Source organism: Seriola lalandi, unplaced genomic scaffold, assembly GCF_002814215.2.
Source record: "Seriola lalandi dorsalis isolate HSWRI2012SDOR001 ecotype SW California unplaced genomic scaffold, Sedor1 jcf7180002054855, whole genome shotgun sequence".
NCBI lineage: Eukaryota > Metazoa > Chordata > Actinopteri > Carangiformes > Carangidae > Seriola > Seriola lalandi.
In genome coordinates, this window is record NW_019525408.1 from 278624 (window position 1) to 350712 (window position 72089).

General features: G+C 39.1%; 4 protein-coding genes across 6 annotated transcripts; 3 read left to right on the top strand and 1 right to left on the bottom strand.

Moving 5' to 3' along the window:
* The first annotated feature begins 9235 nt into the window (after positions 1–9235).
* Positions 9236–46192, top strand: LOC111670478 (adenylate cyclase type 1-like). The gene is given in 21 exon segments (XM_023427200.2): positions 9236–10183; positions 13548–13697; positions 14122–14240; positions 22482–22593; positions 32814–32941; positions 33913–34071; positions 34777–34918; positions 36204–36359; positions 39458–39655; positions 39782–39879; positions 40029–40113; positions 40732–40821; positions 40999–41261; positions 42161–42287; positions 42745–42906; positions 43008–43154; positions 43240–43338; positions 43451–43565; positions 43667–43791; positions 44070–44415; positions 44418–46192. Coding segments are annotated over 21 exon segments (3489 nt in total). The 5' UTR covers positions 9236–9574; the 3' UTR covers positions 44477–46192.
* A 1548-nt stretch (positions 46193–47740) lies between these two features.
* On the top strand, positions 47741–50132 carry LOC111670480 (uncharacterized). Of its 2 annotated transcripts, XM_023427204.1 has the most exons (5): positions 47741–47824; positions 47965–48342; positions 48427–48522; positions 48637–48754; positions 50067–50132. In XM_023427204.1, the coding sequence occupies exons 1-4, from the start codon at positions 47756–47758 to the stop codon at positions 48730–48732; spliced, it is 639 nt and encodes a 212-aa protein (XP_023282972.1). In that variant the 5' UTR covers positions 47741–47755; the 3' UTR covers positions 48733–48754; positions 50067–50132. The 2 variants fall into 2 exon arrangements, with proteins under 2 accessions (XP_023282972.1, XP_087035695.1); XM_087179569.1 differs by having other exon boundaries at positions 47822–48342.
* A 900-nt stretch (positions 50133–51032) lies between these two features.
* Positions 51033–53274, top strand: LOC111670479 (insulin-like growth factor-binding protein 1). Its single transcript, XM_023427202.2, has 4 exons — positions 51033–51467; positions 51618–51760; positions 51925–52053; positions 52173–53274. The coding sequence occupies exons 1-4, from the start codon at positions 51125–51127 to the stop codon at positions 52296–52298; spliced, it is 741 nt and encodes a 246-aa protein (XP_023282970.1). The 5' UTR covers positions 51033–51124; the 3' UTR covers positions 52299–53274.
* LOC111670503 (insulin-like growth factor-binding protein 3) lies at positions 53130–58971 on the bottom strand. Of its 2 annotated transcripts, none has more exons than XM_023427237.2 (4): positions 58025–58971; positions 57131–57378; positions 56203–56322; positions 53130–54404 (listed from the first exon to the last, which is right to left on the bottom strand). In XM_023427237.2, exons 1-4 carry the CDS (start codon positions 58413–58415, stop codon positions 54279–54281), a joined length of 885 nt encoding a protein of 294 aa, XP_023283005.1. In that variant the 5' UTR covers positions 58416–58971; the 3' UTR covers positions 53130–54278. The 2 variants fall into 2 exon arrangements, with proteins under 2 accessions (XP_023283005.1, XP_023283004.1); XM_023427236.2 differs by having other exon boundaries at positions 57131–57381; positions 58025–58959.
* Positions 58972–72089: the final 13118 nt, after the last annotated feature.

The following is a 72089-nucleotide window of genomic DNA, read 5'->3' on the forward strand; positions in this document are numbered from 1 at the left end:
TGTCCTCCATAAAGTATGTCCACCTGTTAATGTATATCATCATCATCATTGCAATGATTAGATTTTCTCATTTCCTCCTCTATTACCGCTGCTTCTCCTCAAGAAGAGGTAAAGCCAAGTCCCATTTGTCATCAGGAGAAAAAGTACATGGAGAGGCACTTAAGAGAAATCTCAGGCATTTGATACAGTCATTTCTGGAGCTGATGTGAACAAGGCTGCCAACTTTGCTCCTGCAGCTCATTCATGAATGTAGTGGGGAGGGATGAAACAGTGACAGTAGAAAGGTCCTTGTCTGACCCAAAAGCCTATGGGTTAATAGAGTCATCATCATTGGTGGCAGCTCTACAAATATCCCTCTGTCTCTTTGAATGAGGAGGTAGATTGACCAGGAGATGGCGTTTGTGTGTGAGTGTGTAGGCATATATTGGTTTTAATGCGAATGTCTGTGTGTGGGAGATTGTCTCTGTCTCTGGGAGTTATTTTGTTTGAGTCTCTGTGTTTGGAAAAATCAGAGTGGTATTTGATGGCCAGCTGGATAAGTGTCCATTTGTGTGAGTGTGTGTACATGTACTTGAACCAGGGGGAAGAATGTGTCTCAGCGTGTGTGTGTGTGTGTATGTGTGTTTGTGCTATATATCTACTGGTGTAATTTTTCTTTCTGTATGCAGACTGGCAGAAGTGTCAGGCCAAACCAGGTCAGGCTGGGTGAGGAGCCGTGAACATTACACAGATACAGTTAACCAGAGCTTGTCAATGTCCATTTGGCATGGCATGCCTCATTCTGTAAGTTCAGTATCTGTATTTTTTTTTTTAAACTGAGCTTTTTTTTAAATATTGTGTATCTCCTATTTGAAAAGGTGTCACAATAATAACTAGAGCAAGTCTAAAAGAAATAGCTAGTTTTAAGGTGTAGATAACACATTGCATCTGAAGCTAAGGGGGCTGAATGCATTGCTGCTAGATAATGAGAAGATGCCTGTTCTAGATTAGATTAGATTTTGATTAGATTATTAGATTCAACTTTGTTGTCACTGCACAAAGTATTGAGATAACGATCTAAGCAGAAGGGCAAACTAGGGTTATAGTCAAATCGTATATTATACTTTTTTTCATTTGTAAAGTCAGCGAGGATACTGTTTCCAGGCCATTAAGAAGTCCAGGGTTAGTACGATACATAAAAAAAAGAATGAAAGGGCATGGTGAAGAATTACCAGACTGTTTCAGTTCTTGCAGTGTTATCAAACATTTCAGAAAGAGTTGCACATGACCAGTGTGGTGCTTATACAAGGAAACAATATTCTTTAAGAACCGACCTAAGAACCACAGAAAAGCTCTTGTTGACCCGACTGACCAGGTTATGAACAACAGACTTTAAAAAGCTTTTTGATACAGTAAACCATTCAGTTTTATGGAACAAACATACAGTTTTTACATGTGGTGTTCCACAGGGATCAAGCTTAGGACCTTTTACTCTTCCTATATATATGAATAATTTGAATTACATTGTTTATTTGTGAACTTTTTCTGTTGGCTGTTGATTTGGCTTTGTAGGTGAGCTCAATATACGTCTTTGAAACGCAGTCAAGACATGCTGAAAATTAGTACATGGCTGGTGAACGATAAACTTTCAATCTTTTTTATTTTCCTTGCATTTATAAACTTGTGTAAAACCAGATTACATCCACAATCGAGTCACAACTAGTGACCACTTAGGTGGTTTACATGATCAAAATTTATGGTTAAAAAATGTCCAGAAGTCTAATGCCAGTCTAAAGGTTTGAAAATGCGTCTTCATGTGAGTTACAAGAATGTGTTGTGTAAGACTTGACTGTGCTGTGCATGTTGTTTCTTTTACCATAATCTGTCTAAGCAACAACAGACCTGTTTACGGACTGCACAAATTAAGTAGGTTATATTTTTGAGAACAGCAGAGGTAATACTAGGCATAGGCTTATGAAGAGGGTATTTTCTATTTATAGCAATGTTCACACACTGGAGTGGGGACCAGGGCTTGTGTCACATGCATGCAAGCACATACACACACTGACATACACACTGACACACACACAAACAAACAGTCAGTGCTACCAACACATACTAATCTCCTCATGGTCTCCTCCTTACCTTTCCCTGAACTCTGTGTGTTTAACAGACTTGTCTGTTGTAATAAAGGTTTACAGTTCATCCCTCATTTGCCATGAGAACCACAACTAATTTAGGAAGACCCACCACCTGTCCCCACCCTACATTATATTCTTTGTTCCTTTACTTTTGGTCTTCTGTGTGATGTAAGCTTGATATTCCCACAATGACATGAACAATAAACAAGATGTGAGGAAAAGTCAGTTTCATACATCGACTAAGGTGTCTTTCCCTGACCTACAGCACATCCCTGGATTATGCTGATGCTTGTGCTTCCAGGTAGCTGATTGCAAGGGAGTTGTTGTTTGAGGAAGGCTGAGATAGGGGCTCAGGTGCAAGCTAATCTGCTCTAACCCTGCACTAATTAGGATCAAGGCTAGTGGCCACTTTCTTGTGGTTATTGATCACCGGCCCCGCCTCTCCCAGAGAAGTATTTGACTCCTATAAGAACAGCAGCACAGTGTACACATAAGGGGAAGCTCTCCCCTCCCTGCCTGGTGAATCTTGTTTGTGTCTTTGAAATTCAGAATCCAGTTCCTTTTCAACATCAGGCCTTTGTGTTGTTAGGTCTCATCCGTTAGGCCTCTAGTCAGCCTGCTCTGTTTTTTCCTCTTTCCTACGTCAGTACTCTTTAACTGAATTCATCTGACCCACTCAATATTCATTGTCTAGGGTGTCTGTTGACCAGAATCACAGGCATTTCCATCTGCCTCTTTCCCTCACTATCACTTTCTCTTTTTCTCGTTTCACTTCACTTCAACTTAAAATCAACTAGTCAGGTTGCTATTAGTTTCCCAAGAGAATAAGAGGCCCTTTTGTGTTTTTTGGATAGGCTATATATTTTTTCAAACACTAATTTTTCTGCTGTTAAAAGGATATATGTGAATTACAGCTGAGTTTGTTGAGTCAAACATTAAAAAAGGGTGGCCTCCAAAACTCATTTAAGGGGCAGATTTGCAGACCAGTCCAGCAATGGTAGAGAATAAAACCAACAAAACTCACTGGCACATAATTGGTCCTGCATTCACTAATTCTTTTGGACACTTGGGGGCAGCACAACCAGTGCACCCAACATTGACAGTACCTTATAAAGGTGACATGGCTAACATGTTAGTAAAAAGCTGCCCATGTAAGCAGACAAGGATCAATATTAGCATTCATTTGGAGTCGTGTTTCTTGCCACTTGATGAATATAAGTCTAATATCCACTTTCCCTCTTCATCTGTTTTTGTCTCCACTACATACTGATGGAAATACTTGGCTTTTTAACTGCTACATGCTCCACTTTGTTCAACAGTTAGTTGCTAGCTAAGTCAATTTACTGTTTTATGAGAGGCATTCAGTGGGTTTAACAGAGTTTTCTCAGTTGCCTGTTGAAGCTGGACAGGATACTGGTGAGAGAGGTGAGAATTAACCAAGCCAATCAAACAAAGCTGAGCAGAAAACGAGACAATGTACTGAAAGATGCTAAAGAGTTTAGGGGAACAGTGATAATTCTCTGTGGACTGCCCTTACACAGTCATTTGATTCATTGTTAACATAAAAATGTTGATTAGAACAAGAGAAATTCTAGTTTCATATAACCTGTGTCATAATTTTGCATTCCTTTTGGTAATATCAACATTGCTCTAACCAAATTAGTTGCTGAGATCTAGGAATATGCCAACATAGATATAAAGTCAGGAGCACAGGCAGCTTTTGGTGCGTAAAGGAATACGTTCTGCTGAACTTGCAACACTTCTTCTATGGTAAGTAAACAGCTGTTAATGCTAATGTTGGCTATGTAGCTATTGCAAAAAAACAATAAATAGCTCCTTTAAAGTGATGCTAAAAATGTTCCAAGATATCAGCAATTACTGTGGTGCAAATATAAGGCCCACACTGTTATAAATTAAGTTTAAATCTTAATTTGATTGAAGTTATTACTTTTCTTTCCATCACAGCCAGGTTGAAAGTTCTAGTAGAGCTGTTCTCAGTGCCTATGTAGACATTGTTTTACATTATCACATCTGTAAGTGAACAGGTAGTTTTTTTTGAAAGACCTCTCTCTGTGTCTCTCTCCCTCCCCCTCCCTCTCTGTTTGTCTGTCTCTCTCTGCTGCCTCATGTGCTGCACAGTGAACACTTCAAGCACTCAAATTCACTGGGGCACGTGATACTTTGGAAGACAGCCATTGTGGGAGGGGACAAGGCACATGTACCGGAAGCAAACACACACACATAAACACATATGCAAACAGATACACACTCACACATTGGCTCTCCCAGATTACTTGAACTACCAGAAGCTTTAAGAGGATTTCACTATGGGAGGGTGCTGCACTTGAATCTCAGGCACCTGATGGCTATTGATCCATCCTAAGCTTGCACAGAGATACACATGCGAAACAGACACAGTTGTTACTTTTTGTCATTACAAACAAGCTTCTGACCTATCTTCTTCATTTTTCAGTGTTGCAGGAGCAGCTGGAGGTTCCACTCTGCAGTAGTCTGCTCCTTTGGATTCAGGGCTACAGTACAACACGTAAAAATAGCATAGCCCCAATCTGTCTGAGTGACGGGAGCGAGTTGTTTGGACAGGAAGCATCCAAACGGTAATCCACACCTGTCACTTTCTTTATACAATCCCCTTTTCCATCATAGGACACAATTGCAATAAATGTGTCCATAAACGGTGTAGTCTAGCTCTTGGGGTTTATTAGCAATGCTGATGTGAGCGGAAGATTAGAAGGGGAGTGTTGTCTGTAATGGAGGCAATGCTGAACAAGTCCCTCAGATAATGTAGGTTGATAAGCAAAAGGTTGCAATCAGCAAGCTGTCATGAGAGAAAGCAGGATAATATCATGTATACTGTTTAGGGAAAGGAAGATACTGATCAGGTTTACATTTGATGGTAACACATTACGTGTTCTTTTGAAAAATCCTTACCTAGAAATGTAGGTTTGATTTACATTTCCTTCTCAGTAAAGATGTTCAAATAGGTAATTTTACTCTATGTCAGTAACCCTATCAAGATATAACAAAATATTTACCAAGGAAAAGAGAAGAAGCCCCATAATGCGATTTATTTGTTAAACCACATTTTTGCACATTCTCAACCCTCATAATTTCTTAGTTTTCATAAATATTAATGATTCTTAAACATTAGTGATTCAAGACAAATTTTTAAAATGCCACTATCGTATGTTATTATTGACACTGTTGTTATAATAGATGCCTTCGACAGAGGACGCTAAAAGCAGCAATAACTGGCTGACAACATTGTATCCCATCAACTTTCTACCTGAGATTGCATCTGACAAACAATCTATGTCTTTCAAACTACTTGACAAACAGCTGAACTGTGCTAGACCAAGATTTTGCTTTGCAAAGTTTTTAGAACACAGTCAAAGCCTGTTCAATGACCTTGTCGTCATTGAAGTGACAAGTGCATCAACAGATGAATTACATTTGAATCATGGATTCATAGCCTCTACATTTATCTGTTGTGACTGCACAGTAGATGTGTTTTGGAGAGGGGGCCAATCATTCTCTGTGCTGAATGAAGGATAAGCTTGTGGATTTTTTCCCCCCCGAGTCCAGTTTTGATTTGGTAATTATGTGTGTATTATGTTTTCAGCCCTGACAAATGGAGTTCTGTAGGTTCCTGCTCAAGGCTGGATTTGGACTCATTTCTTTTAAGTTTATGTGAGAAATAGCTGACTTGTGGCGATATTTGATTTACGTTTTCTATTCTACTTCATAAGTAAAGGAAAAGAAATAGATTTATCACCATGTTATGAAAGTAATATAACAAAATATCATGCATATAAAGCTCATGCTCTCAAAGAGTTTTGTAGCTGGAATATTTTCTTTATCCCTCCCAGATGTAGCATGTTTCTCTGAGGAAAGCAGGAGCAGCGCACCTAACTGACAATCATGAGAAAGGGTGCGTTTTGTTTTTTTTTTCTTAGCACATTTTAATTAAGGCTGACATTAGCTAATTCAAAACATGCATTGCTAGTCTCTCTCGGGTCTCTCTTGGCTCTTTCATTTGCTGGTGTTGAGCCAATGTGTCTGTGATTATAAGACCAGCCATGCTTTAACCACATCTGGACACTGGTGGGACTTCCCTGCTTCTGGGCTATCATTACAGATGATCACTTGATGACAGCGAATCTAAAGCACTACTTAGCAGCTCTGAACATTCTTTATTTTTTTTAAAATTTGCTCTGCTTTTTTTTCATTCATCTGCTTTTTATCCTCTTGTCCCCCTTTCCTGGACCAAACCAATGGTGTGTGAGCCATCTGTTTCCAGATTCAGAAATATCCTGCTGGTTGCAGAATTAAAGCCTGTGGAAATCTTTTTGAAGCATTTTTTTGAGAGGGAAGCAGTGACATTTCTCACTGCTCTCTTTACAAGAGAAGGCAAATGTGAGACATGGACCAAAGGCTCTCTATGAAACAAATTTGGTTTCTAAGATCCCCTATATGCTATAGATGATCTTTTAGGAAGATGCTATACAACTGACATGTGGTGGAGAAGATTTTAATTGCTCCGGAGAGCTCAGGCTTTTTAGTCATCAAGCTGTTATTCAAATAACAGTTTTGCAATGTAAATATGTCAGGAACATAATCAGCTGTTTTACATCATTTCAGATCCTCAGCTGTTTCATGTCTTTCCATCTGAGACTTTTTTTTTTTTTTTTTTTTTTTTTTTTTTTACATGAAGAAATATCAAGAGACAGAAATAGAAAGACAGAGACAGAGGAAGTGAAGATGATTTTTAGTAGAGAGGCATGCAGCAGGAAGCAGGCTGCTGTCTCCTTGTCCAATGCCCTTGGAGTGCAGCTTTGTGGTGTGAACTCCCATAAGACCTCTCTTTGTTCTCAGAAGATGAGGGCTGGCAGAGTGTGACCATGCACTTACACCTGAAGCCATCAAAAGCAGAGGGAATAACACTTTTACGCCATACGATGCCTCTGCTCTTATCCCCCAGTGTTCGTGGCCACAAACAGGCCAAGAGGTCCTGGGGGAAATACTATGCACCTTCACACACATGCAAAGAAACCAACTGTCAGTCAACAGCAGCCCCAAATAAATAAATAAAAAGTACAAATCTGCATGTGCAGATACATAAATGGCAATTTGAATGTCAGATTTTCATCTTGTTTGACTGCATAGTTTGACATTTACATCAAAGGAATGTGAGATGTCTTCTACAACTGAAAATCCCAGCGCTCATTATCGAGATTAATTTAGGAGCTGTTACACAAGGAATATTGAAAAATTGATTAAGGCGATGACAGGAAATCAATGCCAGATTAATTACACTCTGGGCTACAAATGACAACACTGTTTTGTTACAGTGGCATATCACCTCCGTGAGAGCCTTGCTACAGTATTTCTGTCACTGACAGGCAAACTACAATAACACATCAGCATTTGTGTGTCAGCTAATAAAGTCTGTGAAAAGTAACAGGAGTAAAAACCTTGTAGATAAGATAGAATATCAGCCTAAAAGCAACGTGTCCTATATCCTGTGTCCCACATCTTTCTCTCAGAGGAGCAGGGGTAGATAACACAGAGGAGTGAGAGTGTCAGGTGGACGAGAGGGAAAGGTAGGGGCCACTGTTGTGGACACGTCCGCAGCAACAGAGCTGTGGGTGTGTGACAGCAAGCATTTTGCAATTATCAATTAATAAATAATTTTTTCTATTAAACCCCCCACCAGTACAAAAATGCTTTTTATTATTTTTTACTTGAGTTGGATGTCCAAGCATCACTGAAGAATAAAAGGATTTTTAAGGTAGTAGCCTATAACTTAATATGTGACACATATTATTATTCAAAGCATTTTTTATTTATCTTAAAAGAAGTCCGGAAGGGATGCCTATTTGTTTGGTCTATAAAATGTCAGAAAATACTCAGAAATGCTAGTCACAATTGCCCAAAGTCCAAGAGGACATCTTAAAAATGTTTTTTTTTTATTTTTTATTTCTATCCAAAACTCAAAGGGATCCTGTTTAAATTAATGTAAAACAGAGACAAGCAGCAAGCCCTCACATTTTAGAATTCAGAGAATAGTTTGGCTTAATCATTGATAGAAATTGTTATTAGATTGTCAATTGATTAATCAATTAAGGTCTAATACAGCAATAGCTATTTGCACTTATTTTTTGCCATAAAAACATTTGCTTTGATGCTTCTCTCTGGCCAGGCTGGTCTTTCATAAAGCACTGCTTCTTTTTCTTTTTGTCTCAGAATTTGGTAAGCTGCCAAATACTTTACTTCTCCATTTGCGTTTTCACTACACTCCATCCTTTCCCCTCTCTCTTTGTTTACCTGTCACACTGTAGCTGTAGATCAGTGAATACTAACAGCTGAGAGCGAGAGAGGGAGAGGGAGCCAGGGAGGAGAACAGGAGGCATGCGAGTGTCCTAGTAGCATGGTGGAGTGCTGGACTTTGGCATGGGCCATCCATCTGTCACTTTCTTACACTCCTCCCTGGTACTGACGGGTCATGGCAATGGCAGCCTGTGACGGATGACTAATCTTCCCCTGGTAATGAATGAGACACCACCCCCTGAATGCCAAGAGGGTGCTGATGGTGAGGGTGGCTGCCTCATTGGCAATACAGAAATCATTATGATGAATGGTATGTAAGCATGTTATCCCATGTCTGTGCCAGCCTGCCAAATGGGCTACAGTACCTGCCAGCTTAGGAGAATCTCTAGTGAGAATCTCATGAATCGTGGTCTGAAAACATTGATACAGAACATCTATTAATTCTGCCTCCTTTCCTCTCATCATCTGTGTTTAATGCATGTGTATGAGTGTAGGAGTCAGGAAAGGGAAGAGCATAAATTAACCAGTAAATGTAAAAAAAATTAGATTGCACAGAGTGTAATGATGGAAACAGGGCATGTGTAGGTGGGAAAGAAAAGAGGACATTGCTATTATGGATGATGCATGCACTGTCCTGTTAGATGGGAGAGGGACGCTCTGCAGCCGCACCAGTCAAATCGTCTTGACTGTGTTGAGTAGCTGAGACCTGTCTTATCTTCACCTCATAATGCGCAGGCGTGATCCTATCTGAGCCCAGCAAAAAGCTGTTACCATCTGAACTAGACGTCGTGTGCGCGGCTCTTCATGTGGCGCTCCAGCCGATGCTTAAAAAATTGTATTTTTGATATATTTGTCTTACAGATCGCGTGCAAAGACAGCCCGGACATGAATGTTTCTTTGGAAGCTGATCTCACCGAACAACACAATCCAACCTGTGGATAGTGAGGAGCGCGTCTGTGGCCACCGGCCAGTCTCCGCTATCTGGGACGCTCTGCCTCCAGCCCGCTGTGCGCGTCTTTTTTTTCTCCCCACCGTTGGCTCCGGTCTGTGTCGGCGGGGGGATCCGGTGTTCCGTTTGACCTAAGCTGTGAGCAGGTATTCAGTTTATGAATGGCACTGGCATGGAGGAAATACCGTTTCAGAAAGTCAAAACCAGGCGGAAGAGAAGTCACTGCCCACCGGGCGTCCCTTTGACCACCATCGTGTGTGAGGACGAGTTCGACTGCAAGGAGCTCGAGTCCCTCTTCCAGAACTACAACCTGAAGCTGGAGCAGACGTCCACCCTCAAAGCCCTGGCCGTGCTCATCTTCATGTCCTCGACACTGGCCGTGGTGGAGTTGCTGTCCGGCCCCAGCCTCACCATCTCCAAGGGGTCCCATCCGGTCCACTGTGTCATCTTCGTCTCCCTGTTCATCGTAACTAATGTCAAGTACCTGCAAGTGACTCAGCTCCAACAGATTGTCAACCTGACGCTGCTCTTCGGCTTCACTTTCTCTTTCCTCTGCTGTCCCTTCTCCCTGGGCGCGATGGGGATGGAGCCGCCGACGTCCCCGGAGCAAGGCATGTGGCAGCTCATCCTGGTCACCTTCGTCGCCTACGCGCTCCTACCTGTGCGGACACTCTTGGCTGTTGTGTTTGGAATAATGGTCTCCATCTCGCATTTGATTGTGACTGCCACTTCAGTCACAGTGAAAACACAGAAACTGTGGAGATCGGTAAGTATATGCTACACACTATGATCACGGTGCCTTTAGTGTATCTATACTTCCCCTATTACTAGGCCTATAATCATCACCATAATACAACATCATCTACATCCAAATACACATCCAGCATAGTATAATATAACATGACATAGGCCCATGCAGTGAAACACACTATTTAGACTCCAGTTCAGCACCAAGGACAGCTCCCTGTGGTTAGACTTGATAGGATTTGCTCAGGCTTGGATCAAATTTGACAAAAGTGTAATTCTGCCACGACCTGTTTTGGTTGCAAAAAAAAAAAAGAAAAAAAGCTAGTTCATGTCAACTCAGCCATAAAGCACAATTTTAGATGTAGATGCTTGGTCCTAACTTGTGGTGGACAAACACAAAGTGAGACTGTGTGAATCTCTGCTTGAATACATATAAAGGTATCACCTGGAAGTGATTTTACATAGCTTATTGACAGTGTTTGTAAATTAGTACTAGATAGCTGTGATGATACATACCTGTAGGGCCAGAAAAAAGAAAACAAAGAAAGAAAGAGGGGGGAAAAAATGAATGTGCATAGCATTGTGTCTGCCCATGACTGTTTCCCTGGGGATATGATTCAGCCCTAAAGGAGCAGGCTGGGAATGAAGAACCAGAGTGACATCCTGCTAGCACCAGAAGTAGGGCAAATCGGAAGGACACATACACACACACACACACACACACCACACTTTCACCACACTATATGCTTCAGTTGTGAAAAAGAGGGCAAAGTCATGCATGTCATTTGAGAGCTGAAATGAAAATTGGTACACCTCTCCCTGCACATTTATATCTTTGTACCTTTTTCTGTCACAATGAATACACACACATAACACACACCCGTGCACGCTCACATTTCTGACTGTCATCAGGTGTGAGGCAAGAAGATATGTCACATCAGTCAAACCCTCCAGGGGTGATGGAACCTTTCTGCCTCCATGCAACATGTGACATGAAGATTGTGCATTTCTTGGGAAAAGGAAATTGAGATTTGATCAGTTCATCACGCCCTTGGATGATGACAGCTTATTTGCCGAGGAGATTGTTTTCCCTGTACGTAGGCTATGAGATACCTGCGTAGCCATGTGAAGGACAGTGTTAGCTGTACTACCAGAGATAGCTAATCCATTAAGCTTAGAGATGAGCTGCGTGGCATGACCCTGCGCAACCCAGGCTCGCACCAACCACCCACCTAGGTCCCAGGCACTCAGCCTACAGTACTGTCTGCTTTCATGGCTCAGTCTCTCTGAAATATCTTATTACTGAAGCGAATATGGAATATAACTTCAAAAATAGGTTATTACTAGTTCCCTATACAGCTGTGAGTCTTGTTGTCGTGTTCTGTAATAGCTGAACATGTTTTAAATGTTGTCTGCCAAGAATATAGACTCATTGGCATTAGTTGACAACCTTGCATGTCCATAAAGCTTGAACACCGAACACATTTTGCATTAGCACATTTACACCATTTAAATCCAATAATTGTAACGGAAACAAAGTAATCAATCTCAGGGAGCATGTCTTCCATTAACATCAAATGCAACAGTGATGACATGCATATTAAAAGAAAGCCCTGTATTTTCAAGTGTGTATGGCAATACGACGTTACAGGTATACAATGACACCTTGAAAAGTCAAGGCTATAATTTCCTCACTATGTAAAACTATGGGTGAGATACCTGCCAGAGAGAGTACAGTGCAATAAGGTCAGTAAGCTGGCAAGGCAAATTGAGGTTATCACCGCCGATAAGCAGAGGAGTGAGTGTCGTACACCACTTAACTCCGATGTCTACATGTACTCACTGGAGGCTACAAAGTAACTTGAGCGTCATTTGAACATGTTGATGCTTGCCAGCGCTTCTGCCAAGCACAAAGACTGACTACTGCTGCTGCCAAGACCAGTCTTTTCGAGGCAATCTATTATTCATTGGACTGGAAAACATGCCAGTGTGTGGTGTTGGATGTGTGTTAAGTTGAAAAAATAGTGTGTATATGATATGACATTTATGATGCAACATAAATGCCCTGAATGGACCGGATATTCCTTAAAGGTAAAGGATAATGTAATTTGTTATAGCTTTTCCTGAGGTCAAATCCACTGTAGAAAACACTAATGATGAATGGCCTAAGATATGAAGAGAATGAATTCCTTTATTTTTATGAATATATAATTATTGCCAGGGGTGACAGCTTGCTTGTGTGCGTGCTAGAGGTGAATATAGGACCTTGTTTGGTTTGTGTACAAAGTCATAGCCAGCCAACCTCGGTCATGTAGGAAAAAAAAAAAAGCTCTCTTTTCTTTGTGTCCTGCACAAGGTTGAAGCAGTCATGCTGCTGTGCATCTGATGTGACGGATGAACCAGAGCACGGATTCTCAAAAGTTTTAATGTCACAGACGCCCAAAATAGAGAAATATTATGCCCTGCCACCCTCTCACCCACCTCTCATATGTGGGGACGTTTGTTGGGCTTGACTTAGTTTCTATACATGTTCATGCATGTGGGAATCAAAGTGGTGTAAAGAAAAAATCTGTGATCAGAATAGTTATATATAGTCACTTCTAATGGGATTGTTATATATATGTATATACATAATTATATTTATAATGTGATAGTTTATAGTGAATTTATTTCGGTCAGCTCAATACTGAAAATCTAAGGTGCTTTCAAGCAGGTTTCAAGCAATTGTATGCAGCAGCTAACCACCCAGATACAGAACAGGCACACACACAATAGATAGGAAAAGACAGAGGGAACTCAAACGCAATTTATGACAAAACAAAAAATAATCTAAGACCGTACACAAAAACACATGAAATTTGTAATAAATACATTAATAAGTAAATATAAATATGAAAAAAAAACTATCTAAAAGATATACAAGGTACCGTGGCTGTAAAAAAAAAAAGCATAAAATCGTAAAATATGAGGAATTGAGAGGACAGATTTAATTCTACACTTAAACCTCTTTAGGGCCCATTCAATGTTCCTAAGGACCTTATATTTGAGACGCACTTTCACGTCGCAAATGTACATGCCTATGTGTATATACAGTACACATAAGAATGCATCGTGCACTAATACACAAAGACAAACATACAAATGTAGAATAACGAGCAAATGACATATCATGATTTGATTATGAAATTAATATGAAAATACAAATTCACTTTGTTCTCATAATTTTTAAGCACATAGAAACAGTAAAAACCAAACACAAGCTGGTAAACAGTCAGTACATTCACAGCAACTCTTAATTATTTCCTTATAGGCTACTGCATGTGTTTTTATCAACTCTACTGAAGAATTTAAACAACGTATCATGTTTTTTTTTCTGTTTGCAGTTGGTTGCCAACACAGTGCTGTTCACCAGTGTCAACCTGTCAGGGCTGTTTGTGCGCATCCTGACAGAACGAGCCCAGAGGAAGGCCTTCCTGCAGGCTCGCAACTGCATTGAAGAGAGACTCCGCATGGAGGATGAGAACGAGAAGCAGGTACAGGCACCCGTACACTGCTGAAACTATGGGTAAAATTAGATGTGTGTCTATGTCTTTTTTTTTATTCTTATTCCCCACTCTCTCTCTCTCTCTCTCTCTCTCTCTCTCTCTCTCTCTCTCTCTCTCTCTCTCTCTCTCTCTCTCTCCCTCTCGTGCTGAGAGTCATTTTGACACATTATTCATTTCTGTTATATTTCATACCTTTTTGTCTGGCACATTTCTTATCGCTACTAACACTTCGTCCTATGATAACTTTGCTGTGTTTGATTGTATAAATGTATATTTGAACTTATTTTATTTTTCTCTTTTTCTCCCTCTCTATCTCTTTACCACACACCTATGTACACACACACACACACACACACACACACACACACACACACACACACACACACACACACACACACACACACACACTCAGGAGCGCCTGCTAATGAGTCTGTTGCCCAGGAACGTAGCTATGGAGATGAAAGAGGATTTCCTGAAGCCCCCAGAAAGGATCTTTCACAAAATCTACATCCAGCGCCATGACAATGTCAGGTAGGATCCTCACATCAACCCACCACAGCTGTGAATCAGTCACAGTGATATTTAAAGTCCTCTTAGCTGTGAATTGAATTAACTAATTCTACTTTTAACAGTAGCATTTGGAGATACTCCATTCTCCTCATGGGATAATTTCCATCCGAAATAGTGGAATAAATGCTGTCTCAGTGAATTACAGCGCGTGCTATAAAAGAGCTGAATAACTTGACCAAACATGTCCTTTGGAAAGAGCACTGAAGGCTACACAATCTAGTGTGATCTGACCCAACAGCATCCTGAAACATTAACACAGCTCCAGGCTGCAAAAGCTGAAATATTTAATTCTTCACACTGAATATCAAGGGTTAGCCCCTGACTCACTTGTTTATTATCAGTTCAGATAACACTGAAATCATGACATAGATATATATGTATATAAAATACATTTTGGAGCAATGATAGAGTAGTGCTACATGAGATACAAGGAAATAATTCAACATCTACTGATATCAAGGTCATAATCTGATCATAGTTGTGTTGTGCTAAGGCTTATATGCCAGCGGCCAACTCCTGGGCCGTCACACTGCAGCAGCCCCCAGGAGCAACAAGGTTTTTGGAGTTAGGGTTCCTTCTAGGGAGGATGCAATGTTAAGTGAGAAGGAGATTCCTCTGGCACTTTTGTTGTGTCCTGCCTGGTTGTCAAGCTCCCAAGTGTTTGGGAGCAATGTGCTCTTCTTTTAAGTCATTACTTTTTGCTACAGATTAATGGCTGTTGAACCCCATGTTCACTGCAATAGGCGACAAATGGTTCCTCATTAATTGGCATGTGACCTATTTAACAATAGGCATTGTGTAACAAATGTCATTTCTGTACATATATTGAATTTCCAAAAAATGAAGTATATGTACATATAAAATAAAAACATAGATGTAAAAACTTGTATATAAAACCTATTAGAAATTGAAACTGTATGTCTAGCCTACACGTATCTTTATGTTTATGTATGTGGCTTATATTATATACATACAGTATGTTACATTGATATATATGCATCCCAAAGCCTGTCAATATATGTTGATATTAGCCTATATACAGTAGGGTCCAAAATTCTGAGACCACTTTGTCAGAATGGGAAGATAGACATGTTAAAAATTAATGAGAAATGAATAAGAAAACATATATAAGCATATAGAATTTTTATATGAATGTTGTTTTAAATACATTTACATATGTGAATTAAAATATATATTGTTAGTATATGTGCTTGCTACATGTTATATAATAAAAAATCATCATATATAAGTATATAAGTATTCAGAACCTTTAGCTAAGAAAAGTAGAAGTACCACAAAATAAAAGTGATGGTTATTGGTACTAGTTACAACTAACCTACTAATGCAAGTTAAAGTCCAGCATCCAAAATGTTATAAAGAACAATATTACCAGCAAAATGTGTCAAAAGTAAAATAATATGATATATATAGATAATGTGACTGATGCATTTACATTTAAGCCACATTTTAATGTCAAAGGCCAGTCAAAAGGGAGCTAATTTTCACTACTTAATATTCTACTGAGTAGTTTAACCCAACAGATTCTGTAGGTAACTACAGCTGTCACTTAAATATTGTAGTGGAGTAAAAAGTACCTGCCTCTAAAGTGAAGTGAAATGGAAGTATGAAGTTGCATCAAATGGAAATACTCCAGTTATGTACATATACCTCCGATTTTTGCTCAAGCACAGTGCTTGGTTACAATCCACCAGTGCAAATTTGTATCTTGCTCCTGCACCTCTTTCCCTCCTGACTCCTGCAGGCGTAGTTAGCTGTGATTGACCATTTAACCCGTTGTCAGAAAAATGTAAACAGTAGGTTTGAAGACACCGACGTTCACTGTGCCATTCTCTGCAGTCTCTAAAGTCAGATTGCTTTAGTTCCTCTTCTCATCACACCTTGTTGGTCTGTGTCTCTTGCTGTATTGTTAAAGCCCCGTCATCATGTTCCAACATTTCCGTGTTCCCTTTTCTTATCTTCTCCTCTTCCTCCTTCCCTCTGTGTTCTCAGAGCAGCAGGGAGGCTTGAGCAGGAGAGTTTGCTTAGCCCCAGGATTAAGTTGCTACAGGGGATTAAATGCAATGGAGACTAAATTCTGGTTGCATAACGCTGTGTGTGTGTGTGTGTGTGTGTGTGTGTGTGTGTGTGTGTGTGTGTGTGTGTGTGTGTGTGTGTGTGCTTGCGGTGGTCAAATATGGACACATCTCAGTGGAGCTCTGCTGATTGCTTTTCTGCCTTGAACTCCTTCAGATAGCGCCACCCTTTGAGCGTGATCTAGACTGGATGCAGGCGTGATTTATGTGATTTGGGTGGACTGTAATTAGAAAGTAAACAGTGTGCAGCACAATTTACTCAGAGTTTTCTCCATTATGTTCTGAGACTGTGGGCAGTGTTTGATCTGATTAAAATCCAACCTGGGGGGATATTGTAGTAATCAGTCACTAAAAAAGGAATACGACTCCAAAAGTATCAAACCTAAAGCCACATACTGACGTAAACTTTCATTGATTAGGAGTTGAAGTAAGGTAACCGATATGATAATGATGATTCTTGAGCTGGAAACAGCAGTGATTTCTGTAAGGAAAGAACATTTTTAAAGCACCAGTAATTAAATATTTTCTTAATTTATCACGTCACCTATAATAGATTGCATTATTATTATTTAAATGATGAATAATGTGAAAACAGTGATGAATTATGAGCATGCACTGTTTAATATCACATTTGCTCTTTTAATTAAACAGCTTTCATATTTATCATCATTTATGGTTTAGGGCTCTCTTGAATGCAACATGCATTTTCGCTACTCTTTGTGTTTTTTTCAATTCTCAAGCATTTCCATCATGTTTATATCATTTAATTCCACCCCCTCCACCCCACCCCACACACACGCACAGTACAGTAAACATACACAAAATACTAGTTAAAGACAAATTCCCGTCAGTAAAGGCGCCTTACTGAGGAGATGTAAAAATAAAAATCTAAATTTCATAGATGACCTACTTGGGTCACTGACAGGAGGTCTCGTAATGTTTGCAGATGCTCATTCACTCCGAAGAAATTACAGTTCATCCCTCAAAAATACGTTGTAAGCACCTTTGGCTCTCTTCTGTGTTGCCCCCTTTGTTTGCCCCGACATCAGCACATCCACTGCCCACATACTGTCGCTCCAGTGGGGCCCATCCAAAGTTAACCCTTGAGTTGCCATGTGGCTTGTGTCTTCCGCTATGTGATTACATTTAAATCACATCTGCCAAAATAGCTGCAGAGTAAGGCCTTCCACAGAGGGAAACAGGAGATTAGCATAACTGGGGAGGGGGGTAACTTTCCTCGAATATATATGTGCCACTGGAGACGAAAAGATGGATGAGCATGTGAGAGGAGGTTGAATCAGACGATATGAGATATTAGCCAAGTTACCACAGGAATAATCATGTTTGTATTAACGTGGCTTACTCATGTGAACTGTAGCGCTTTTGTCTGCTGTAGATGATGAGTTGCGTGAGTCAGAGGCTTGAGTTGGGGATGAGCTTTCTGACCTGGAGCAGTGAGTATAGTACAGTAGGTGTGGTGGAGGAAAATGCTGAGTCTAGAGTAACTTATAGCCGCTGCCAAGAGTGCTGCATCGCTTTGTTTTGAAGATTTTGCCGGAGGACATTCAAAATCAGATACAGAAGTTCCCCCGATGAAATCCACAGTCTGCAACCTCTGTGCTTTTCAGTCGTCCAACTCATAAAAGCGCGAGTGGCTTTGAGGTTTGAGTTCACTCAATGAAAACTATTTTTAACACAGCTGCAAATTCCGTGTCAAATATCTACCTACACAAGTAGGTACAGCAACCTACCTACACAAAGTCCACTAGTTTACTTAAAGTGTTTGTGACTATAAATGCAGCTTAACACTTCAGATTTATATGTATGAATTTAAATCATGTTATGCAAGTAATGCTGTGCAGTTAAAAGTAAGCCCCAGATTTCAGTGATCTATGAACTGCATGTTCAGCACACACCCGACACTCATATTTATATTTGTCTTCATGATGTAGTTTGCCTGTCCTAGCACTCGTGGATACGGTTACTAATTACTGAATGAGCTTGTGTGTTCTCCTTTTGAATGCACATCCCTGGATTTATGTACCTCTGTGACATACTGAGCGGAACAAGTTGCATGTTGGTAAGGTAATTAATCATAAGCATTATTTATGAGCTGAATATACAGTTGCTAACAGGAACACTTGTGGCTTATTTTGAATTTGCCTTTGGACCTATATTACATGCTGATCTGTCACCACTAACGTGGTGCAGTGTTTACAGAGTGTGCCACCATAAATACATAACAATATAGATTCCTGTGTCTTTGTAAAGCTTGGACTGAGGTATCTTGTTCACGTTTTTCTATGGAGGACACTGATTTAAATAAGTCTTCCACATACTGCATCTTCAGTGGTGCATTAGAAAGCTGACCCGGGCTTTGTATGGAACACACACCACATGCCCTGTGGTGTGCATGTGGTTGAAATGAAGTAAACAAAGCCAAAAATAGCCGAGTTCCGTAAAAGATCACATGAGGTCATGAGATATTTGGCACCATGCACTCAGTGGGATGCTCCGCAGCACAAACATGGCAGGTTAATGCTTCATGCACAGGGACATGTAAAGTAGTAGCAAGAAAAATCTTTTTTCGTTTTTTTTCAGGAAATTTTCTGCCTTAATCCTCCTACAAAAACACAACCAAACCTTGCCTTTTTGAGGGATGTGGATATGAAAGTATTGTAGAATGTGGAGTTAAACAACTAGAAGGTCACTCAGAGAGCACAAACATCTGCCAAGGCCAATGTCAAACAAGATGCACCCGACTTCAGAGAAAAGAAATTCAAATTCATAAAATAATATCCACATCTGCCCCAAAATGTATGCCCCACCCCCCCCTCCACCACATTTGGTGCAAATCAGTTCAGTACTTTTTGCATAATCCTGCTGATAAACAAATGGACACGAGTGAAAACATAACCTCCTTGGCAGAGGTAAAAAAATATCTTGCAAAAGAGCACTTGAATTAAAAGCATGCAGTCATCATGAGAATGTAGAAATGCCACAGTCTGCTGCTTCCACACACATAACATGAATCAAACATGAACTGAGACACACAGTATGTCACTTTGCAGGAGTCTGTTAGCAGCCATAGTAGGGATTGTTCTAAAAAGTGTGTAGAAGGCTAAACTATCACACCAGAGAGAGACACAATATAAAGTAACTCTACTACTCCAGGCAGACGTTGTAGTCGTTCAAAACCAGGCATCTGAAAGAATCAGCCGAGCCCTTTTATAGCGATATTTGGGGTCTCTGTTGACTCTTTACATTTTAATTCCTCACAGTTAGACATATTAGCCTTAACCTGTCTTTTAGCAAGACGACGTATTTTACTCTCATGGAAATCTCCTAAGGCTCCATCTATTTCTCTGTTGCTTATGGATGTCATGTATTTTCTTAAAATAGAACAGATAATGTTCTCTGTGAAAGGCACCTCAGCAGAATTCTTTCATAAATGGAACTCTTTCAAAAAATACTTCAGCTCCCTGACTGGGGGTCTCACCGCCGCTACCGCCACCCTACACTCCCGACCCAACCCGATTTCTTTCACTTATTCCATATTTATTTATTTTTTCTTAGGCTCTTTATATAATTTTCCTGTTGTATTTTCTATATAATTGGTATATTTATTTATACATTATAATTTATTATTATTTATTAGTATATTATTATTTGTGTTATTTTCTATACAGAGATTGTGTTTGTGTATGCTTGACCTCAAGGCCTTCTTTGAGGGCCTGGGGGATGTTCCTGCTAAAAAAAAAAAAAAAAAAAAAAAAAGTCAGAATCTGATAATCTGCATTGTTAGTCGTAAGGAAAATTAGTCCGCTATGGATAATAGCCACCTGTCTATATAAAGATACGAGTCAATGAGTGATCAGCTTCAAATCTAACAACATGATTTCATAGCGTAGCTTGCAGCCTTCCTCTCTTCACTCAGCTGCTCTGCTCTGTTAAGTATGACATTTGTATTCGCAATAAAGAAAACTGGTTTCTTGTGAGAAGCTGAATGAATTAAAGACTGGGATTCTGACAAAAATAAAAGTAGTGGTAGTTCAAATCAGTGGGACAGTGATGTGATGATTCATTTTACATTTCAGTCCAGTTTAGGTTTGATGAAAGGTGGTTAATTCAAAACAATTTACAAGAAAAAACAGAAACTGTTTCGAGTCCAGAGCAAGTCATGAAACTGAATTTGTTTTGTAAGTTTGAGGGATAAATAACTGGGCATGTGTTGTGTAGGCTGATCAGTCAAAATCAATTGGTTGTTTATCCAGCTCTTTGCTCTATTGTTGGGTAATTCACTGCACAAATGAAAGATTCTTCAAATGTATCCATGCTGTGATTACGTGTTTAATTTTTGCCCACGGATCTGAAATATATTATTGCATCAAGTGCAGCCTTTTTCAGAGTTTTAGCGAATTCAACTTTAAGTGTTTACACTAACACAGTATTTAACGTTCCAAATATTTGTCACCCACAGATGGTTGCCAATTAAAACATTCACACAATTTGAATCCATCGCCGCTCATTACGGTGACATCTGTGAGACAACAAAATGACATTTAGCAGCTCCCCCTTAGAGATCCAGCACTCTGTCACATTGTGAAAACTCCAGCCCACATGAAGACGGCAGTCTGCCGTCAGTGCGAGAGCCGCAGACATTCAAGTTGTTCAGGACAGTCAGAGTTTGATGAGTAATCCCCTTCACACCCTCTGTTGGCACACAGCACTCAGGGCAAATCCTTCACAGGAAAAGTTGCTGTTCTGCTCTGATGCAGATTGATAATGAGTCGGTCTCCCAGGGGAACGAGGACCATATTAAGAATTTTCAACACCAGTAACCTTTCCTCCCGGGGTGCATTGTCAAGCTATAATGAAACATGATGAGTAAGCACAAATCACATGCTTCAGGTATATAAAAAGTGGAAATAATGTTTGCCAACTCTTTAATGCAAAGATTGAAGTTGAGCCAATGTTTGAGATGTTCACACTCTTTGTGTAAAATGAAACGACAGCTGCGCAGAATTTTACATTTTTGTGGACATATTTGTGGAAACAGTGTCTCGGAGTCAGACCTCTGGGGCAATGGTGAACTGACATTTGAAGGCCAGCGTTGAAATTTCTGTGTTGTACTAGCGACTGGAGCGCGCCATATCCCTGCAGTCTACGAATGTTGATACGAGACAGTGTTTCCCCATTTTAAATTTTTTGATTAAAGACATCTGACGCCTTGTGCTGTTTTTGTTAGTGTTAGCTGTCTCTCTTTCATGGTTTATTTCATGGTCCTGTGGTAGCGGCGGCCAATAATAATAAGACTGCGAAAACTACAGCTATGGGTAACGGGTAGTCCTGTAACCTCACTTCTCCATATGTTACACTCTCATTCATCCTCAAACTCACAGCAGGTTAACTGCCCGTGTCGCTGCTGGAACAGATACCAAATTACAATCTGTCAGGACCAAAGATTCTAGGTAGAAAAATGAATAAAAGTTCAATTTCTTCTTCTTGCTAATTCAAATTTTGAACGCATGAGTGAAAATGTCAAAACAAACAGCAATGATACAAACGTTGAATTACTTATAAGTTCAACTTTAATACCTCAAGCACTACCAGTCGTATAGGGCATACCAACTTTCTGGAGGGAATACAAGTTCACTTGGAGATAGTGACAGCAGCTTGATGGTTGCATTATATCCTAGAATGGCTCTTCTCCAGCTCCCTAACAGGACATGTCTCCACCTTGATCCCCGTGAGAATGCTCTGTGCTTCTATTTTGAGTCGCTCTGCTTGACTGTGCTGCCAGTCAGTTAGAGAATGGAACAGACTCTCTCTCTCTCTCTCTCTCTCTTTCTCTCTCTCTGTTTTATTTTTTTTTTTTTCCTGCTGCAGGTCATTAATTTGAATGTTTGATTAGTTCGCCGCAAACACATTATCCAACGAGAATGTATGAATTGACTTTGGCTCGGTGCTTCCTAAATACCATTTTAAACAAATTCCTGAAAGCTAATATGATCAGGCACCCAATAATCTTGTTTCGTTGATACAGTATAACATGCTGCTATAAATAACCTGCATTGACTCAATGGCGTCTTTTCTCTCTCTGTTACAGCATCCTGTTTGCAGATATAGTTGGTTTCACCAGCCTGGCCTCCCAGTGTACAGCCCAGGAGCTGGTTAAACTACTAAATGAGCTTTTTGGAAAGTTTGATGAGCTTGCCACGGTGAGTCTGCTTCCCTTTCTTGAACAAATATCCCTCAATTACAGTCATTGTTGGCATAAAAAGCTGCTCATTTTCCCTGTGTGTACACAAACCTTGACACCGCAAGGCTGTGTGTGTGTGTGTGTGTGTGTGTGTGTGTGTGTGTGTGTGTGTGTGTGTGTGTGTGTGTGTGTGTCCTGCTTTGGCCACAGGCTGCTGGCACATGCCACTGTTGTACCAGCTTAGCATGATGTCACAGTGAATACTGGAAGCCCATATGATGCTTAATATGATTATCCGCCGCTTCATTTGAGGAAGAGTTGACAGACCTTTTTAATCTAGGCCAGATTTACCCAGGGCTAAACCTCGCCACCACTCTGGTTGTGTGAATGAACTGAATGAAAGCGACCACTGAGTTGCACTCGTCCCAATCACACTTGGTTGGCATGTGGAAAAGATTTCAGCTTCCCCATCTGTCAATATTTCACTCTTTCTTGATTTTCCATGCCGGAAATCCACTCAACTTTTGCTGCGAGTTTGACCGCTGCAGTTAAACTAGTCGCTTTGAAATATGACGTTGTCAGTACTGGTGTTACAAAAAATCTTCTTCAGGAGCTTTTACTATAAGTCTTATGGATCAGAATAAACACAATGTTTACAAAAAAAAAAAAAGTATTCTTCCTTCTCCTGTGGTGTGAGTTTGGCTGACGCATGCAGTATATTTGTTTGGTGAGAAGGTCCTGAGCCCCCGCAGATCACCCTGCCACAGCCTTATCTACATGTAATCTGGCCTCTATTACTTACACTAGGCACATGCCCTTGTCAAATCCATTAATCCATAGGATTACAACTAACCCTTTTTTGCTTTCATAGAAGGTTTTACTTGGCTGTGTTAAGAGCTTCTATTTTTAACTTGTTTGTTTACACTGCACAAAATTAGAACTGGCTAAAAAAGAGAGTGCTTCTCATTTGACTTGTTATTGTCAAATAATCGTCATTGCCTTTCCAATTAAAGGTGGATCAGTTGCTTTACCTGGCTGTTGCAGTTTAGTATGTCAGCCACAGTCCGTCTTTATCTTATGGAAAGTTGCATTTTACGATGATTCCATGCCTTACAATACACACACACACACACACACACACACACACACACACACACACACACACACACACACACACACACACTCACTCACTTATAAGTCAAGTCATTGCAACAAGTCAATGCACTTTAATTCAAGGTTTTTTCCCTTTAATTTCAAAGTTGCTTTATTTAATTTAGCTTTGGATGATACAGTTTCACTTTCATCTCCCAAAGTCGTTTGGCTAGAAGAGACTCTGTCTTGAGCTACGTCAATTTTCTTGCTGTTGTGATTTGAGCTGTCTCATTCTTTGAGTTACAACTGAATAGATTGGTCTGATCTCCGCTTTGCTGCTGGCTGGGAGCCTCATATTACACTGAAAGGCTGTCCCCAGCCATGAAACTTGTCATCAAATGTTCTAGCCTTGCCCTGACCCAAAGCCCCACTCATTCTGATCCACTTTGGCAGGAAGTGGCAGTGCCAGTGACTCATAGTTGTGGTCACTGTGGGCACGCAGACTCTTCTCGTTCCATCCGAGGAGCGGGCGATGCCACATGGCCACTGGTTATCATCTCATAATACCATTCCAGCACCATCCCCACACCACCTGTCCACTCTTTGGACTTGTCAAGCTGCATGGGAAGTGGGCCAGGAACGCAGTGTTCTCCTAAAGTGCTGCTGATGTAGTAGACCAAGTTTCCTCTCCTCTCCTCTCCTCTCCTCTCCTCTCATATCTCCTCTCCTATCTCCTCTCCTCTCCTCTCCTCTCCTCCTCCTTTTATCCTCAAGTAGCTAACAGAGTCACACCAGTTTCTGAATTTCATACATAATCACCAAATGTAATCTTAGACAGTCACTGATGTTTTTGTGTTTGAGCATTTACAAACAGTGGGCCACTGTTCAACCTGATATCCATATCAGTCATCTTTAATGGTCACAAAGGAATGTGGTATTTCTGTCCACACATCCTGTGTCAGAGACAAGTGCTAATGAGAATTTCAAATTAATGTTAACTATTACAAATTTATATATATATATAGAACTTTTGTCATCATCTATGTGTTAGCACCCAAGTGACATTTATGTGGAGGTGTGTTTTTGGCCCACTGTGGAATGTAAGCTCCTAGCGCTGGTTTGGTCTCCACCAAGCAAAGCTTTTTTTCTTTTTTTTATGCCTACAAGATGAAAGCTCTGAGGCTGATATAAAACACAAAATTTGTGGGCTATAGAACCAAAAGCAAACCAAAACAATGAGCTAAAACACTTCTCTGTGGGTTCTTCTTCACGTGGGGTCCTGGGGTACAGTGTCAGGGATGTTCCCTGATCAACCCAAGAATTTGCCAATTTCCTACTGGCTGCCATTGTCGCAAATATCAATATGGAGGCAGCAGTGGCGCTGGCAGGACTATATTTCATAGTACGCACAAGAACCGCCTGTCTGCTACATTTAGGCTTCCCACACACGCACATATGTCTACTCATCAAACGGGCGAGCTATCGGGATGGAGAGAGACAGAGAGAGAGAGAGAGAGATGTTGATTTGTGTTTTTTTTAGCACCTAAAATACGCCTAACCCTAACTCTGATTAGCTTACCACATGCATTTCAAAGACCATGCTCCACATCTGCAGTGTCAACACTGGGCATCAAAGCACCAAACTCTTCCTTTATCTCCCGCTCTCCTCTTGAATCTAGACTCATGAGTGGATGCTGCCAAGAAATAAGACAGGATCTCCTGTTGCCACCATATTATTTTCAAGATGTTAAAAACAAACAAACAATTAAAATCATTTAAAAAAAATGTACGCACAGTGCTAACAGAATTACGGCTGCTGGCGCCACTGGGAGGCGGTGGAAAGGAGAACTTCTGAACTGTTTCATTGTATCTAGCTGTTGGTTTCAGGCAGCTACTCAGTGGATGGCAGCGGCAAATTTACATTAGAAATCACAGAAAACAGTAGTCTTGTCTTCTGTGGACTGTGGAGTATTAAGCTGGGAGGGGGGTAGCTTGGAAATTGAAGTTTACAGGAAACCCACTCACGCTGATCAGTATTTGCTGTTTGATCCCCACCACCCACAAGAACACAAACTGGGAGTAATTATAACTTTTCGCCATCGGGCTGAGAATCTGCCGACCACCGCTGAGACTGAGGACAAGGGCCGCAAACATTTCAGGAAAGCTTGGAAACCTTATCGCAACCCGAGCTTGGTCTCAGCTGAAACACTGAAAATATAACACTGGGCTGACATACAGAGCAGGCTCAGTGGTTATTCTATTCATGGCTGAAGTGACCGAGTTTTTTTGAGGGAAAGCAATAGAGGAGGGAGATGCATTTTAAAGAGGATGATAACCAGAATGTAAACTGACACACCAACTGGCCCCCTCACTCTGTAAACACTTCCTCTCCCTGGCTGAGTTTCCAACAGTCTGTCCGCATCCGGAAACAACAGATCCTGTTATGAGAGGGTCTCTGATGGTTGTTGTGATGCTATATAACATTAATAGCTCTGGACTGGATGTACTTTAGTGTGTGTATGCATGTATGTATGCGCGCGCGCATGTGTGTGAGTGTGTGTCATTGCTGTTTCCATGGCAGAGATTCACAAAGCTTTTCATTCTTGTCTCTCTCTTCTCTCCTCTCGCAACACCTCCCTGCATCACAGCTTTCAGACTCCTCCGCTCCTTGTCTCTCAGCTTTTTGATTGACATGCAGCAGCCTACTTCCCTCAACTGTGTCTTTTATGCCCCGTGGTTCTCTGCACTCTCTTCCTCTCTCATGTTTCCATTTTTAGGATGGCTCAATGATGTATCTATCTACTGTCTCTGACTTCCTTGACAAGTCAGAGTTTCCTTTTCATTCACTCATATATGACTGCGAGAGCACAACCTGCAGCGCATGTGCAGCGCATGAATGCACGCTGAAGTTTTGATAATTCATTGCCATATTTATCCTTGAGTCATTTTTCCACTATTTTTTAAGAGAATAACAGTTCACCCAAGGAGCATTATCTGACATTCAATTGTCAGAATTATTATTTTATTATACTGTAAGCACGCCGTTAATTGCCAGTATATGAACTTGGGGACCATTCCGGATGATAAAATAACTTTTTTTAAAGTTTTTTTTTTTGGCATTCTTGCCTTTATTTGGATATTGAAGTTAGAGACAGACAGGAAAGTCAACAAGAGAGAGAGGGCATGACATGAAGCAAAGGGCCACGAGTTGGATTCAAACCCATGGCCACTGCGGTTGGGACTAAGCCCATGTGGTGCGCGCTCTACCAGGTGAGCCACCGAGGCGCCCCGATAAAATAACGGCTGAGCCAACACCAACTTCAAAACCAGAAGGGCTAATAGCAGACTGTTCTTGAGAAAGTTGAGGAGTTTCAGTGTTGACAGATCACTCTTGAAGTTTTGTACAGTCAAGTTTAACTTCTGCAATGACTTTCTGTTGGTTCATTAACCTCAGCATGACGAAACAAAAAATCAAAAGGATCATTGGCACTAACTTGAATGATCTTGGCCCTGTTTATCAAGTAAGAGCCACTCGGAGGGCAAAGGTCATTTTGGCAGACCCTCATCATCCATGCAGAGTTTTGACTCCTGTCATCAGGGAGGAGATATACTTTCCATAAGAGGATCAAATCAAATAGATATTTGAGGTCATTTGTCCCATTAGCTGTTAAGGTTTTAAACAAGATGTATTTACATCCAGCTACTGCATTTTGTATCGATTTATGTCTCTATTTATTGTATTATTTCATTTTATGATGTGTATTGATTGTGTTTACTGCTGTAGCAAACCAAATTGCCCCTCGAGGACAATGAGCACTTTCTAATCTAATCTAAGTGGAAGAACTAACAAATCAAATACTCATCTAGTCATAACCTGAGATGCAATTTTTTTTAGATGTCTGTTTGTTGAGGAAACTAGTTCTTTCAAAGGTTCCCAAAACAGTACAACTACAAACATTTATGTTCCCAAGGAAAGTGGAAAAAAAAGAAGTTAACTTTGAAAAACCTGTTCAAGCGGCCTTATAGATCATTTGTACATCTGCGGGTTTACATAATACAAAATCTTATGCCAAGAAAAACAGAGCACAAAAGTAGTACCACTGGTTAAGATGCTAGCAACAAAAACTATATTATTTTTAGACTAAGCGAAAAGACTGTTCAGTGCCCACACTGTGACAGCTGCCTGCCAGAAACTAAAGTCTGGATTTAAGCACAACTCAAATAACCCTGTTTGGGTTTGTCTCATGAACAGGTGCAGGGATCACTGTCAAGTCCTTCAGCTTCCCTCAGATTGCCTGTGTGCTAAAACTGTGGACTGGAGCAAAGCCCAAAGCAAACAACCCAGCTTGAAAAAAATCTAAATTAAAACAAAACAAACAAAACAAAAAACCCCCCAAAAAAAACCATGGTGATAGTTGCTATTGCAGTGAACATACCGTAAAGTAATGTGTCCTTCCACAATCCTGGGGGTCTTACATGGAGTTAAGATATCTAATAGATATAATAAGATATCCTGACTGGATGCTACCCTTCCCATAATGCATCTCTAGCATCTTTTGTTAGACCCTGTCTGTACTGGTAAGAGAACTGGTCTTTTAAACTACACAACCCCAGTTCATAACGTTTGCCTTTTCTGTTTATAGTCTCCAAGCACACACCAATAATTTAGAGAGGGGGGGGGGGGGGGGGGGGGTGTCTCCAATACAGTTCATAAGAATTTGCTCAGTTAGATACTGATTTAATGGAAAGGCTGCATCTATGCGTCTACATTTATTTACAGTGCTCAGAGGAAGGTGTTTATTAATATTATGACAGTGAGCCTCACAAATTCAGAACTTATTCTTTCACTTCATTGTGTTACATTGTCATATCTACTGTATCACAATCACTCACTACTAATTATGTTAGAAGACAGAGAAAAAGACAGTGGGTGTGTGTTTGCGCTATTTCTCACACCCATATACTGCAGGCTACTTGTGTGTCCAAAAGTGTGTTAAAAGCTGCCCAAATTTATTTCACTTTTTTTTTTTTTTTACACCATTTCCTGTTCCGATCAAATGTTCAGAAACCAGTTGCATCCATGAAAATAAAACATGCCACTGAGCATTTGTTATTTGTCATAGCTGTTAAATATATCTACATTAATAGATTTACTTCACAGATTTCCAACACCCGCTCACTCCTGCCCACCAGGTTGAGGTGGGTGGAGGAAGTGTTGATATGTTATTAATTTGTTGCTGCACATAAATGATTGTACATTAATTCAATAAGAGAGTTGCTGACAAAAAGGGAAATGCCTAGTCACCGCGTGCTCGCTTACATGCAGGCAGAGAGAGGAAGAAGTCAGTGCAGAGGAGGGGGGTGTTGAGGGAACTATTGTGGCACTCTTAAAGATTTTGCCCAACAGAGGTCCATTGCAATGAATCACTGTCTGCCTACATTGATGAAATGTTGACGTGAAATCCTTCAACAGGCCAAGGCAGATTGGAAAAATGTTAGTTTTTGTCGAATATATGTAATAGCCTGATACAAAATGCATAAAACAGTGTTTAATTAGAATTAAGAAAAAGTCATTCTCAGCTGCTGCTCTACAGTTTTCAAGCCGACAGAGCGCAGGTTCAGAGACAGACAGTGGCAAACACACATTCTGTCTTTTGTCCTTTCAGCTTCCCAAAGTTACAGGAGTGGGGGCCCTAATCTTTAGCCCCATCAATAATGTGTACACAGCGCTGATCTTTGTCTGTGCATCAAACACTGCTGCTCTCTCCTTTGGAGACTTGTAGGAAATTAACTGCTACACTCAGCTGGCTCATTTTTTCCTTCATAATCATTTACCAAATGTTCCCCCTTCCCTGTATTTGTCTCTGTCTCGCCCTTTTTGTCTTCCTCTGTTTGTCTGTGTGCACTCAAGTGTCTGCTAATTTGCATCCCTGCGAGCATATGCAGCACATTACTGTATGTAAGGTGCCTGGTAATACAACTACAGCACACTTTGGATGGTTCTGCTCTCAATATATACACACACACACACACACACACACACACACACACACATATATATATATATATATATATGGTGATCTCACTGAATACATGACATAAATTATCCAAAACAATGCTCTTCATTTCTGATGGAAATTGAAATAGGTCTGCTTCATAGTCCCTAACAGACAGTACCCATCTTTTCTGACCACCCAGATTGCCCACAATGCATCAGTCACATGACAGTGGTAATCCTGCTTGGGTCTGAATCAGCTCCTAAGCCCTCGCAGTGCAGATTAGCACAGGAAAAGTACAGAGTAGGAGACTCTGTAAGTACCAGGGCTTTCCCTGCTTCCTGTAGCTTCAGCCAATGTTGGTAGCACCATCTGTTACTGCGCCACTATGACCCGAGTTACCACAAAGAGACCTTTATGTTACAATAAAGAAAAGTTTTTTATTATCAAGTGAAAATGACACTTGTAGAGGACAGCAGTTAAGTGTCATCACAAAGAATTTAAATAGCTGCTGCATAAGTGAATATATTCAGATCCAGCTCACCTGATACCAAATTTGAGACCTGTTCAGAGTGAAGCTCCATATTTCCAGTGTTTCAGTGTTCACTTACAGAAAAAAACAACGACTTTGTCGCAAAGATATTTTGTTGTTAATTTTAGCAGGGCTCATTCCATTGACCATGAAGTCAGTTTTAAATGTTTTATTTTATGAAAACATTAAAAAACACTTTTTTTGATCCCCAAAAGGGAAATTAGCAGCACAAGATACATAAGACATATGTGCCAGGTCCAATAGTGCAGTTTCCTCATATTGCAAAGCAAACTAAGTAGCCTTAATGTATGTGAGATATAGACATTTATTTTCTAAGTATGAATATTTTTGCATTATAAATATATTAAAAGTTGTGTTAAAACAGCATAAGTTGATATGAAATAGGTAATCATGATATTACACATAATTATTGTATCTCATCTGAGATCAATAGTTACTATTTCAAATTTGAATTCAATATTCAGGACAATATTTTAGCAGAAAACATCAGTCTTTGCCAAACTGCTAGTACTGGTAGTGCTCTTCCCTTTGCACCTTTGTGCCTAAGAATACATTTTACATGAACAGCACACGTGTCTCCATGTCACTGAGCACTCAGAAAGCATGACCACAGCATGTAAAGCTACACGATAGTTGTAGCGGATAGTTTGCCACCAGCTGACAAGCCCGAAGCTTTCACTGTTTTCTGAAACTCACATGGCTCGCTTGTTAAAAATAGAGCATCCGTCTTGTCTTGTGCCCACCGATGTGCATAATTATGAGTCTTTTGTGCTCTTCACACGCATGGGCAGCGATCCCATTACCTCCATGGAAACAATAAAGGGTTATGAGAAGGCGTCCACGGTAACCCGGTCTCCCTGGTAAAATGAATGTCTGTTGCTCATATCCTCTAATAATGGGTTATAGCCTATTTGTAAGCCGCCTTTTCATGCCACTGCTTATTGTCCCTAAAAAGTGAGAGAGTGACTCACCTTATTCCCCAAAGTGAGATTGACCCGCTGATTTAGCGTTGCATTGTGGGAACCATTTCAATGTTGGTGTAAGTTCAGAATCTTAAGAGTTTGCATGGGATAAGGAACATGCAATGTGAATATCCGTCCGCGTGCAGATCCGCAGCTGATTTGTACCTTTAGTGATTTATTTGGCCACGTAGGCATCTCCTCTACATGGAGTCACTCTTAGTTTATCCTTCACTGATGCACGGCCGGAAACCTTTATAGATATGGTTGGGTACGTCCATGTGGCAGCAGTGATAAAAAGCCAACTTTCTATTGCCTCCATCTGTCTGCTTTGAACTGTACTGTTGCTCATAAAATTGGAATAAAATATTTTTTTACCTCTTTCCATTAAATGATTGTGACAATGTGATTTATTTCATTTCACCTGGGTAATTGGGACACATAATGTAATTATTGCACCTGGTCAAAAGTTATTACTGACACATTTAAATAGGAAGAAACAGAGGATTGTGTCTGAAAACAAAATGATTCCAACTTTATGGGCAACAGTGTATATGGCCACACAGCAGGTGATGTCATTGGCATTTTCTTATGTTTATGCTGTCAAGAAAACCAGGCTCGTATAAAACACAAATTTGATCCAGGGACATCCATCTATGAGTACTTTGCCATTTCTGACAACATTTGCACGGTTGTGATACCCTCACTCTGAGAAGGGTAGACAGAGATTTAAAGCAACAGTTCGATGTTTCCACTTTCTTGCAGAGAGTTAGATGATGTCTGTACACCAAATATGAAGCTACAGCCAGCACCCGCTGAGCTTATCTTAACATAAAGACTGGAAAATGTTGTTGTGAAAATACAAGTGTGGACCAGATCTCATTTGACATGGCTGTTACACATATAAACAGGGACAGTTGTATTCATCTGGCTTAACCAGGGAATCATTGAGTTGAATTATGGTTTTTATAGTAGAGGGTTTTAGCTTTATATGACACGTGCACTACTACGACAATGGATCTGCCTCTGTGCCTTTGCCATTTTTGATGTCTCAAAGAGCCCAGATGGATTAGAAACCCACTGTATTCCAAGGTATTATATTGACTGTCCTGATAGGAATCCTGTTATTGAAAGTCAAAATATATGTCCTGCACACTACAGTGTTATGATGAAAGTTTTAAGGAAAAACTTTCTAAGTTTAAAAAGCCATCTCTCCTTCACCATGAACCCAATCGACCTTGGGTAGTGCAGCAATGGATAGCTTGAAGCTAGACTTACAAATTACACTGATGGATATGGATCAGTGTAATGGATAAACTATAATTAAATGTAAGAATTTCTGACTCCAGCACCACCGGTCTCAGGCACCTCTTTTGCGACTTTTTGATTAAAATGGAGGAATGCTGCATTTTTATACCCTGTTGTGATGTTTTGAACAATTACTTAGCTCGCCATGATGACTAAGCTTTCATTTTTCATACTTAAGAGGGCATCACTACTATATCACCAGTTTGTGTTTGATGAAATTAGGAGATAAAGATGGATATTATTACTGACTGGCTCATATTGGCTCATCATTCATGTAGGAAGACATGGAATCACTTTTTTCTCTCTCCTCTCCTATCTTTTTGATTGACAGGAGAACCACTGTCGCAGGATTAAGATCCTGGGGGATTGCTACTACTGTGTGTCTGGACTGACCCAACCCAAGACTGACCACGCCCACTGCTGTGTAGAGATGGGTCTGGACATGATTGATACCATAACGTGAGTGGACACATTTGTTGATGTACTGAAAATACATCCATTTTTCTACATGTAAACGAATGAAATCATCACTATGTGTCTAATAGAATGTGCTTCCAAACCGACACTGTAGAGGCTGGAAGAGACTGTAATCTTTTATTTTATTCAATTCCCAGTGTTTAACTGAGTCCATGATGAGAGATTTCCTTCAAGTAGGGCAAACTGCAGCCTGACTAGCCATGTGTGCTGTGAGTGAATTCTAACACTGAACATTTGAGGGAGCAGAGCTACAGTTGGCTGAGAGAAAAACACTTTAATGGATAAAAAAGGTGCTTATTTCCCTTGCATACCCTGCATAGTTTGGAAAAAGGATGAAAAGACAGTGAGAGAATGAGATGCAGCAGATGACTGAATCAGATACTTTCACAACTCGACTGGAAGCCTGTTAATTAAGATTTGATTTTTTTCCTCAACACTGATTAAATAAAAATAATCGGCTTGGCAGTCTGTTTTGTTCTTTAGTCTATTTTGGTATGTTAGAGTATTTTTGAACAGCGTGTGTTCCCTGTCCACTTCCTGACAGATTGCCACATCTATTTACAAAGAGTGCTCGTAGGCACAGATTTTACATGATTCTGAATCAGTACATGAAGATTATACAATGATAATAGGAGTTTCTGATGTAATGTTTATCTGTGGGTGTACTTTTTCAAATTTATTAGTAGTATATGTCTTTATTAGTCTTTGTTAATGTCATATTGTGTTTTTTGTTCATATTTGTGCTTGCTATAGATATAGATATATAGATATTTTATTGTACATTACCTTTTTATCAACCATATTTATTCCAGTTATTATTTATTTATTGACTATTGCGCTTTATTTTGCTTGTCTGGTGTATGTAAATGCAAACGATTAAAGTAAATCTGATATAGATATAGATATAGATATAGATATGACCTCACTCCAACACCCATGTTCTGCCCCTGCAGGTCAGTAGCAGAGGCCACAGAAGTCAACCTAAACATGCGCGTGGGCTTGCATACAGGTCGGGTGCTCTGTGGAGTGCTGGGCCTCAGGAAATGGCAATATGATGTTTGGTCCAATGATGTGACCCTGGCCAATGTGATGGAGGCTGGAGGACTACCTGGGTCAGTACTAAACATTTTGTATGAACATGAGCCTCATCAGCTATGGACAAAAGTTTTCTTTGACTCTGGTGCCCTGCAAATATACCGTATCTACTTTTATTCTTTATTTATTTATTTTTTCATTATTTATTATTTATTTATTTGGATGCCCACTAGCTTCCGGATAAGTGATTGGTAGTCTTGCCAGTAAAAAAAATTATCACCAATTTAAAATCACACAGAATCAATGGAACAATCAAATCATGTGATATAATATTGTCTCTTCAAATCTTATTTTGCAGTAAAGTGAGGCTTTTTTTGGACTCAATAGCCTCCTTGCCTTGCCTTCTTGATGCAAGTGGTTTAAATACTGCTAACTGTCATTAAACAAGGCAAACTGCAGTGGAAACAAGTGCACTCGCCTCAACCATACAGTCCAATTTTTACTTGTTTAAAGAAAAATAAAATTTGTCAGAACTGACAATAAGCCAGATGACCCTTTCCATGTCAGTTTAAATGGAATTACTGAAAATAATACTTAATCTTTACATATTCTCATATTTGTAAAAATACCCACATGAGCAGGATTTCAGCCCTTGTCTTCTGTAACACTTGAATCTTCTGCCAATGAGCTGCCCAGAACTGTTTGTGCCAAATGCACCTGCAGCTGCACTGGCTATGAGACTAGTTGTGTTGTGTGTTATGCCTGCCCTGTCTGTGCCACAGGAAAGTCCACATCACCAGATCTACACTGGAGTGCCTAAATGGAGACTATGAGGTGGAGCCTGGAAACGGTCATGAAAGGAACGCCTTCCTCCAAAAACATGAAATTGAAACCTTCTTTATAGTGCCATCTCACCGACGGAAGGTATCGTATTGTAATTCTGTACTGAGGAACATATATTCCAGATACTGCATGTATTCCTATAAGGAAAATGATTAAGATGACACCAATAGCTGTGAGTCAGATGTATGTTAAGATGAGACTTCCTATTAGTCCTTGCACTAAGCCGAACCCTTTAATACCCCAGACAGTGTACTGTACACATTAGCAAAGCTTCTGCAGGTCGTATGCTAATCCATATTAATGGACCCATGTGGTAAATCAGAGTAGGCTAGGTTGACAAAGCAGGCTTATCTTGACCTGTCTTTACCTCTGTACCAATATCTACAATAAAACCATCCTTCAAATAGAAATATAGTGTGACTACAGGATCCAGCATCGTATGATGGAGCTCTCACACATTTGTTGTTGAGCTAATCTCACTTCCAGCCTGTAATGGATTGGACTGGGCAATAAAGAGAGAGGAAGAAAAAAAAAAACAGCCTGTGGCATCTATCATCTCAAATCTGCACTGTTCGACAAACTTACAGAGATATGTGTGTGTGTGTCAGTGCATACACATAAACACGCACAACAGATGTGCAACAAGCAGCTGGAGAGGGAATTTCAGTCTTGTCTCTCTATCTGTCAGGCCTCCTCTTCCTCCTCCTTCTCCTTCTCCTTCTCCTCCTCTCCTCTCCTCTCCTCTCCTCTCCCTCTCTTCTACCTCTCCTCTCATCATTATTTCTTGCAGCAGGTTTCATGTTATGAAAGATAAGGGTTGCACATAGGTTACATGCGGTCCTTATGTGAACCTGTAACATCCCAGTTGCGTGTATTTTTCTTTGATATGTGGGAGACTTTGCTAATCCTCTTAATAGAGCTGCTGGTTAGACTTCATCAAAGGCATGGCTCAGAGAAAGATGTGCCCTGACTAAGCTGTGTTGGATAGGCTGCTACTCTCTCTTCTATAGTGTCTTTAATTGCTGCTGCTTAGGGACACACTCTCAACTTTGTGTATCAAACAAAACACACGTTACTACAAATGACACACATACATTTCCTGAAACCCTTTATCATATGCTAGATCTTCATCACGTTTTCCAAAAGAGTTTTATGAAAGAGAAACAAGGACAGCAGAACAGTAACACTTTCTATTTAAATTCCTGAACCTGATAATAATGATTGCATGCGTGTGTGTGCATGAGCATGAGTGCACATGCATACTGTCCAGTGCCTGTGCATGAGTAATAGACCCTTACATAATATATATATTACTGTGTGGGATATCATGACTTAATCCTTGTTCCCATTTCTTATCTGGTGACAGATATTCCCAGGACTGATTCTTTCGGATATAAAGCCCGCCAAAAAGATGAAGTTCAAAACTGTGTGCTACTTACTAGTGCAACTTATGCACTGCAGGAAGATGTTCAAGGCTGAGATTCCCTTCTCCAATGTCATGAACTGCGAGGACGGGGATAAGGTATAAACTCTAAGTGTCTGTGTTGACTTTTCTGTGTTTGTTCGTGCTGTGTAGTAACTAAAGAAAATATACAGTCTGAATGTCTAGAGTTTCCTACAATAGTGGACAATACATAGTAAAGGTTTGTTTGAATTACCTGGATTTCTGTATGCTCCTAAATGTGGCCTGATCCCTTTATTTAAACCAAAACAAAATATTTATTGTGTTTATTCAGGGTATTCTATAAGCATCACAGTAGAAGTAAGATGGACATTAGTGGTGAAATTACAACAATATCTTTCAGGTAAATGCTTTCTGTAGAAATGTACGGCAGTTATTATTTTATTTATCTTTAGATGCCTTGACTTCAGGTCATGCCACAACATGTCAGTGAGCTTAACATCAGGACTCTGACTCGACCGTTCCACAATGCAAATTTTTATGAGCTTAAGACATGAGCTTAAGCTCCACAGAACATTGTTTCAACTGAGAACATCCAAGGCATCTTTGGCAAACATTCGAGGAGTAATAATGTGTTGTCCTGGTCTGGTTCAGTGGCTTTCTTAATATGAACTTGTGGACATACAGTAGATATTAGGCTGTGCAAGAAAAGCTCCTCTGTCCATAGCTGTTATGCCTCTTCCTAGCAGAAACAGTACAGCCATCTTAAGTGTGTTTTTGCATGTTATGTGTTACATAAGATATTGTTTATCTATGTGTTATGAATTAGCTGTATTAGCTAACCACAGTTTAGGAGAACACAATTCAGGATTCCCAGTAATTCAAAAACTTGTTTTGCAACTGTCAGTAAATAAATATATGGCTTTCACAGGATGTAGACTACATCATAAGAAGGTATGGAAGATGGTGAGATGTGTTCGGAGTGCACGATCCTATCAGCTATAATGACCTCAGCATGTTTCTCCTGCCAGAGACCAACATACCATTCCCTTCGCATATACTGTCAGCGACTCCGGCAATCTGGCTAAATGTCAAAGAGCTTATTTGACCTTGTGTGCCTGGAAAGAAATCCTGTGGCCTGGCATCTGTACAGTTCTTGCACCAGCTGTTTTAATCCAGATTTGCAGTTTTGTGTACGTCTGTGTGTGTGTGTGTGTGTGTGTGTGTGTGTGTGTGTGTGTGTGTGTGTGTGTGTGTGTGTGTCTGCATGTGTGTGTATTCATTACATTGTGGGGACATGAAAACAGGCTCACATCTTCACATATGTTAATCACTTATATGAGAGTTAAGACTAAGATCAGGGTTGGTAAGACATGTATATGGTGAAGGTCAGGGCAAACATCTGGGGAATTGATTTATGTCAAAAACAATGTCCTCACAGGTATAGTAATACAGTGTGTGTGTGTGTGTGTGTGTGTGTGTCTGTGTGTGTGTCTGTGTCTGTGTGAGTGTCTCTGTGTGTGTGTGTGTGTGTGTGTGTGTGTCTGTGTGTGTGTCTGTGTCTGTGTGTGTGTCTCTGTCTGTGTCTGTGTGAGGCACACCCAGTTTTGAATAGATCAAGAGTGTGTTACATGTATGTCAAGAGCTGATTGGTTGAAATTTTGAAAACTTAATTTAGCATCATCTTCCAGCTTTTATTATGTTGCCCTCAGTTGCTGCATCCAGTAGATCTTTCCCTCACACTACATGTTTGTGTCTCCACTTATACCTGCATTACCAGTAATGACAACATCCTCACAGCATAGACAGAAGGCAGATTAGTATAAAACAGAAAAATGGAAAAAGGAAAAAGGGGTGACAGGTTAAGTCATGCATACACCTTCCACTGAATGGTAATTTCACATTCAGACCACAAACTCTTCAGCTGTGTGAAATGACATATGCATTCAAGGCACGACTGGGGAGCAATATGAGGGACAGAGGATGAATGAATAGGATTTTTGGTGCAGCAGACATATCGTCTGCGTGATGTGTCCTGTGCTACGTTGACCACAATATAGAACACAGGGAGAAGTCATTATCTGCAGGCCACTGTGTTACTGCCTTATGAATAACACGAAACCAGAATGTGAGGGAGGCACAGCGAAATAAAGGATGGAAATGGGGAGAAAGAGAAGGAAGAAAGTCTGGATGGAAGGAGGGAAGAGGAAACCGAAACAGGCAAAGAAGTGAGGAAGAAAAGATGGAGCAGGGAAGTGAAGAAGGCAGTAAAGAAGAATAGACTAAAGCAAGAATGGAAAGAAGGAATTAAGGAGGAATATATAGAAGCAGGGAACAAAGGTAGGATATAAAGAAGAATATATAGAAGCAGTGAAGGTAGTAAAGAAAAATTTACAGAAGAAGGGAAGGAAGTAATAAATAATATATGGAGTTAAGGAAGGAGAAAAAGGAAGGAAGAAAAGAAGAATATACAGAACCAGAGAAGGAGGTAAGGAAGACTATACTGAAGGAGGGAAGGAAAGAAGGGAGTAAGAATATAAAGAAGTATGGACTGAAGGAGGAAGGAAGGAAGCATGGACAAATGAAAGAATGAATATATGGAAGCAGGGGGAAAAGAGCAGGACATATGGAGGAGGGAAAGGAGGAAGGAAGAAAGTAAAGAAAAGGAAGAAATCAAGGAAGTCAGTGAGCTGTACATGTTCATGTCATGTCATGAACTCATGAACAGTCTGGTGATCCTTGCTCACCCTTTGCCTCCCTACTGTGCCGCTGAGCTACACAATTCATCCAGCATGCTCACTTACATGTACCCACACCCTCCTGCACACACACACACACACACACACACACACACACACACACACACACACACACACACACACACACATTGTATACACACAAACATCTATACTGCCATGTTAACTCTCTGGCTTTGCTCCAATGCCCACTGTTTTGCAAAACTGCTCACTTCGGCTGCTGAAGACACTTAGACACAGCGGGGTGCATTCAGTAATGAAGTTAAGTGTGAGGGCGATGTCCTACTTTGAAAGTATAATCAGCTGTTTGTGTTTATTGTTGACGCTTATTCACCCTTGTTCCTAATATGATAATACTCCAGTAGTGCAGAGAACACAGTGCGCTGCATGGCAGCCTATTTATCACACTACTGTTTTTCAAGTTCTACGTTTTCAGTGAAAATTGCTCTTTCATCCCACCAGCGGAGAGCCATGCGGACGGCTCCACAGAAGCTGAGGAATCGTTCCAACGCTAACCAGGCTAACCTGATCCAGAGCAGCCCCAGAACCCGGGTCAACCGCTACATCGGTCGGTTGATCGAGGCCCGCCAGACTGAGTCAGACACGGCAGACCTCAACGTCCTCACACTCATGTATAAGTGCTCTGAGCGCGAGCAAAGGGTGAGGGACTTCAGACACTACATGTGCTGTATCTGTGCAGTGAGATGTTTCGGATGAAGCCTCTGAATGAACACTGTTGTGTATTGTTTCATTGCTCACTCTTATCTGGTCTCTGGCATCACATAGTACCACCAGGTTCCTGATGAGTACTTCACCAGCGCAGTGGTCCTCTCTCTGATCCTAGCTGCCTTGTTTGGCCTTGTCTATCTTCTCATCATACCACAGTATGTACAACTGATTCTATTGTTGTCCCTTCCTCTCTCTATTGCTTTCGCTCTCTCCACTTACCTCTTTAATTGACTCTTTCAGTTACTCAGATCCTTGACTTTCTAACTAACCCCGCCATCTTCCTCTCTCCTGTTTTTCCACTCAGGGGCACAGTGATACTAGTCCTTCTCGTCTTCTGCATCTGTTTCCTAGTAGCTTGTATCATGTACCTGCATATCACTAGAGTACAGGTAAATAAAGATGCACTCTTATCCTCACCTTGAGTAAATGCCATTCACTTTTTATCCCTGCATCAACTTTTACTACTGACAGAGCTGGCAAGTTTAACTTTATTCATTTTATGTTTTTGCTGACCAAAGCCATATATTCAAATGTATTTTTATAAAGCCTTGTAATAACAATTCAATATTCATTGGCTTCAAGATTACTTTCTAAGCCCCAGTATGGTATTTAAACTCAGATGGCTGGTCTATTAATTTCAGCTTTTGTTGAGGTTGATGGTCGTCCTCAAAGCTCCTGACCACATGCGTTGGAAATTTTTTTACACTTTATGTCTTTTATAGGTTCATGTTCTCCCTCTCTTTTTATCTCTGTTCTTGACTCACCTTACTTCCCTCATGCTGCCACTCTCTGTCTGCACATCAGTTTGCACAATCATTCAAGCCTTTTTTATTCATACTGTTCTTACAGCTATTAACACTTTGTCCTATTGTAATCTTGCCTTGTATGAACATATATAGTAATATATATGTGCAATGTAAATATTTATTTTCTTTTTAAAGTTCATTTAGTGTTTCCCTCATGCTGTCTGTCACCTTTATCTATATTTTCCTTGTCTTGTCTCTCAGTGTTTTCCAGGGTGCCTGACCATTCAGATTCGCACTGCTCTCTGTATTCTCATAGTGCTCTTAATCTACGCTGTGGCCCAGGCCTGTGTGGTAAGTGGGAAAGGAAACAATAAAAATGTCATCCGCCACCTTACTGGCCGACCAGTGAGAAAAATGTCGCCATATTTTGACTGTACTTGTAATTTCCTTTTGGTTTAAAAAGGGTATTCCCTACTTTAATATCCTACCATCTATATGCTCATGTATCTTCCTGTTTGTCTCTGACAGGTGGGCTGTATGCCCTGGTTGTGGGGTAGTGCCAACACCAACAGCTCCATCGTCATCATTGATGTGGACAGCGGCGCCAACCACACCATGGCGGAGCTGCCTTGTGATGGTGCCCGCTATGCCTTTCTTTCCTGTGTGGTGGGCACCCTCACCCTGGCACTTTTCCTGCGGATATCCTGGCTGCCGAAGATGGCGCTAATGCTCCTTCTGGGGGTGCTGTATGTCACCGTGTTGGAGCTCAGCGGCTTTCGCAAGACTGAAGGGTGAGGTTCACAACACAACACGACCGCCAACACCAGACACACACACATACACAATCACGCAAAACACTTTGGCTTGTTTGCACTTTTTTATGTCTGTCATTTCCTGAAGTTACATGACACACACATCCCATCAGAGCTCAAAGTGAGATCCAGTTATCATTGTGCATCATTCAAGGATCAGAGGCAGCGATCGGCTGTGAATGTCAAGCAGCGGCTTTGCTTTTGTTTGATGCATCAACTGAACAGATAACCAGGAGTTTAGAAGAGCATTTACTGTACATGTGCTGAGATGTAGGTGTGTGTGCGTGCGCACGTGCGCGCATGTATGTGTGTGTGTGTGTGTGTGTGTGTGTGTGTGTGTGTGTGTGTGTGTGTGTGTGGAGGAGTCTTTGCTTGTCTTCAGCCCACACACTCTTTCATTTTCCACCCTTTGAAGCAGCACATGTGCTCATTAGTTCCAAATCAGAAGCCTGACAGGACAATGTGGGCTGGGATGATGGGAGCGCGTAAGCTGTTTCAACCCAGTACCGAGGGGCCTGGCCAATTTTGTTTGAGCCCAGATCATAAATGTGCCCCTGAAAAATGATTATGTTGAATTTACTGAGGTTATTAAGATAAAAGATCTCTTTTGAAGAGCTAATATTGTTCAAATACAGTTAATGCAACAGTAAATGATATAATATTGTATGGCCTAGCACATTTAAGCTTTTTAATTCATAAGTTTCATTTAATGTTTTGTTTTCATGTTGGCCCTTCAAAAAATCATTGTTTTCATAATTTTACAAGTAAAATTTTACTCGTGATCTCTCTTGACACTGTGGGGGGTCCATTCTACCCGCCTGTGTAGTCTTCTGTGTGGTCCAGTGCAGTGCTGACTTGTGTGTCGGTCTCTTCCACAGTGGGGGGTCCTTCCACATCCGGGGCTATGAGCCCATCCTGTCTTTGTTGCTCTTTGTCAGTGCCCTGGCCCTCCACTCCAGGCAACTCGACCTCAAACTACGCCTGGACTTCCTATGGGCTGTGCAGGTCAGGAAGTGTGTGTATCTATGTGTCTGTGTATTTGAGAGAGGCTCAAATGTCATTATCGTAATGTAAGTTTTAATAGAAGTGTACTGTAGAAATGCTGCTATTACAGCTTATATCTACATATATACAGTATATACTGTATATGAACTATTGGGTTATGTATGGAGGATTTGTATTTATAGGCTACTGACTGTCTGTTCTTTGGCAAAAACAAGGGTGCTTGGTTTTATTTGACATCAGAAGTGTAAGAAAGGGACTATTTTGCATAATGGGCTTAAAATGTTGAGGCAAAAATTGAAATACCCAAGTCTATTGAAAATCCAACTATGCCACGGTCATAAGTCCATGTTGCGAGGCTCGTAAGGTTTTTTAGTGACCCCATGTGGTGAGAATGTGGAACAAGCTACAGTCCTAATGGCCGCCTCTGTATATTTTCTGTGTGGTTATGTGCTTTCAGGCGGAGGAGGAAAGGGATGGCATGGAGAAAGTCAAGCTGGACAACAGGAGGATTCTCTTCAACCTTCTGCCCGCACACGTGGCTCAACACTTCCTTATGTCAAACCCCAGGAACATGGTGAGCCTCGCTAATAGACAGGCAGGCAGACAGACAGAAAAACAGGTAGATTAAAAAGGCAGAAAACAAAAAAAAAAGAACATTAGAAAACATAAGAGGAGATATATTATACTTCCACACTGTATTCTTTCTTTTTTTTCTATTAGGATCTGTACTATCAGTCCTATGCACAAGTAGGTGTCCTGTTTGCCTCTATCCCAAACTTCAATGACTTCTACATCGAGCTGGACGGGAACAACATGGGAGTGGAGTGCCTCAGACTCCTGAATGAGATCATTGCTGACTTTGACGAGGTAAAATGCTGGATTTCTCTTTTTGGGACATTCAGTTTGGTTTGCATTGTAGCTTTGTGTGTTTATTTGAATCTATGTTTTGCAGCTCATGGATAAGGAGTGCTACAAAGACATAGAGAAAATCAAAACCATTGGCAGTACATACATGGCAGCTGTGGGCCTTGTCCCCACCATTGGTACCAAGGTGGCATGTCATTTTGTGTTTCTGTGTGTGTTTCCGTTTGCACGTTAATGGATGCGGGACATTTTGATGAAGAGAATAGATACTAACTGATCAATGCGCTTCCGCTCTTTAGGCCAAAAAATCTGTTTACGACCATCTTAGCACAATAGCAGACTACGCCATTGAGATGTTTGACGTTTTGGATGAAATCAACTATCAGTCATACAATGAGTTTGTCCTGAGAGTGGGTACGTGTAATTAAACGTATTTAAAATAATTACACAATAAATCAAAATGCTCAGTTTGAAATAGTTTTGTGTTCGTTTAACATTTCGACGTATTTGCACAGGTATCAACATTGGTCCAGTGGTTGCAGGGGTGATTGGTGCGCGGCGACCGCAGTATGACATCTGGGGGAACACAGTCAATGTGGCCAGTCGGATGGACAGCACTGGAGTGCCTGGAAAGATACAGGTACCCGAAGCGCCCTAAATTACAATCTATCTATCTATCCATCTATCCATCCACCCATCCATCCATCCACACACCTACCCACCCAATTTAAATGCAAGAAATACCCACAAGATATCACAATTAAAGTTACAGTTGCGGAAATTCACTTACTTTCTTTCTGAGGAGAGAAAATCAATATCAATTTCATGTCTATGTATTAAATACAGAGCTGGAGTCATGACATAGTTTTATAGCCTGGCTTGGCATAAAAACTGTATTTCCCTTTTTCTATTATTTAGGTAACTGAAGAAGTCTATCGCCTGCTGAATACCAACTATGACCTGGTGTGCCGTGGCAAAGTCAGCGTTAAGGGTAAAGGTGAGATGCTGACGTACTTCCTGGAAGGGAAGGTTCAGGGCGTGGGCACCGTAATCACTTCTTCAGTCATGCGTTCCGCCAGCTTGGCTCGTCGGATCCACTCCTGTGGGAAGACGAGCGTCCCGACCAACCTGGGCAGCGTCTCCTCTGCCGCCAGCCTGTTGGGCAGCACTGTTCAGATGAACACTGCCAACAGCAGCAACAGCCAAGCTACATGCCTGCCCTCGTCCTGCGTGCCCGCAGTGGGTGAGGAGGACGAGGAGGAGGATTACAGGTGACAGAGATTGAGATTGAGGCTGTGGCAGCTGTTGCGGATGTTGCAGTGTAGAGAGAAAGACAGGACTATTAACCTGAAAAAAGGAAAGAAAATCCTGGTTGGAGGCCTAGAGAAGACAGGGCTGTCCAGGTATTTCCTATAAATCATGAGCTACTGGCCAAACCCAGAACATGCTCATTCAGGATATGAACTTCCGGAGAAATGGCAGGGTGATGTGGACAATCATACTCGCTTTGAGGGATTTCTAAGACAAACACGGAGTGAAGAAGAACGATACCCGGAATCTCAGATCCTCTTTTAACATCTCTATACCAGATAATTAGATTTGTGGTGTTTCTGGGTTCCCTCAGATCCAGGTATTATAATGTGCATCTTCATTTTATATGTACTACATATTCCGTGTGCAGGGGATATGTGCATTGATATCCAGAAAAAGACTGATCATGCTATTGCTTTTGCACTGTCTTTCTGATTATGCCAAGGATACATTGTATTATTTACAGTGTAAAATGGTGTTGTTTCTTTTTTCTTTTCTTTTTTTTGGTGTATGTAAGCATGCATGTGTGTACTTGTGAGTGTGTATGCATGTATGGTTAACTCTGAATCGTAACGAAACAGCACAATTTTTTTGTTTTGTTTTTTTTTTACACTCGGAGCTCACTGGATGGAATAGGCTTTTTCTGAGACATATTTACAGTTAATAGTGCATGACTTTTTTAAGAGTTGACAGCCATAGTAACTCCTGTTGAAAGAAACCAAAGTATTGAGCTTTCCATAGATCTTTAGTTTTACCGCTTTTATTGCCTCACCATACAAGAGAAGAGAAAGGATGTGGCAGTAGGTTGGATATATTTGGCACATGTTAGTTTTTCAGACATCAGTAGACTTAAAGTGTCTTTTTTTTTTTAACCCAAAATAAGGTTTCCTGAATGTTCATATGCTGCCCCGATTCACAATGGTTTAATGTAATGCGACATGTGTTAAGTATACACACAGACACTGGTGTCTCTGAGTCTGAAGAGGCAGTAAAGGCAATGAAGGGAGCAGAGGAAGGTGTGGAAACCTAAAGAGCAGTTCTACTAGTACGGAGTGTGTGTGCTGCCATGGAAACTAGTTGATGCCAAAACTGGACCAATCACAAAGTATTAATGACAAATAAATCACTTAGAGGACCAATACACATCTATGTATGGTGCAAACATACGTGTAGACACCCGAAGGAGTCGAGGAATGCATTTATCCACACAGAGGAGAGCACATCCATGACTTAAGCACATGCAACAAGCACACAACCTCTACAAATGCACAGCCCAGTCCTTTACTCACAGCCTCTGCAAATGATACATGTACATAAATGTATTATCTTGGTGCAGTGTCTGACTACGTTACTGTACCCCAGAATTTTACCGCTGTAATGAAGCTACATTTTGAGTTTTCCTCAGAAACTATGAGCTTTAGCACGTCTCTCAGATACAGTCTCAGAAATGTGAGGCGCTTCAGATATCTTCAGATGTCAACTCTATCAGCGTTTAAAACTTTTACTTGATCTGCAAATGTGTAAATAACATCATGTTTCAAGTTTTTTGCCTTACTCAATAAGCTTACAGTGATTGCAACCTGCCTTTTTAGATATATTCACTTTGATATGCAGATCATACTTTTTGTAAATAGCCAAAAGCTGTAAACTATGTTGTATCTTGTACAGTGTAAAGTTGGGTTATTGAATATTTTGTAATAAAGACAATATTGATGTATAAAATATCACAAGGGTATGGCTGTGAAAGTTAATAAAAACGTAAACATTTTTGTCTACCAACACATAAAACAAGTAGTGTATGGGGGGGTGGGGGGGTGGAGGATTGTGGCTGTCAGTGAGCAACATGAGAATTACCAACCTGAAACACAATATTTACACCTCGTCCCCCTGCACAGCACCCCCTACACGGGTAACAAATATAACTTTTTATGGGCAGTTTTACCTCTTAGTTCCACTCTCTAAAATTTCATTTCTCACACCTTAGTTTATGGCTCTTAAAATAACAGTTTTCACTCTACACAGTAAAATATGACAGGTTTTATTATGCCTATTGATGTACGCCCACAGCTCATAGTCAGATGAACGTCACCATGTCACAACCACTGAGCAGAGGCCAAAATGTTTTCCCAGCTCTCATGTAGAGTTTGTCTGGAGTTCACTTAGTGAAACAGTTATGTAAACAAATGCCCGGCCAGCTCAACCATTTTCAGTATACTATAATGTTGGAATTATGTTTTGCTTTAGAATAAAACAGAAAAAATACTGGTCAGTTATTAATAATTTGCAGAGCCATGTGAATGTGTCCCAAAGGAGTTTACAGAAATTAAAAAAAAAAAAAGGAGTTGTTGTTATCACCGTCACCCCCTGACTCCAAACTAAAGTTGACATTAAGCAATGAAGGGAATCCAAGGTAAATGATGGTTCACAAACAACACTCCCCCTGGTGTCATCAGGGCTAAAAAGGGTCATGATGAGTGAATTAGGTCGTGGCATTCATTAATAATTACTTTTACATTAGGGTACACTTTAACAACCAAGAAAATATTTGAAAGTTTTGATAATGCTTGAATTCATGGATCTGTAATTCTACAATAATTTTAAGAGGAAGTGTGAGAGAACTCTGTGGAATTTGGTGCAAATTTTAGGGAAAACAGAGAAAGTCCTGAAACAGTTTTTTTGAGTTTATGAGCATTTGTGGATTCACAGAGGAATTTAAACCCAAGTCTCATAATGCATCTTCACCTGACCTGCGGTGCACTGACTTATATAGGTTGTGCCAGTTAATCGAAATGAATATGCCAGTATTGGAAGTGTACCAAGTTAACACTTACATTTTTTTTCTATAATTAGTACCAGTGTACATAGTATTTTACAGGATTTAAAAAATTTAAAAAATGCTAAGAAATTATTTAGAAATTACAGACCTTTAAATGGGTACTCCAGTCATTTTCAGATATCCTGAACTGCTCTAGAAACACTGCATGACAAGTTATTTATTTTTTACTTTGGAAATCTCCCTTCTGAGCCACAGAGCACATATACAACTGTTTTCACAGGGTAGTGACAAGTAAACTGAATTTCATAAATTGCTGGTGTCCCATTAAAATTAAATCATAACCATTTTAAAAGCTGCTTTTAATGGATAATTATGACAACACAGACATTTGATATTGTAGAGCCTTTGGGTCAGTTGACACTACTTTATTTTCCACTTCATGTTTGAAAAAGGAAAAAGTCACCACCTGTCATCAGTCTGCAATTAAGCCTCCACACCTGATGTGAATAATCAGTTGATGAAAACCTGCAGGATCTCCACATATCAAGCTCAGTCATCCAGCAAAATGGAGATTCAGCAGCAAAATGTAAGTTTAAATCCACAGTTGTTGTTTTTTTAGCTTTTATATAAAAGAAGTCTCAATTCAAAAATCTGAAAGTTCATTAAGCAGACTTATGTTAATTCTGTTTGTACTTCAAAATAACATTGATTTAAATGATGGAACAGAAGCTGTATCTGGCGGCCATCCAGGAAGAGTCAGAGCAAGAAGATGAAATCGGAGGAAGCAAAACAGGGGAAAATGAGGAGTATTCTCGGACTCAAGTGGGTGTGGACACAGAGGAGGTAATGACAGAAGATGAGAGTGAAGAAGAGGAAGACGATGTTCCGCTGAGGGTTCTCAGACCCAGGCGACTGTCTCGTTCTTCGAGCCAAGAGAGTTTTGTTCCGATGCCACCTGCTAACAATGACCAGGAAGAAACGCAGAATTCCTCAGTGTCAGACACGAGCTCACGCACAGAGGATTTCCGTGATGAAGCTACAACACCTGGGCAGCCAGAGGTAGAAAATGGGAAGCAGTCCAGTCGCAGGGAGCTGGCAATAAAGGTAAGCATTTTTCATCCCATATTTGACAACATGCATCTCAGATTTAAAAAAAAAAAAAAAAAAAAAGGATCTACTGTTTTTAAGATCTCCAAGATCAGATGGCAAAAACACACACCACCTAAACCATCAGTAAAGAAGAGGAGGACAAACGAGACGCGCCGCAAGGAACCATCAGTGGTTGTGAGTTTTGATTTTAAGAAATGTATGATTAATCCCCTTTTTATTTTTTATTTTTATTTGGATTATTATTTTTTGTTTGTTTGTTATTGATTGTTGTTTTTCACAAATGTCCAGAAAAATGTTTCCAAGGCGGACCCGCTTCCTCCGTGGCTGGTAGACCTGATGGTCAACATCGAAGAGGCAACAACACACCAACTGGTGGTTGAGTAACACTCATCACAGGCCTCACGAGGTGAGCGTGGAACATGTTGGGTACACCAAGCATTGACCTTGTTGAAGAATACTGAATGTAGAAGGAAAAAAACATACCATAATAAGAGCTGGCACTGCCAGAGAGTAAGGTCCATGTGCAATATTTATGTCAGTTTTGTTGTCATTAGCTGTGAAGTAACGAGTACAATAAGGCCTATAGGTTTCATAATGAGTTCACTGCATGATGAAAACATTTGTTCCATTCCTGTCAACATATTAGTTTTTTGTGCAATTTTATATTAAGAAAAAAAAAATCAATCTTTTATTTGACTATAATTCTGGCTTTTGTGTGTTGTTCTCTAACCCCATGTTAACCTCCCCATACATCAGACATACAGTAGCTTATGTGTAACTTAATAAATGTGGTTGTCAGCTTCAACCTGAACCAATTTACCTCAGTCCAAGTCGGTGTCTTTTGATTTAAATGTCCATGTAAAATACTCAGAGGCCAAAGCTCTCTCTGTAAAGTGCAGTCAAACATGTTGCCAGTTGTGTATTTAACTTTGAGAGAGCAATAGGGAAGAGGTTATCTTTATTGGGTGCAGCTTGTCTTTACCATTTGATATGTTGCCAGTCAAGATGTGGTGTGTTTTTTTTTTTTTTTTTTCTTTTGCTTTTTTTTTTTTTTGTCTATTTATTTCAATAAGAATAATTTTCGAACTAAATGGGGGAGGGAGGGGAGAGTGGTGTTTCGATTGTTTTTAGACCTATTTTGGGAGAATTTTCATGCTTGTCTAATGCTTTGTCACTATACACATAAAAGCAAAGAGTCGTAGCCAAATAGTTACTTAATACTTTACCATAAAGACCTCTTTTCCATTGGCTGAAGTATCCATGTCCTTTACTTAAGTAAAAGTAGACAATACATGTACAGCAGCAATCTAAAACCACTTCATTACAAGTAAAAGCTCTGCATTAAAATGTTTACTGTGAGAAGAGGGCTGTATTAACAAAATGTACTTAAACTATTAAACATGCTGTTATATACATTATGTATATTATAGATGTCAATATTTGCTCCTCAGATGTCATGAAGTAAAAGAATAAAGTAGTCAAGTAGAGTGCTGTACTTGGTGTCATTCTACCACTGCTCTATTTCAATCAATATACTGAATTATTTTTGTCATTCCAAAATCTTTTTCTGTATAGTTACTCCTAAAATGTTTAGTCTAAGTCCAAAAACATATGTTTTAACCTTCCTATCAAATAATTGTACAGTAGCCTATACACACAACCCGTACAATCATCTTATTTTTCATTGTGCGATAAACCAGAATCCTCACCTCCAACAGCATCCAGGACCTTGACTGACCCTGCAATATTCATCTCATCCTCATACACATGCTGGGGTTTATGGCAACTTATAGTGTAAATAATATTAAAAAATATTTGATTTAATCAAGATCACTTTATTGGTCTTTCTTGGTTCAAGTGTTATTACTGCAGGGGGGGGGGTTCTTTGTTGTTCACATGTTACATTTTCAGTCAGTGGGGTTGGATAACAGGACTTCTCTGTTCAGTTAAACAAAGATCTTACAAAATGGATCATATAGAGTCCACAGCAGAAGCAGTGTTGGTGTGTGTATATCACACATAGCCTGTGCCGAGGTATTTGCCGTTTGCCATAGATAATTATGACCAATACTACACCAAGGAAACAACTGGTTACTACCGTCTTTCTTCAGACAAACATGTTGTGATTCCAGCAGAGTGATTCATAATGTTAGGGTTATGCAATTTTAAAGGCGAACGATCTTGTTTATCTGTCTGCCTGATAAGAGGAACCTTCACCAAAGACACTACAGGGACAAATAGGGTTTTAGTGTCAAATCAAAATATCAGTTGGCATTACTTGACAAAATAAGTGTTTGACAACAGTAGACAGTTTTCCTAATCACCAGTCATTATCTCGTAGCCTATAACTCCTTGGATTATAGTATTCCTTTTGTGGATGTTATTTATTCTTCAGTGCTTCATTGATACGTTCTGTAAAGAGGAGTATTCATGTTTTCATAACCTCAAAGGTAAAGACAGATCAGTAATTTGGTCGTCCAAAAACAGGGTTGTTTTGATGTGGCTTTATGTTCCAAAGTCAATGTTGACAACAGACCTTGTGAACCTGGATCTACGCACGTCAAGCAGGGTCATCCACCGTTTACAGCAGCTTCGTCAAAACTATTTTATATCTATGGTCACTGTGTCAAACATTAACTCCACTGGAGGCCAGATCTCCATATAAATACTGCTGGTTTGCAGAAATCACTTTAGAAAGAAAACTCCAGTCTTACTGAGCAGTTCGCAGTAGCAAGTACAAAAGGAAGAGCATACAGTATTTATCTGAAGACCGGAGATGCCTGGATTATATGAGAAGACATTTGTGGCAGGAGTGGCTCTGGCTGTCTTAGTCATGGTGAGATCCTCCCCAGTGGTGGGACCGGAGCCAATCCGCTGTGCCCCCTGCACGCAGGAGAAACAGAACAACTGTCCTGCCATCCCGGCAGAGTGCAAGCAGGTGCTGAGGGAGCCTGGCTGCGGCTGCTGCATGGCCTGCGCTCTGGACAAAGGTGCATCCTGTGGAGTTCACACAGCCCACTGTGGTGAGGGTCTCCGCTGCACTGCCAGGCCGGGTGAGGCCAGACCTCTCCATGCTCTGACCAGGGGGCAAGGGGTCTGCACTGAAGACTTGGGCCAAGGTATTCTACTTTTTTCGAGGCTTACCTATGTCTTAGTTGTCAATATTTCCTACTGTCATGGTTATAAAATGCTTCACTTTAATTGCAAAGCAACACATACAATCTTACACAACAGGAAACATTTGAAACATATTTATTTTACTTCTACAGAGGAAACTGAAGGACTCCCTGACCACGGCTCCCTGCACTACCTGTTGGGCCTCAACCTTCCCTTTGACCACCATGACACTGCTGAGGGCCAAGAGAGCATCAAGGCCAAGGTCAACGCTATCCGCAACAAACTGGAACAACAGGTGAGGAGAAAACATGGACTCATGAAGATGATTCAACGAAATATACCTTCCTTCCACAAGAGGGAGCTCTTGGTTTTGAGGGACCATGGTTCCAGAGAGATAACTGGAGTTATAATATGTTGACGTGTGGGTGTAGTTCTCACTGTTTGTCTTTCTTTGTACAGGGACCCTGTCACATTGAACTGCACAACGCACTGGACATGATAGCCAGCTCTCAGCAGAAACTAGGAGAGAAGTTCACAACTTTCTACCTCCCCAACTGTGACAAGTACGGCTTCTACAAGCCCAAGCAGGTGGGAACTTGAGCATTTCAAAAAATAAAGATTGATTTAAACCTGTTGAAATAGATTCACCTGACACTACCGGTGAAGTTTGATTCATGTGGTTCCCCCCATCTCTGTGTCTCCTTCAGTGTGAGTCCTCTCTGGTTGGGCCGCCCGCTCGCTGCTGGTGTGTGTCTCCCTGGAATGGGAAGAAGATCCCAGGATCGAGCGACCTGCTGGGTGATTCAGAGTGTCATCAAGAAGTCACACACTGAGGGACAGACACGCTACCAATCTTAAACACACACACACACACAGAAGCACACAAACGCATACCGACAAAAGCAAACATGTTTCTTAACTTAATATCTACATGCAACCACCTGGTGAACTGACTTCCTTTTACAAAAACCCACTTATTCATTTTATTTACATGATGTATGTATCAAGACTTATTTATTCACTACTTGTATATTCTTCCTAGCATTAACCATTTGTCGTTTTTAGATTTTTTATATGTTTGCCTGTTTTTTTTTCAATTGTAAATAGGGCAACACTGTATACATTTGTGTTTCTGACTAAATAACTCCATTGCTCAAAACCACAGGTCCGCAGCTATGCCAAGCCCATTTCAGAGTCTTCAGGATCAGGTTTTTTTTTGTTTTTTTTTCTCATTCATTCAAAACTGGAGCTGTGCATGGTACGGAACAACACAGCCGCTCATTCATTCAACATGTTGACATTGTCTGAATGTATCTCCATTGGCGTTTCCTCAATGGGTATTGGGGGAAATACTTAAAGTGCCGCAAGTATGTGCACAGTGGCCAAGCACAAACATATCAGGACTCATCCAAGCCACCGTGAGGTTTAGGATGGGTTCTTCTGCATTTGTCTACCTCTACTAGTCTCTGCAGGTCCACAGGTTTAGCGGAGGGTTGCTGAGGGCTCTTCTCAGCTACACATTTCTCACCTTTTGTATTTGTCTAGAGGGTCACTGTGGTCTTTTTTTTTTTTTTGACCTATTTTAGCTTCTATTCTAGTATTTATTATGATTCACTTGTGTTTATGCTTCTGTTTGTTGTTGAGGTCATGTGCAGTGGACCCGATTTCTTTTTTTTTTTCTTTTTTTTTTTTTATGAATGCTATTTGCCAGGAATGCTGCTATGCCGTTATTAGTTTTGTTGAAACAATGTATATAGTCTCCTAATTCTGTTGATGTGTATCCAATTAAATATCATATTATATTCATCATGATCGGGTCATGTTTTAATGTATTTTTTCCCCACTCAGCTTCATACATGCTAAGAAAAAAAGAAAAATAACAATACCGGGATCATTTTATACTGCCTTTATTAAGTAAAAATAGACCTCTGAGGGTTGCATTGTACATGCAAACAGCATATTTACTTAAACCAAGGCAAGTGATGAAAATGATCACTGGCTACACAGAGATCAGAGATAACGGTTTGTGGCCTTGATCCCCCAAAAAAATTCAGCTTATGCAAAGTGACAACAAAACAGTAACAACCACGTTACAGATAACAGAAAATGTCCCTCTTGCTCTCTGTGGCGTGAGATCCAGCGTAAAAACTTTATGCACTGTAGTGTTTTGAGCTGCACAGTTCCAGTCCAACTGCCCTGAGGAGCAGGAAGCAACTGCAAAAAGTGGAATTTCATAGGAGTTCATCGTAAGGCACTGCATGCTTACTCTGAGAGACATATTCAGACATAACATACATCTTATGGTTGTCATGACCACACGCGACGTCTTTGATAACAAATCATCAAGCATACAAATTATTATTACACATCACAAGCGTGTACACATGTGCAATGCCACTTAATTGTGCGTAAATGAAGAGCACTCTCATCAACATTTGTGACAAGTACAAGGAAATGTCTCTGTGTCTTATAATCGGAATAAGGCCTCTGAGATAAATTCTTTGGAGTGTATCCTCCTCTCAGAAGCCGTCCAGGTCGGGTGAGGGACAAACAGCTTATAAAGTATCCATCCGTCGCAGAAAAGTACAGAGTGTATCTGCAACATGGAGGCTTTTTCCTCCTGGTACTCTTCCTCTGTTCCCTTTGCTCTGCCTCAGAAAAAAGGTCCCACAGGCAACAGATAGAAATAGCAAACATCCACATATCGGTTGAGCCATCTCTTGACCTCTCTCCCAATATCCTCAGTGTCTCCATTTGTTTACAATTCTTCTTGCTCTCACTCCCACCCTCCCTCCCTCCGTCCTGCTCCGCTCCTATTGGCTCTCGGAGTTGTAGTACTGGGCGTCTCCTCGCTCCTTCCCATCAAAACCTGGCAAAGGCTGCCCGTATTTGTCCACACACCAACAGAAGCCACGCTTTCTGCCTTTGGATGGACGGCACTGAAAGTGAAGGAAGGGACAAGGTGAAAGGGAGGGAAGAGAAATAGAAGGGGGGAGGAAAAAAAAAAAAAGCTGCTAAATGTGTAAATCCAAGTTGAATATGCAGCATTATGGGTAACAAGCCACTTTACTCAATGAAGTAGAACAGCAATAGTTAAGAGGTATTAATGGTCAGATTGTGCTGAGTCGACGCAGCCTTGGCTATCCAACACGCTGTGGTATTTTGAGCTGCTTTTATGGTCTACCTCCTGTTGCACACACATATAGAGACCTTTAAGGTAAACAGAAACCTGGTAAAATATTTGCTTAGTCCCGTTTGTGAACAACTGAGAACCAAGATCTATTTTCAGAAGCTGGTGGCCAGTACGAATCATCTGTTGCTGATTATACCCCACAGCTCCAAATTATGGGTACTACAAATGACTTACAGAGTCTGTGGAGCTACCCAAGGGCTGTTATTTTACTGCCAATTTTACTAAAGGTCAATCTCCACTCTAGTAAAACATGCAGCCATTCATTTCAAGGGCTAAAGCAACTGTGCTACTGCTCCACAGAGGAGTCAGAGCTGATCAGAGAGGGGGGGGGCATTCTTATTTAGTTCAATATTTCAGCGGTGTCTGAGTGAGAGCAAGCAGCACTCTCTCTCTCTATAAGGCCACTGTTGCTTGGGAAGTTTGGAAGGAGACGGTTCATTATGTGTTAAATTTTGAAAACAAAATGTCTTATCTCCACTACATTTTGTGAGGACAAAAATGTGCCATAACGGATTTAAAATTTCAGCTGCAAAACAAAAGTATCACAAACCATATGGTAGGGAAACTAATGTGGTCATCAAAAATTTAAGCCCAATTTACTTAAGAAAAGTGGATCTGCTCCTAGCATGAAGTCTGCCTTGGGTATATTTTTTTTCTCTAAAAAGACATTAACTGTTATTAAGAGCTGTAATAAGAGATGTTTTTGCTTAAAATCATGCAAACGTCCAAATTAAACTGACCAACATGAAATGTCTGCCACTCCTTCAGCGCCTGAGGGCTCAGCACGGTACACTAGGTCCATTCTACATAAACAAAGACAATGAGCCTGGCGTTGTGAGGCTGGTTATGAGATGATTGCAGGTCAAAGCGAACACTTCCATTAAGCAGGAGGGACTGCTATGTAATAAGAAAAGCTGCCTCGGTGATGCAGTGGCGCAGGAGCCCTAAGTGCCTCCATATGAATGCGTCAGAACCACTCATTTATTACAACCCGATCGTGGGTGAACCATGTGAGCGTGGGGATGGCTGCAGCTCTATTTCTGTGCCTGCTTCTCAAAAGTCCAGCAATTATGGGGCGAGCGCATCGGGTGCCGGTGGCCACCTTGACGTCTGTCTCCCTGGGAGGGTTCCCGTTAAACGGCCATCGTCCCAGCCGTCAACCCCACTGGGGTTTGGCCCCTGTGGTTCCTGTCTCCAGAGTCAGTGGCTAGGGTCTACCTCACTGGTGTGGTGGTGCAATGATGAGGCTCTAATAACTACCAATGAATACAGGAGGACAGCTACACATCTATAATTGGGCTGCAGGAGAACTAAAGTTTGAGTCACTAGACTTGAGCATTGAATCTTTATTAATGTATCCTGTAAAAAAAAAAAAAAAAAAAAAAAGGAAGTGCAGGTTTCATTTTTGCAGCTTTTAAACCTATTAAACAGGTTGAAAGTTTAGATCTATTAATAATGCGTAGCCTTTCATGAAATCGATGCATGAACCTATAATTATCCTGCAGTCAGTATCAAATGATGGTGCTTTGAATGTGCCGTTTTACCTGCTTTTTCTTATAGAAGCCCTTCTTGTCACAGTTTGGTATGCGGAAACCTCTGGGGTTGAGAATGTCTGTAATCTTGAGGCTGCTGAGAATGCTCTCAATCTCTCTCCGACAGGGACCCTACGGATGAGGGAACACATGAGAAGTTACTGCACTTTCCCCAGTACTTGAAATACTTTCATTTCCAGCTCAAACATGAAAGCTCTTCTGAAAATCTGAAAGCAAGCTGATGCCATTAGCTCAAGGTATTTCCTTCTGCAGCATGACTTTGACACAAATGTGATGGGGTTTGTAAATAAAGACGTTAACAAAGCTGGCTCACGCCGCATCACACATTGCTCTGCTGTAATACTTAAACAATGGTGGCTGCAATATGAAAAGAGGAGACGGATGAGAAATGTATTCATCTGACCGACTTGTAAGGGCTTAACAGTTTGCCAAAGCTGCTTAGAACTCTTACACTTTACACAAAGGATGGGGGATAAAGTGAATTCAAAGAGCTCAAAGAGGGAGCCAGAAGGCTTGTCCTCAAGTCCAAGTACTCCAGTCACTAATCAAAGCAGCCAGTCAAAGCCCATTACTAGTGTGTGCTCACTTCTCTGTCCAAAGAGAAGATCAAAATAGCAGCAGGGCTTCCCAACAGGCACTCACATAGGCCAATCCATCATTTGCTGGCTCTCAGTACGCCCGGCACGCGGACGCCTTGTGGCCAAACAACCGCCTGACCCAGGTCAGCCGCAGGGCCATCGTACCCGCTCGCTTCCGTGCCATTCTACTGCTCACGACGATGCCTGCCAACCGTCAGCACCGCTACCCAAAACATTTCATCACCCGCAGGGGGAGAAAAACACCAAAACACAGAGGAAGAGGAGAAAAACATTCCTCCAGTGTGCTCTGAAGACAGAAAAATATTGGTTGTGGTACTTACATACTCAGGCTCCTGTTTGGTTTCTAGAGAGAAGTTTTGTTGGTCTGTGATGAGTGGTCCCGGGAGCTCCTCCATTTTAAAGCTCTGGGTTCTCTTCTGCTGCTCCCGTCTCAGGACTTCTGACTTGGCAGAGGAGAAGAAAGGGTGAAGCGGAGGTCTCAGGGGTGCCATGGGTCTGTGGGTGCTGTACAAGATCTGAAGGCCTGAGCCGGTGGAATTCCGCTCTTCGTCCTGAGTGTCAACATTTTCTGCTGAAGGTTGAATAGAAACATGTGTTTACTCACAAAACAGTACACAAGGATATATGATCTTCCATTTAAGGCACTACATTTTCATATTGAGTCAAACGCATTTCACTTTTTAAGCTGGAGATTGGATTGAGGGACATGAGTGGTTCCATCTTTCAGCTTTGGCAGGAACTGAATAGAAATATGCAATAAGACTTCTATCACATTACAAATGTGTTTCTATATTAAACTTTGAATTCATTCAGTCCTCTTTTTGAGAGCACAGGCTAAATAGTTACACTATCTCAGGGCAGGATCCTAAAAATCAACTTTCAGTCTTAGGTAACTGATTCAGAGAGGTTCTCACCTTTCTGATTTTGTCCTTTTTTTTTTTTTTTTTCTCTACTAGAGGTCAAAAATCTTTCTTAAATGTGCTTCAACTTCTCTCATCCTGCACCCCTTCTTTCCATAAATGAAGAAAATGTAATGAGTGATGTCAGTTATTGACATCAGAGACAAAAAGTATCTCACTTCCCCTCTATGTCTTATCAACACAACTTGTGTCGTGATGAGAAGCGTTCAGATTCAGGAAGCTTACAAATAAAAGTCCGTAAAGTTATTGCACATTAATGTCCAGTGACTAAGTTGTCGATGGCGTGAGATTTACCTGACAGTTCATTGGCCGGAGGTGTTGGTCTGACGGCTACTCTCTTGTTTGTAGCGTTTGCACAGATCCCCCGTCCCTCCAGCAGAGCCTGCAGAGGTTTCGTCTCACCGGGCTGATGCTGACAAGTCAGTCCGGAGCCACATCTGCCGGTGTACACGCCGCACGGCTGACCGAAGCTCAGCGCGCAAGTCATGCAGCAGCCGCAGCCCGGTTCGCGGACTTTCTCGGCGCAGTCCTTGGGCAGAGGTTTGCACAAAAGCCGCGCTCCAACATCACATGGCTCGCATCTGATAACCGGTCCGACCGCACCTGACCTCCGGCTGAACGAGGCCAGGACAAAAGTCATGCAAAGTGCGCGAAAACAGGAATCCATTCCGGCGTCTGGGAGCATATGGTGTCAAAGTGAGGAAGCGCACTGTCCTGCTGCGGTGACTTTTCTCTGGGCAGCTTCTCTCTCATTCACATAAAGCCACTGGACAAAACATCTCAATATATAGACCCCAGTGACTGTAGTCACACCCCCGAATAGCTTGTGGTCTCCTGATGAATTGCCTCGACTCCGTTATTCCTTTTAAACCATCGGGGCAATACGCTGGGGCAATACGCAGACCACAAGATAACATTTACGGTATGGCTCTTTTAAGATTTATTTGAAATGACAAATTCAAGAAAAATGATTGACCAATATATTTTTACTTTACTTTTTTTTTTTTTTTTTTCCCCTTAGCTGTGGGGTTTAGTGAAGGTCTGGATATTCTACATATCCTTTAACATGTAATGCAGACCGTCAGGTTATTAGACACATTCTAGGAAATAATAATATAACCCATGAGAAATACCCACAGAAATTTTTTTAAATGTATCAGGTCTCAGTTAGAAGAGCCCACACACAGTAGATCCAAGCACCTGCAATGCGTGGATTCATTCGTTGGGGGGCGCCAACATGCGTGTGTGTCATTTTTCAATGATTCAGTGACACTTGCAGTGAACTTTGGGAGCCTAAATGGGCTCATCTGCCATATGTTTGTGCTTTTTCTATGTGTGTGTGTGTCTGTGTGTGTGTCTTTAGTGCTGGGCTGCACACAGGTGTGTTTATGTACAAGTGTTCACATACATGTTTGTATATGCGTGTGTGTGTGTCCACTGCTCTTGAGACCCAAGAGGCTCCTGCACATGACCCTGCATGACCTGGATATGGTTTAAGCACATAAACTGTGACCAATCCATACATAAGATGATTAGTTCAAGCTTTTGATACCATTTAAGCTACAACACTGAATGAATACAAAAGCAATGGTGGAATGTAACTAAGAACAGTTACTCAAGTAGTATACTTTACCTTCCTCGTTATACATCTTTCACACTGCATTTATTTTTTTATTTACAGCCATAATTATTGGAAACATTGCGTATTAATATTTTGCATAACTACCAAAAAAACAGTTATTGTTATTAAATACGGTGCATTTTTGTAGATGAAATAACCCAGCAGTGTGTGTAATTGTTTCCATCTTGACCATCTGGAATATAACAAGAACACATGAATTTATCCATAGTAATACTATAATGTGCATCATCCAAAATAGGGCTTGAGGGCTTTTACTTTTCAAACTTGTAAGTATAATAGACTTCCTCCATCAATTTATAAAACATGATTTTGCACACCTATATGTAATATCAATTATTACTGTATAAACTGTAAGACGTTTTACATATCCCTTATGTATGCTTGTGTGCAGGTTTTAAAATCTTGGTATTCTGCAGAGCAGTGGCTTCAAAAGGTTGCAAAAAGTCATTTATGGCTCCCTTTGTAGACTTGGTGCTTGTTGCAGGCTGAGTTTTGTAGATGGAACAAAGTAGATTCAAAGTGACGTTATTTTATAATAAACAAGTTTCACATCAGCTGGATGTAAGTGAAAAAATATTTGAGCATCAAGATCTGCTGCTGTCAGTCTACACGGTCAGTGTTGTTCATAACGTGGAGAAAACCGGCCAGCCGAACATCATTTACAAGGTGACCTGCCCATATGGTATTCAGTGTTTTTGTGTCATGCAAAGAATGCACCTTGTGTACCCGTTCCTCACACATACAGTAAAGCAGTGGTCTCTGAACTCGTTGTTAGGATGTGTGACATAGTTGGGCCTGTTCTGGTCATTTGTCAGTGCTACAAAGCAGTCCTTAAAATAAGGACACATACCACACGTGTAAGTGAGAAAATTCCTGAGTAATTACATCTGTAGCGTTTTTTTAGGTCCACTATTAATTGGTTACAGATGAGCGATGGGATACACCAGCACAGAACGTCCAGAATACCTCAAAAGAATAACAGCAGGAGAGGCGAGGTGTACAGTTCCTCTTTGCTTCTGAAATTTCTTGGAAGCCAAAGTCAGATCAGTTGCCAACAAGCCCTGGCGTACTGCCGCCTGTTAACAGACAGGTCTACAGCAGAGCAGTGCTCAGTGGAATGCCAAACATTTGTTTCATATGCTGAAAAAAGCCTGCTGATTTTCCTCCCTCTCCTCCGCTCAGAGATCTTTGGAAGGGGGTCTCTCAGCCACCTGTGCATATTCAGCATAGCAGAGGAGAGCGTCGGGCACAGGGAGTAATGTACTGAAGGAATGTCGTCCCGCAGAGCAGCCACTCAATAAAGAGGGAGTGTGAAGAATGTGCTTTTGCACACACAGGATATTACTGTACATGTGTTTAACATAACCTGCTGTCAGAGGCCACACTGGCCAACCGCAACTGCTTGTCAAATCCTAATCTGTGGCAATTTTCCACTGTTTTAAGATGATTTGGACAAATCAGTTACACTCGCTGGAAGCCCTGAGCGTGGCCTGCATTGGCTCCAACAGCCGGGCTTTGCTCGCTACTGAATACCTGCCCTAAGATGTCACATACTGTATATTCTCAGTTTCATCTTCAGTTTTACTAAACCCATAGATTATCTGAATGGCTGCGAGCTGTTATTTTAATAATGCTGCTTTTATTATTATACTTCTATCCCTGTTTTTAACATTATAACACAACAGCTGTTAAGGGTCAGTTCATCCAAAATATTTTAGGTTCATTTGAGTTTATCCATAGCAGGGAGAAAAACAGTTACTACTTTACATTACTGATGTATGATCAGGATGCCTTATTAGCATTCCTTTCATTGAAAAAAGTAACTCAGATGTATTTCACATGTATTTCACATGTAATAATGCCTTTTTTGGCAGCTCCCCCTCTTCTGGCTCTGTTAGTGTGATTCTGTCTGAGTGCAGTGCAGAGACACAGGGGATGGTGTTACTGTAGTGACGGGGAAAAGCACAAGAATCTGCAGCGAGGGCCAAAGCTCACAGATTGAAAAGCACATAGTTTAATCAGCTGGAGGTCTGCAGAGCATGTCTGGGTTAACCCAGGAGAAGGATGTGTATGTGTGTGTGTGTGCGTGTGTGTGTGTGTGTGTGCGTGCGTGTGCGTGTGTGTGTGTGTGTGTGTAGCTGTGCAAGCCCCTCACTCACACCAACCACCTCTTTCACCATTCTTACATGGAATTTGGGATGGCAGTGGGGGTCCTTGTGTGTGTGTGTGTGTGTGTGTGTGTGTGTGTGTGTGTGTGTGTGTGTGTGTGTGTGTGTGTGTGTGGAACGAGATGTAGGTGCATGCTGTATGGAGGTGCGTCGGAGTAAAAGAGGAGGGGTGGGACTGTTTGGGGATGATACTGCCACAGATCACATGACAAGTCTAGTACAGTCACTGTTATTCTTTTTGCCCCCATAGTCTCATGACCGTTTGTCATATAATTGCCCCTGTCTGAGAGCTTTTGGAGCAGTCTCTCATCACACATAAATTGGACGCAAAGGTCTCTATTATGATTAATATGATCATGTCTCCCCTTTGATTCTGCGCTCACTGGCACCCATACAGACCTTTGACAATTATCTGATTATTAGATGTGGTTTGAATGATGAAAAAAAAAAAAAAAAGCCAAAAGGGCAAAGGCCACCTTTCATCTAATTCCTGGGTCGGTTAATAATTTTTTTGGAGTGGTCTGTTCATGGAGCTGTCATGGTCCCCATTTCTGGAGGCTTGGCCCCTGAGGCAGTCCAAGGCTGTAATTAAGCCGGAGAGAAGTGGAGGACGAAGAGAGAGGAGCTCTCAGCACTCAGCCTGACGGATTGCAGAGTGCACGGAAGTGGGCTGAGAGTGGCGCCGCTCACTTTGGGCCCCGAATCAACCCCCCACCCACCCGTCCCCCGGCTGTATCACTTCCTATGTCTGTATTTCTCTGTCATTATTATTTGAACATACATTCATATATATATATATATATATATATATACTGTATATATATATACTTTTCCTCATCTCCAACGCATACGTATTCTAATTTTTCCTTTTTCTTACTCTAACTCATTCAGCCTGAGCCTTGTTATTTAATAACTGTAGTAAATGAATTACATAAAAAAAGCATTGTTTTAATGTAAACACATAATGGCAAACTGTTTCTCATTGTGTATAAAGCACGTTTTCATTCATGCATCATTATCTGTTTTTTCTCTGAGCATTTTTAATGCACAACAATGGTGTCAAACGACTTGAATACAAATGAAACAGACAACAATACATAGAATTTATTCCTGCACAGTCATGTCTCATTTTCTCACTGACACCGACATGCCATCACTCATAGTAAAAACAAAGACGAAATTACAGTTGGTGGAGGAGGAAATATCCCTTGCAGATGCAGGCCCTACAATGCTCCATTTATTTTATAAGTGCTGGTGGTCTGTGGTTTCAAGATGTGGTCTGGTGCAGGAATGGAGAGAAAAGACATAGCGTTATCACAGTCCATGATAAAAGCTGTAGCTGTGTCTGGCAGGTTCACCCAACAGTGGAAAACTGGTGTAATTTACTCTCTGTAGTTTCAGTATTGAAGTCAAATTACTTTTATGCTTCTTCCTATTATTTAAGCCACATTTTACTTTTTTCATTATGATATTATTTCTACTTATTTCGCATTTGTTGATTTATCTCTTTTATACAATTCTATGTAATTATTAATGTCTATCTTATTTCTGGCTTAATTTTTTTTTAATCCATATTAAGCCGAAGGAAGGGAAACATTTAAGTATAGATAAAGATAAATGAGGGGTATAAGGTACAGTATACAGCGAACATATACAAGTGCACATGTTTGATATCTAGCTCTCGAAGTCTAAAGAATGCACATTAGGTTAATTAACGACTCTATTGCCTTTCTATTTGATGACATTTTTGTGCCTTCCCATACTATGACTTTTTATAGCTTACTATACTATAAAATGTCAAAAAATGTCATAATATACAAAGGCATAAAACGTCATAGTATAATATGGCATAAAGTGACTAAAAACATAATAGTACAGTAAGGCATAAAAAAGTTAAAAAAAAAAAAAGTCATAGTATCAAGGTATAAAACTTCGTACAAAGTATTGTTAGTATATGAAGGCATACAACGTTATAGTATAGTAAGGCATAAAAAATTTTGTGGTATATTAAGGCATGAAAATGTAAAAAAAACATCATGTTATTGTAAGGCAAAGCATCTGATAAACATGTCATATTATAGTAAGGCATAAAACGTAGATTCATAGTAAAGCATAAAAATGACAAAAAACGTCATGATATACAAAGGCATTAAACGCCATGTTATACTAAGGCAAAAAAGGCAAAACAACGTCATAGTATAGTAAGGCATACAGATGTCAAAAAACTTCATAGTATAGTAAGGCATAAAAAGGTCAAAAAACAGCATAGTATAGTAAGGTATAAAAAAAGTCAAAAAATGTCATAGTAAGGCAAAAAAAAGTGAAAAAACATCATAATATAATGAGTCATAAAAATGTTAAAAAATATCATATGATATCAAAGCATAAAACATTATAATATAGTAAGGCATAAAAATGTCAAAAAACGTCACAATATATTAATGCATAAAATGTGATAGTAAGGCATAAAAATATCAAAAAAAGTCATAGTATATTAAGGCATGAAAATGTCAAAAAACATCATGGTATTGTAATGCAAAACGTGATAAACATGTCATAGTATATAAGGGCATAAAATGTTGATTTATAATAAAGAATAAACATTTCACACAACGTCATAGTTTAGTAAGAGATAAAAATGTTAAAAAATGTCATACTATACTAAGGCTTAAAACGTCATAGTATAGTAAGGCATAAAAAAGTGAAAAAACGGCATAGTACAGTAAGGCATAAAAAACTGAAAAAACATCATAGTATATTAAGGCATAAAAATGTCAAAAAACGGCATAGTATAGTAAGGCATAAAAAAGTGAAAAAACGTCATAATATAATAAGGGATAAAAATGTTAAAAAAATGGGATACTATATTAAAGCATAAAACGTCATAGTATAGCAAGGCTCAAAAATGTCAAACAATGTCATAGTATAGTAAGGCATAAAAATGACAAAAAACGTCAGACTATAATAAGGTATAAAATGTCATAGTATAGTAAGGCATAAAAATGTCAAAAAATGTCATAGTATAGTAAGGCATAAGAAAATGAAAAAAACTTCATAGCATAGTAAGGAACAAAAATGACAAAAAAACATCATACTATACTAAGACATAAAACATCATAATATAGTAAGGCATGAAAAAGTGAAAAAACATCATAGTATAGTAAGGCATAAAAATGTCAAAAAACGGCATAGTATAGTAAGGCAGAAAAAACGGAAAAAACGTCATACTATAGTAAGGCATAAAAATGTCAAAAAACTTCATAGTATACTAAGGCATAAAAATGATACTAAGGCATAAAAATGTCATAGTATAGTAAGGCATAAAAATGTCAAAAAAAGTCCTATTATAGTAAGGCATAAAAATGTCAAAAAACTTCATAGTATAGTAAGGCATAAAAATGTCAAAAAACGTCCTATTATAGTAAGGCAAAAAAGTGAAAAAACATCATAGTATACTAAGGCATAAAAATGGCAAAAAACGTCATACTATACTAAGGCTTAAAACTTCATAGTATAGTAAGGCATAAAAATGTCAAAAAACGTCATACTACACTAAAGCTTAAAACTTCATATGATAGTAAGGCATAAAAAAAGTAAAAAAACGGCATAGTATATTAAAGCATAAAACGTCATAGTATAGTACGGCATAAACAAGTCAAAAAATGTCATAGTATAGTAAGGCATAAAAATGTCAAAAAACGTCATAGTATAGTAAGGCATAAAAAACTGGAGAAATGTCATAGTATAGTAAGGAATAAAATTGTTAAAAAATGTGGTACTATATTAAAGCATAAAACGTCATAGTAAAGTAAGGCATAAAAATATCAAAAAACGTCATACTATACGAAGGCATAAAAATGTCAAAAAACGTCATAGTATAATAAGGCATGAAAATGTTAAAAAATGTGATACTATATTAAAGCAAAAAACGTCATAGTATAGTACGGCATAAAAATATCAAAAAACGTCATAGTATAGTTAGGCATAAAAATGTCAAAAAACGTCATAGTATAGTAAGGCATAAAAATGACAACAAACGTCATACTATACTAAGGCAGAAAACTTCATAGTATACTGAGGCATAAAAATGTCAAAAAACGTCATAGTATACTAAGGCATAAAAAAGTCAAAAAATGTCATAGTATAGTAAGGCAAAAAAAGTGAAAAAACGTCATAGTATAGTATGGCATAAAAATGTCAAAAAACGTCATAGTATAGTAAGGCATAAAAATGGCAAAAAAAACGTTATACTATACTAAGGCATAAAAATGTCATAGTATAGTAAGGCATAAAAATGACAAAATAACATCATACTATAATAAGGTATGAAAAGTCATAATATAATAATGTATAAAAATGTCAAAAAACGGCATAGTATTGTAAGGCATAAAAAAGTGAAGAAATGTCATACTATATTAAAGCATAAAACGTCATAGAATAGTATGGCATAAAAAAGTCAGAAAACATCATAGTATAGTACTGCATAAAAATGTCAAAAAACGGCATAGTATAGTAAGGCATAAAAATGACAACAAACGTCATACTATACTAAGGCAGAAAACTTCATAGTATAGTAAGGCATAAAAATGTCAAAAAACGTCCTATTATAGTAAGGCATAAAAAAGTCAAAAAATGTCATAGTATAGTAAGGCAAAAAAAGTGAAAAAACATCATAGTATAATAAGGCATAAAAAAGTCAAAAAATATCAAATTATAGTAAGGCAAAAAAAGTGAAAAAACATCATAGTATACTAAGGCATAAAAATGGCAAAAAACGTCATACTATACTAAGGCATAAAACTTCATAGTATAGTAACGCATAAAAAAGTCAGAAAACGTCATTGTATATTATTGCATAAAAATGTCATATTATGAGGCATAAAAATATTAAAAAATGTCGTATTATATTAAAGGATAAAACTTCATAGTATAGTAAGGCATAAAAAAGTGAAAAAACGTCATAGTATAGTAAGGCATAAAAATGTTAAAAAATGTGATACTATATTAATGAATAAAACTTCAAAGTATAATAAGGCATAAAAATGTCAAAAAACTTCATAGTATAGTAAGGCATAAAAATTTTAAAAAATGTGATACTATATTAAAGCATTAAACGTCATAGTATAGTACGGCATAAAAATATCAAAAAACATCCTAGTATAGTAAGGCATAAAAATGTGAAAAAACGTCATAGTATAGTATGGCATAAAAATGTCAAAAAACGTCATAGTATAGTAAGGCATAAAAGTGGCAAAAAACGTCATACTATACTAAGGCATAAAAATGTCATAGTATAGTAAGGCATAAAAATGACAAAGTAACATCATACTATAATAAGGTATGAAACGTCATAATATAATAATGTATAAAAATGTCAAAAAACGGCATAGTATTGTAAGGCATAAAAAAGTCAGAAAACATCATAGTATAGTACTGCATAAAAAAGTGAAAAAACGTCATAGTATAGTAAGGCATAAAAATGTTAAAAAATGTGATACTATATTAAAGAATAAAACTTCAAAGTATAATAAGGCATAAAAAAGTGAAAAAATGTCATACTATATTAAAGCATAAAACGTCATAGTATAGTAAGGCATAAAAAAGTGAAAAAACGTCATAGTATAGTAAGGCATAAAAATGTTAAAAAATGTGATACTATATTAATGAATAAAACTTCAAAGTATAATAAGGCATAAAAATGTCAAAAAACTTCATAGTATAGTAAGGCATAAAAATTTTAAAAAATGTGATACTATATTAAAGCATAAAACGTCATAGTATAGTACGGCATAAAATTATCAAAAAACATCATAGTATAGTAAGGCATAAAAATGTCAAAAAACGTCATAGTATAGTATGGCATAAAAATGTCAAAAAACGTCATAGTATACTAAGGCATAAAAATGTCAAAAAACGTCATAGTATAGTAAGGCATAAAAATGTCAAAAAACGTCATAGTATAGTAAGGCATAAAAGTGGCAAAAAACGTCATACTATACTAAGGCATAAAAATGTCATAGTATAGTAAGGCATAAAAATGTCAAAAAACATCATAGTATAGTATGGCATAAAAATGTCAAAAAACGTCATAGTATACTAAGGCATAAAAATGTCAAAAAACGTCATAGTATACTAAGGCATAAAAATGTCAAAAAACGTCATAGTATAGTAAGGCATAAAAGTGGCAAAAAACGTCATACTATACTAAGGCATAAAAATGTCATAGTATAGTAAGGCATAAAAATGACAAAATAACATCATACTATAATAAGGTATGAAACGTCATAATATAATAATGTATAAAAATGACAAAAAACGGCATAGTATTGTAAGGCATAAAAAAGTGAAAAAATGTCATACTATATTAAAGCATAAAACGTCATAGAATAATAAGGCATGAAAAAGTCAGAAAACGTCATAGTATAGTACTGCATAAAAATGTCAAAAAACGGCATAGTATATTAAAGCATAAAACGTCATAGTATAGTACGGCATAAAAATATAAAAAAACGTCATAGTATAGTAAGGCATAAAAATGTCAAAAAACGTCATAGTATAGTAAGGCATAAAAATGACAACAAACGTCATACTATACTAAGGCAGAAAACTTCATAGTATAGTAAGGCAAAAAAAGTGAAAAAACATCAAAGTATACTAAGGCATAAAAATGTAAAAAAACGTCATAGTATACTAAGGCATAAAAATGTCAAAAAAGTCATAGTATAGTAAGGCATAAAAATCTCAAAAAACGTCATAGTATATTAAGGCATAAAAAAGTCAGAAAATGTCAATGTATAGTATTGCATAAAAATGTCATCGTATAGTAAGGCAGAAAAAGTGAAAAAATATCATAGTATAGTAAGGCATAAAAATGTCAAAAAACGGCATAGTAAAGTAAGGCATAAAAATGACAAAAAATGTGAAAGTACAGTTAGGCATAAAAAAGTGAAAACATGTCATAGTAAAATGAGGAATAAAAATTAAAAAAAAATTCGTACTATATTAAAGGATAAAACGTCATGGTATAGTAAGGCTTAAAAATGTCAAAAAACATTAAATGTTAAAAAAGGTTATAGTATAGTAAGGCACATAAATGACAAAAAACATCATACTATACTAAGGCATAAAACATCATAGTATGGTAAGGCATAAAAATGTCAAAAAACGTCATAATATAGTAAGGCATAAAAAAGTGAAAAAACATCACAGTATAGTAAGGCATAAAAATGTAAAAAAAACGTCATACTATATTCAAGCATAAAACGTCATAGTTTAGTACGGCATAAAAATATCAAAAAACGTCATACTATATTAAGGCATAAAAATGGCAAAAAACGTCATACTATACTAAGGCATAAAACTTCATAGTATAGTATGGCATAAAAATGTCAAAAAACGTCATAGTATAGTAAGGCATAAATAAGTCAGAAAACGTCATTGTATATTATTGCATAAAAATGTCATAGTATGAGGCATAAAAATACTAAAAAATATCGTATTATATTAAAGGATAAAACTTCATAGTATAGTAAGGCATAAAATTGTCAAAAAACTTCATAGTATAGTAGGGCATAAAAATGACAACAAACGTCATACTATACTAAGGCAGAAAACTTCATAGTATAGTAAGGCATAAAAAAGTGAAAAAACGTCATAGTATAGTAACGCATTAAAATGTTAAAAAATGTGATACTATATTAAAGAATAAAACTTCAAAGTATAATAAGGCATAAAAATGTCAAAAAACTTCATAGTATAGTAAGGCATAAAAATTTTAAAAAATGTGATACTATATTAAAGCATAAAACGTCATCGTATAGTACGGCATAAAAATATCAAAAAACGTCATAGTATAGTAAGGCATAAAAATGGCAAAAAAACGTCATACTATACTAAGGCATAAAAATGTCATAGTATAGTAAGGCATAAAAAGTGAAAAAACATCAAAGTATACTAAGGCATAAAAATGTCAAAAAACGTCATAGTATACTAAGGCATAAAAATGTCAAAAAAGTCATAGTATAGTAAGGCATAAAAATGGCAAAAAAACGTCATACTATACTAAGGCATAAAAATGTCATAGTATAGTAAGGCATAAAAATGACAAAATAACATCATACTATAATAAGGTATGAAACGTCATAATATAATAATGTATAAAAATGTCAAAAAACGGCATAGTATTGTAAGGCATAAAAAAGTGAAGAAATGTCATACTATATTAAAGAATAAAACGTCATGGAATAGTAAGGCATAAAAAAGTCAGAAAACATCATAGTATAGTACTGCATAAAAATGTCAAAAAACGGCATAGTTTTGTAAGGCATAAAAAAATGAAAAAATGTCATACTATGTTAAAGCATAAAACGTCATAGAATAATAAGGCATGAAAAAGTCAGAAAACGTCATAGTATAGTACTGCATGAAAATGTCAAAAAACGTCATAGTATATTAAAGCATAAAACGTCATAGTATAGTACGGCATAAAAATATCAAAAAACGTCATAGTATAGTAAGGCATAAAAATGTAAAAAAACGTCATAGTATAGTAAGGCATAAAAATGACAACCAACGTCATACTATACTAAGGCAGAAAACTTCATAGTATAGTAAGGCATAAAAATGTCAAAAAACGTCCTATTATATTAAGGCATAAAAAAGTCAAAAAATGTCATAGTATAATAAGGCAGAAAACTTCATAGTATAGTAAGGCATAAAAAAGTGAAAAAACGTCATAGTATAGTAAGGCATAAAAATGTTAAAAAATGTGATACTATATTAAAGAATAAAACGTCAAAGTATAATAAGGCATAAAAATGGCAAAAAACGTCATAGTATACTAAGGCATGAAACTTCATAGTATAGTAAGGCAAAAAAAGTGAAAAAACCTCATAGTATACTAAGGCATAAAAATGTCAACAAACGTCATACTATACTAAGGCAGAAAACTTCATAGTATAGTAAGGCATAAAAAAGTGAAAAAACGTCATAGTATAGTAAGGCATAAAAATGTTAAAAAATGTGATACTATATTAAATAATAAAACGTCAAAGTATAATAAGGCATAAAAATGGCAAAAAACGTCATAGTATACTAAGGCATGAAACTTCATAGTATAGTAAGGCAAAAAAAGTGAAAAAACCTCATAGTATACTAAGGCATAAAAATGGCAAAAAACGTCATACTATACTAAGGCATAAAAATGTCAAAAAACGTCATATTATAGTAAGGCATAAAAAAGTGAAAAAACATAATAGTATAGTAAGGCATAAAAATGGGAAAAAATGTCATACTATACTAAGGCATAAAACTTCATAAAAATGTCAAAAAACGTCATAGTATAGTAAGGCATAAAAAAGTCAGAAAACGTCATTCTATAGTATTGAATAAAAATGTCATGGTATAGTAAGGCCTAAAAATGACAAAATAACATCATACTATAATAAGGTATGAAACGTCGTAATATAGTAATGTATAAAAATGTCAAAAAACAGCATAGTATTGTAAGGCATAAAAAAGTGAAGAAATGTCATACTATATTAAAGCATAAAACCTCATAGAATAGTAAGGCATAAAAAAGTCAGAAAACATCATAGTATAGTACTGCATAAAAATGTCAAAAAACGGCATAGTATAGTAAGGCATAAAAATGTTTAAAAATGTCATACTATATTAAAGCATAAAACGTCATAGAATAGTAAGGCATTAAAAAGTCTGAAAATGGCATAGTATAGCAAGGCATGAAAAAGGCATAAAAATGTTCAAAAATATCACACTGGGGTGTCATGTGGCGTAGTGGTCTAAGCAGGCGCCACATGTGTAGAGGCAGTCCTCGCTGCAGTCGGCTCTGGTTCGAATCCCGCATCGGACGGCATTTACTGCATGTCATTCCCCCTCTCTGACTCCCCATTTCCTGTCTCTCTACTGTCCTGTCAAATAAAGGCATTAAAAGCCCCAAAAAATATACTTTAAAAAAAATATATATATATATATATCATACTATATTAAAGCATAAAACGTCATAGTATAGTAAGGCATAAAAATGTAAAACAACGGAATAGTAAAGTAATGTGTAAAAATGACAAAAAACGTCATACTATACAAAGGCATAAAACGTCATAGTATAGTAAGGCATAAAAATGTCAGAAAATGTCATAGTATATTAAGGCATAAAAATGTCAACAAACGTCATACTATACTAAGGCAGAAAACTTCATAGTATAGTAAGGCATAAAAAAGTGAAAAAACGTCATAGTATAGTAAGGCATAAAAATGTTAAAAAATGTGATACTATATTAAAGAATAAAACGTCAAAGTATAATAAGGTATAAAAATGGCAAAAAACGTCATAGTATACTAAGGCATGAAACTTCATAGTATAGTAAGGCAAAAAAAGTGAAAAAACCTCATAGTATACTAAGGCATAAAAATGTCAAAAAACGTCATACTATACTAAGGCATAAAACGTCATAGTACAGTAAGGCTTAAAAATGTCAAAAAACGTCATAGTTTACTAAGGCATAAAAATGTCAAAAAACGTCATACTATA

What these genes read in the sequence shown, in the direction of transcription:
- LOC111670503 (XM_023427236.2), bottom strand. Translation starts at nt 58,415, where the DNA reads ATGCTCCCAGACGCCGGAATGGATTCCTGTTTTCGCGCACTTTGCATG. An exon ending in TCCGGCCAATGAACTGTCAG is followed by an intron (nt 57,382 to 58,024) that starts GTAAATCTCACG and finishes TTCAACCTTCAG; the next exon opens with CAGAAAATGTTGACACTCAG. An exon ending in GCTTCTATAAGAAAAAGCAG is followed by an intron (nt 54,405 to 56,202) that starts GTAAAACGGCAC and finishes CTTCACTTTCAG; the next exon opens with TGCCGTCCATCCAAAGGCAG.
- LOC111670479 (XM_023427202.2), top strand. Translation starts at nt 51,125, where the DNA reads ATGCCTGGATTATATGAGAAGACATTTGTGGCAGGAGTGGCTCTGGCT. An exon ending in CACTGAAGACTTGGGCCAAG is followed by an intron (nt 51,468 to 51,617) that starts GTATTCTACTTT and finishes TTACTTCTACAG; the next exon opens with AGGAAACTGAAGGACTCCCT. An exon ending in GCAACAAACTGGAACAACAG is followed by an intron (nt 51,761 to 51,924) that starts GTGAGGAGAAAA and finishes TTCTTTGTACAG; the next exon opens with GGACCCTGTCACATTGAACT.
- LOC111670480 (XM_023427204.1), top strand. Translation starts at nt 47,756, where the DNA reads ATGAAAACCTGCAGGATCTCCACATATCAAGCTCAGTCATCCAGCAAA. An exon ending in GCAGGGAGCTGGCAATAAAG is followed by an intron (nt 48,343 to 48,426) that starts GTAAGCATTTTT and finishes ACTGTTTTTAAG; the next exon opens with ATCTCCAAGATCAGATGGCA. An exon ending in GCAAGGAACCATCAGTGGTT is followed by an intron (nt 48,523 to 48,636) that starts GTGAGTTTTGAT and finishes ACAAATGTCCAG; the next exon opens with AAAAATGTTTCCAAGGCGGA.